The sequence below is a fragment of the Phalangium opilio genome, unplaced genomic scaffold (genome assembly GCF_054372755.1).
Source record: "Phalangium opilio isolate 3A_F unplaced genomic scaffold, DU_Popi_V2 ptg000663l_1, whole genome shotgun sequence".
Classification (NCBI taxonomy): domain Eukaryota; kingdom Metazoa; phylum Arthropoda; class Arachnida; order Opiliones; family Phalangiidae; genus Phalangium; species Phalangium opilio.
The window spans coordinates 152,550-213,497 of NW_028324247.1; the positions used below are offsets into that span (position 1 = coordinate 152,550).

The following is a 60,948-nucleotide window of genomic DNA, read 5'->3' on the forward strand; positions in this document are numbered from 1 at the left end:
TAAGTGTGTAAGAATAGGTACATAAATTTAGGTTGTTTACCTAACCTATTTTCAGTTACGAATTTAAGTGTGAAAGAATTGGTACATAAATTTAGGTTGTTCATTCTAAAATCACTTCAGATACTGGTAGTTCAAGCCATGTAATTAGCTTTACTTCGAAACTGTCTAATAGAAGTCTAAGTGACAAAACTATTGCTTATAGTTCATGCCATGAATTAGACTTTATTTCGCAACCAACTAATGGAAGTTTAAATGACAATAATATTACCTAGAATATTTTCACTTTCCTATTGAAGTGTGTAAGAATAGGTACATAAATTTAGGTTGTTTACCTAACCTATTTTCACTTACCAATTTAAGTGTGTAAGAATTGCTACATAAATTTAGGTTGTTTACCTAACCTATTTTCAGTTACGAATTTAAGTGTGAAAGAATTGGTACATAAATTTAGGTTGTTCATTCTAAAATCACTTCAGATACTGGTAGTTCAAGCCATGTAATTAGCTTTACTTCGAAACTGTCTAATAGAAGTCTAAGTGACAAAACTATTGCTTATAGTTCATGCCATGAATTAGACTTTATTTCGCAACCAACTAATGGAAGTTTAAATGACAATAATATTACCTAGAATATTTTCACTTTCCTATTGAAGTGTGTAAGAATAGGTACATAAATTTAGGTTGTTTACCTAACCTATTTTCAGTTACGAATTTAAGTGTGAAAGAATTGGTACATAAATTTAGGTTGTTCAACCTAAAATCACTTCAGATACTGGTAGTTCAAGCCATGTAATTAGCTTTACTTCGAAACTGTCTAATAGAAGTCTAAGTGACAAAACTATTGCTTATAGTTCATGCCATGAATTAGACTTTATTTCGCAACCAACTAATGGAAGTTTAAATGACAATAATATTACCTAGAATATTTTCACTTTCCTATTGAAGTGTGTAAGAATAGGTACATAAATTTAGGTTGTTTACCTAACCTATTTTCAGTTACGAATTTAAGTGTGAAAGAATTGGTACATAAATTTAGGTTGTTCAACCTAAAATCACTTCAGATACTGGTAGTTCAAGCCATGTAATTAGCTTTACTTCGAAACTGTCTAATAGAAGTCTAAGTGACAAAACTATTGCTTTTAGTTCAAGCCATGAATTAGACTTTATTTCGCAACCAACTAATGGAAGTTTAAATGACAATAATATTACCTAGAATATTTTCACTTTCCTATTGAAGTGTGTTAAGAATAGGTACATAAATTTAGGTTGTTTACCTAACCTATTTTCAGTTACGAATTTAAGTGTGAAAGAATTGGTACATAAATTTAGGTTGTTCAACCTAAAATCACTTCAGATACTGGTAGTTCAAGCCATGTAATTAGCTTTACTTCGAAACTGTCTAATAGAAGTCTAAGTGACAAAACTATTGCTTTTAGTTCAAGCCATGAATTAGACTTTATTTCGCAACCAACTAATGGAAGTTTAAATGACAATAATATTACCTAGAATATTTTCACTTTCCTATTGAAGTGTGTAAGAATAGGTACATAAATTTAGGTTGTTTACCTAACCTATTTTCACTTACCAATTTAAGTGTGTAAGAATTGCTACATAAATTTAGGTTGTTTACCTAACCTATTTTCAGTTACGAATTTAAGTGTGAAAGAATTGGTACATAAATTTAGGTTGTTCAACCTAAAATCACTTCAGATACTGGTAGTTCAAGCCATGTAATTAGCTTTACTTCGAAACTGTCTAATAGAAGTCTAAGTGACAAAACTATTGCTTTTAGTTCAAGCCATGAATTAGACTTTATTTCGCAACCAACTAATGGAAGTTTAAATGACAATAATATTACCTAGAATATTTTCACTTTCCTATTGAAGTGTGTAAGAATAGGTACATAAATTTAGGTTGTTTACCTAACCTATTTTCACTTACCAATCTAAGTGTGTAAGAATTGGTACATAAATTTAGGTTGTTTACCTAACCTATTTTCAGTTACGAATTTAAGTGTGAAAGAATTGGTTAATAAATTTGGGTTGTTCAACCTAAAATCACTTCAGATACTGGTAGTTCAAGCCATGTAATTAGCTTTACTTCGAAACTGTCTAATAGAAGTCTAAGTGACAAAACTATTGCTTTTAGTTCAAGCCATGAATTAGACTTTATTTCGCAACCAACTAATGGAAGTTTAAATGACAATAATATTACCTAGAATATTTTCACTTTCCTATTAAGTGTGTAAGAATAGGTACATAAATTTAGGTTGTTTACCTAACCTATTTTCACTTACCAATTTAAGTGTGTAAGAATTGGTACATAAATTTAGGTTGTTTACCTAACCTATTTTCAGTTACGAATTTAAGTGTGAAAGAACTGGTACATAAATTTAGGTTGTTCAACCTAAAATCACTTCAGATACTGGTAGTTCAAGCCATGTAATTAGCTTTACTTCGAAACTGTCTAATAGAAGTCTAAGTGACAAAACTATTGCTTTTAGTTCAAGCCATGAATTAGACTTTATTTCGCAACCAACTAATGGAAGTTTAAATGACAATAATATTACCTAGAATATTTTCACTTTCCTATTGAAGTGTGTAAGAATAGGTACATAAATTTAGGTTGTTTACCTAACCTATTTTCACTTACCAATTTAAGTGTGTAAGAATTGGTACATAAATTTAGGTTGTTTACCTAACCTATTTTCAGTTACGAATTTAAGTGTGAAAGAATTGGTACATAAATTTAGGTTGTTCAACCTAAAATCACTTCAGATACTGGTAGTTCAAGCCATGTAATTAGCTTTACTTCGAAACTGTCTAATAGAAGTCTAAGTGACAAAACTATTGCTTATAGTTCATGCCATGAATTAGACTTTATTTCGCAACCAACTAATGGAAGTTTAAATGACAATAATATTACCTAGAATATTTTCACTTTCCTATTGAAGTGTGTAAGAATAGGTACATAAATTTAGGTTGTTTACCTAACCCATTTTCACTTACCAATTTAAGTGTGTAAGAATTGGTACATAAATTTAGGTTGTTTACCTAACCGATTTTCAGTTACGAATTTAAGTGTGAAAGAATTGGTACATAAATTTAGGTTGTTCAACCTAAAATCACTTCAGATACTGGTAGTAATTAGCTTTACTTCGAAACTGTCTAATAGAAGTCTAAGTGACAAAACTATTGCTTTTAGTTCAAGCCATGAATTAGACTTTATTTCGCAACCAACTAATGGAAGTTTAAATGACAATAATATTACCTAGAATATTTTCACTTTCCTATTGAAGTGTGTAAGAATAGGTACATAAATTTAGGTTGTTTACCTAACCTATTTTCACTTACCAATTTAAGTGTGTAAGAATTGGCACATAAATTTAGGTTGTTTACCTAACCTATTTTCAGTTACGAATTTAAGTGTGAAAGAATTGGTACATAAATTTAGGTTGTTCAACCTAAAATCACTTCAGATACTGGTAGTTCAAGCCATGTAATTAGCTTTACTTCGAAACTGTCTAATAGAAGTCTAAGTGACAAAACTATTGCTTTTAGTTCAAGCCATGAATTAGACTTTATTTCGCAACCAACTAATGGAAGTTTAAATGACAATAATATTACCTAGAATATTTTCACTTTCCTATTGAAGTGTGTAAGAATAGGTACATAAATTTAGGTTGTTTACCTAACCTATTTTCAGTTACGAATTTAAGTCTGAAAGAATTGGTACATAAATTTAGGTTGTTCAACCTAAAATCACTTCAGATACTGGTAGTTCAAGCCATGTAATTAGCTTTACTTCGAAACTGTCTAATAGAAGTCTAATTGACAAAACTATTGCTTTTAGTTCAAGCCATGAATTAGACTTTATTTCGCAACCAACTAATGGAAGTTTAAATGACAATAATATTACCTAGAATATTTTCACTTTCCTATTGAAGTGTATATAAATTTAGGTTGTTTACCTAACCTATTTTCACTTACCAATTTAAGTGTGTCAGAATTGGTACATAAATTTAGGTTGTTTACTGACCTATTTTCAGTTACGAATTCAAATGTGAAAGAATTGGTACAAAAATTTGGGTTGTTCGACCTAAAATAACTTCATATCCTAGTAGTTCAAGCCATGTATTACGCTTGAGTTCGCCACTATCTCATAGAAGTCAAAGTGACAATACTACTGCTACAATCAAGTAGCAGTATAATTGCTTAGACCCACCGCCAAGAAACGCCACAAAATCATTTAGAACCGTCACTTAGAACGAGTGCCATTGCCACCATCCTATGAACTCTAGAAGGTTGCAACAATTTCATGTTTGGGGGAACTAAAGCTTTGTTTAGGATTTCATGAGTATATAATGAATGTCCGAGAACCGATATTATGTAACTCTTATGATATGTTACAATTCCATTGGAAATTGAAGAATCATAATGTTAAAATCCCATAGGAGACAACAGGTCACTACCTGATGAAACATTTTTTAGGTAAGGGCTTAACCCATAAAATTTAACATGGGTAAAAGGTTAACCTAATCCCATGATATTTTATAAGACCTAACCTAACCTAACCTAACCTAACCTAACCTAACCTAACCTAACCTAACCTAACCTAACCTAACCTAACCTAACCTAACCTAACCTAACCTAACCTAACCTAACCTAACCTAACCTAACCTAACCTAACCTAACCTAACCTAACCTAACCTAACCTAACCTAACCTAACCTAACCTAACCTAACCTAACCTAACCTAACCTAACCTAACCTAACCTAACCTAACCTAACCTAACCTAACCTAACCTAACCTAACCTAACCTAACCTAACCTAACCTAACCTAACCTAACCTAACCTTTACCATTCCGAGTGACGATGACGTCATGGAGAGGTATTACACTGGGCGTGTCTGTGTGTATATTTGTGTATGTATGTCGATTTCGAGAATGATGATTTCTTCGAATGACCGACCCTTCGTGCTATGCTCAATCCCTTGGGTTATAGTCAATTAACTAACACATTTTGTTAGGTCTCAATACTAGTTTTATTTTATCAGCGATCATCGATTTTCAGTATATTTAATTCTCCTTATACAGCCGAATACTCAAACCTAACTGTATATTTTTAATAGAAAGTAAAATGCATCCTATGAAAAACATTAACATGTACAAAAATGGGCCAAGCCTCGCCTCGTGCCCTTTCCGCTGTAAAACGTTCTGAGATCCCATGTAGAGCCAAGTCTGCCTTTTGATCTCATTCAATCGCCAATTGAACAATTATGTTATAAATAAAGTCCTTTTCCTAGTTAATAACCAATATTCTTTGACTCTATCATTATTATAAATCTATTTCAGCTCTAATATATATCAGTATCAATTAGTTTTTAATAAAATTTTCATTCGATAAACAATGTCAAATTTTATGTGGGGAAATATCCAGTTTGGTAAGGAAAATATTTTCACCATATATGTGTACGAGATGGCGCTTATATTACCGTTGTGACAGGGGTCTTCCTTAAATTATCGTTGATATTTTAGGGGCAGTCATAAAATTTTTATGATTGAGTAAAGTTTCATCCTAAAATTAACGTGAATTTTTTGGGGCTATTCACTTTTTATTGAATCTTTCGGTTAGATTGTATTGATGACAACAAAATATATTATTTCAATTAAAATAATTCAGTAAGAGTAATAAAAACGTATACTTACAATCCACGACCTTGGCCCAAATAATTAAGCAGTCGACAGGGTCACGGGGTTGAACTTTGTTTATTTTACGGTAATATAAGCGCCCTCAAGCGTAAAACCACGGCGAACTAAATTGGTTAAAAAAATATTCTCGCATCGCGACACGCATGGGCCTAGTTTATTTCGGAGGCTCCGATCCAATATATGTATGTACAGAGAATGTCGGCGGTTCTAATTTCGGCCTGGCCTGGTCTCTGTAACTTTGATTGCGGCGACTTTATGGGGGTTGGCTGTTTATTACGTCGTGTACTTCTGTTTCTTCCCCTCAACCCCCCCCCCAGCCGGGTCCTTGAAGCGCGAACCGACGTAGCTCTCCGTATACCGAACTAATCTATGCTAGGTGAAGGGGGGTGTGTATGAATTTATCGGATATCTATATTTCATCGTTAACCATATAACATACCAGTAGAATATCTTAGAAGTGCCCGGTCCGATACCAAAAGGGGAAGGATATTGGCCTAATTTCGTTTCCATTGGGTCTACCTTTGTGGAATCTTATTTATAATAAAGGCCTTTTCAGACGACACAACTTTGACTCAATGGGATGTCATAAACCTTAGGAACAGATATGGCACCCTAACATCGTGGTTGTTGTAACATTTATCCCAGGTATACCATTTCTTCTACCCCCTCCCTTCTTCTTCTTTTTCTTCTTCTCTCCCAGCGAATGATTAAATTCTCTTCAATAATGGGCAAATCGAGTAGAAACTTCCCGGCCGGGCTCCGCTCCCTGCAAACTTCCTTCTCCTTCCCATCTTCATCCAGCTCTTGGCTTCACTCCGTCCGTCCGTCTCTGACAGTTTAATTCTCGCGAACCCCCCAAGAACCCCCGGCCCCACTCTCTTTCCTGGCCCAGAAAAATTTCCTTATAAACAACTTCATTAGCAATTCCCCCTCGTTACTTCCTCCTTTACTTCCTCTCCCCCCTCGGGGTAAGGGAGCGACCCCTCTCACGTGTTTTTATACAAACCCATCTCCCTTCCTACCCCCGTTTCATCTTCCTTGAAGGAGAAAAACCCAAGACTAAGAGATGAGGAAGAGAAAGGATAATTGTGGAAGTAAAAAATAAAAGAACTGGAGCGGAAGTTGGTCCCAGTTCCGATCTGCAGTTCTTCAATGTGTTACGCCAGATAGACAGGGTGCGTTTCAACCCCTGACTATAGCCAACGTTGCAACTTAAGTTAACGAAATTTAGTAAAGCAAACGTTTGTGCCAGCGCCTGCTGCAAGGGGAACCCGGGTTCGATCCCGGACTGCAAGTTCCCTCCCTAATTGTTTAAGTGGTTATACTCCGCTGTCTTACCCTGTTTCTCTATTCTTTCAATACTTGCTGAGGTTAACGGTAATAGTTAGTGTAGGGCGCTGTCGGTTAGCTGTGGGGCAGACGGGGCTAGCCCCCTGCACCACTCTATGCATTGTAAAGAAATTCGCCCATCTTTTTAATTTTGGATTTGAGAGAACCTAAAATTTCTACAGTTTATTTGGCTATGTTTCGTAATTAGACCATTTTAAATGCGAAGGTGGTGATATTGTAAGTTCATGAGATATGTTGGCCATAAGTTTGTCACTGGTTACTTCAATTTGAAGTAGGTCATAGATTCGAGGGGGTAAAGCGAGGGAGGCCTGGTGAGTAATGCGGACTAAATAGGAAAACTCTCTTTGCGTGGGAAAACTCTCTTTGCCTGGGTAAACTCTCTTTGCCTGGGTAAACTCTCTTTGCGTGGGTAAACTCTCTTTGCGTGGGTAAACTCTCTTTGCCTGGATAAACTCTCTTTGCCTGGGTAAACTCTCTTTGCCTGGGTAAACTCTCTTTGCGTGGAAAAACTCTCTTTACGTGGAAAACGGTCTTTGCGTTGGGAAACTCTTTGCGACTGAGTTTAATGGTTAACCAGCGACCCCTGGTTTTACCTCCAGTAAACACGGCACAGAGTCAAATAGTCAATGTCCACGGAATGAACTTCCGGTTCTCGAATCATGTACGCTGTGAATTAAACCCCATAGGCACTAGGCAACGATTAAACCCGTTTTTAGGGCCTCCTCTTGCTCTGTCGCTTAAGTATAAAAAATTAACGGTAACCGAAAAGTAAACTCTTAATTTGATTAGTACAATCATAGTAAGTATAAAAGATGAAGTACGTTGAAAACGTTTTATTACAAGGTATAAATATATTCTAACGAACCTGTGAACGAATTTTACTTGATGTGTAGAAAACTTAAATATAAAATCATGGATTAATTAACTTATATTGTCGCCCTAAAATTCTGTCTGAACCGCGAAATTTAAAACTTTTTGAAGCTGTAAGGGTTGTTTCAGCGCTAGGCATGGGCCTAGCATGTCAATTGCATGGAACAAAAAAAATCCAAGATAAAACCTATGTTTAGTCAAGGTTTAGTTTAATTTGATTACTACAATCATTGCGAGTATAAAAGATGAATTACATTGAAGAATTTACTTTTTTATTACACTACGCATACGGAGTAAATATATATACGAATCAGTCGGCTCTAAAAGTTAGATTAACGCATGTAGATTTACATAGGGATATTGATATATCATAAGTTACGTTCCATATCAAGCATACACCCATGATATTTATTAAATTTTCTTACCTACCTTTTTCTCCATAGAGTTCCAGTCTCTAGATGGAATTATTCTATGAACTTTTAACGTGATTAATGAAGTAAAATATTTTAGAAATTATACTATTTAGAAGATGAAGTTTTTAAATTATTTCTAATCATATTTGGGAATAGGCTTGCCGGCAGGCCTGTGCGAGTACTCGATCAAAGGCGAGTACTTGATCGAGTCTCGAGTCGAGTACTCGACTCGAGACTTGAAAATCAAAATTTTAGGACTTGAGAATAATTTCGAGTCCTCAAAAAGCCTCACTACTGGACTCGAGGAGGACTCGAACTGAGGCTTAACACCATATCAAGTCCAGAAATATTTACTATGGATAAAAAATTTATTCTTTTTTCGTCTCTTGTCAGCACGCACAAATCTACATTACATAGAAGCCTAGCTTTCCCGTGCTGAGAACCGAAGCTGCAACAAAGTATATATCGAATAAGCTGCCTTCGGAGATAGGGAGTTGCCTATCCTCTAGCGTGAAAACAATTTTACTCACGCTCATCCTTTATCCATGTATTTCGCCTGAACTCGGTGACTCGGAATTTCAAGCATCGGAATTTCGGTATCTAGTGGGGTTTACCGTTTTACCGATTTAGATTTTAGAGAAGACAGATGATTGGACAAAAATTTGACGTCAGCTAGAACATGTTTATTGACGTTTGTATACTTTTTATATCCAAGCTGTGATATTTGAACAAATGAAGAGTAAAAAATAAAAGATATGAAAATATTAAGCCTTGATTTTGACATGAAATAATTTACTAGGACTCGACTGGGACTTGATATAATTTATCGGGACTCGATACTGGACTTGAGACGTAGTTTTGAAGCTGAATTTAGGACTCGAAGACTCGATACCAGTTAAAGGACTCGACTCGCGATTCTATAAGACCTTTTTTTAGGACTCGAGACTCGACTCGAAGCCCAAAAAACTGGACTCGCACAGGCCTACTTGCCGGTGTGGCTAAGGCTCGATACGGCAAATTTTGGGGATTCAAGTCTCGAGTAATAGCCATTAGTTTTAAGATAAAAGTGCATCTTAAGAACTAGGCCATACCTTCATTTATTATTTAGGAGAAAGGTGAATACCATAAGTGTATATCACCACATTATAACATACTTTCTTTACAACATCAAATCTAGGTTAGCATTTTCACCCATAGATGGTTGAAATGTTTCTAATAAATCTAAAGTTGAATTATTGAACTGTAACGAATTTTTTAATATGGGCAGATAACTATCACATGGGTGAATTGTATGTAATTTAGAAAACTTAGGTTTGACTCATTATAACCTTTTGCCTTCTTTGTAGCTTTTAGTTTGAGAGAAAATATACACAGGCTTTTATTTAACAATTCATAAACAATGAACCATCCATTGATTATATAGCGTCCAGTCATTGCATAAAATTTGAAACCTATCATATATTGAAGCCATGAAGGGCTCTACTGGCACTGTAGATTTGGTAGAGGTAAAAAGTGGTCTGCCATTTGCACGTGTAAGCATAGAGACTCCGGTAGAGACCTTAATTAACCATCTTGTACGGTCTCCTCAATCATGGAAGATCTTAATTTTTATCTCCACATGCACAGTATCTCTAGGATCTTAATTAGAAATTAAGGCCCGCCTTTATGAATCATTAATGGTCGAAACGTCCATAGGAGATTTTCAACCTATTCTAGGATGATTATTAGAAATTATACCTGACTTAAGGCCAAGGAGTAATCAACCATTTTATATGGTCTCAATGGCTGTTGAAGATTTGAATTTAACCTGAAAGTATGGACTTATCTCTAGGAAAGTAATTATGATTAATTAACCTAGCTTTGCAAGGTCCATTGAAGGTTTGAATTTAACCCGAAAGTATAGACTAACCCAAGTATAGCTAGTGTCATACTTATGGAACTTATCTTATAAACTTATGCAGCATACCATATAACAAGAGCGTATCCTGCGCAAAATAAAAAGGCAGCGTATTTTTAAAGCCCTGATGGTCAGAGAGGAGCCCTAGCTGCTTTTGATATTAATGTGCAGGGGCTATCTCTTGGTCAGTAATATTGAAGCAATAATACGAAAGCTACGCCAAATAAATACGCACTACCTGAGAAACGCCTTTGCAATTATACTTCCAATTCGGTAATCAAAAATACTTTGACATACTATTTCCGACAGGGACGCGCTTCTTCCGTTATTTAATGATGAAATGACACTGGAATCAAAGGCAGGGAATGTTATAATTCAAAGGGAGCTCAATTTTAATCCATAGTGAAATTTCACTAGAAGGAAGCCATGGTGAGTCAACATTAACTCGTAAGGGCGAATAGGTTTAGTTCTACTGTAGATTCATGTTGAAATGGATGTGGAATATATATGGAAGGGCGGGGGGTTGTTTAGAAATATAGGTATTACCTTATGGTTTAAGGCAGCAGTCTCTTCGGGGGCGTGGGTTGAAATCCCGCCTCTATCAGCCTATTTTGTTTTCTAGGATTAATAATATGAAGCTTTTGCTTAAAAGACTGAGTTTCCTTTCGCTTTCAGGTAGAGTGGCCGAGTGGTTTAAGGAGCTGGTTTATGGCAGCAGTCTCTTCGGGGGCGTGGTTTCGAATCCATCCTCTATCAGCCTATTTTGTTTTCTAGGATTAATAATATGAAGCTTTTGCTTAATAGACTGAGCTTCCTCTTGCTTCGTCGGTTCGCGCTTCAAGGACCCGGCTGGGGGGGGGGGGGTTGAGGGGAAGAAACAGAAGTACACGACGTAATTAACAGCCAACCCCCATAAAGTCGCCGCAATCAAAGTTACAGAGACCAGGCCAGGCCGAAATTAGAACCGCCGACATTCTCTGTACATACATATATTGGATCGGAGCCTCCGAAATAAACTAGGCCCATGCGTGTCGCGAAGCGAGAATATTTTTTTAACCAATTTAGTTCGCCGTGGTTTTACGCTTGGGGGCGCTTATATTACCGTAAAATAAACAAAGTTCAACCCCGTGACCCTGTCGACTGCTTAATTATTTGGGCCAAGGTCGCGGATTGTAAGTATACGTTTTTATTACTCTTACTGAATTATTTTAATTGAAATAATATATTTTGTTGTCATCAATACAATCTAACCGAAAGATTCAATAAAAAGTGAATAGCCCCAAAAAATTCACGTTAATTTTAGGATGAAACTTTACTCAATCATAAAAATTTTATGACTGCCCCTAAAATATCAACGATAATTTAAGGAAGACCCCTGTCACAACGGTAATATAAGCGCCATCTCGTACACATAGCCAAATAAACTGTAGAAATTTTAGGTTCTCTCAAATCCAAAATTAAAAAGATCGGCGAATTTCTTTACAATGCATAGAGTGGTGCAGGGGGCTAGCCCCGTCTGCCCCACAGCTAACCGACAGCGCCCTACACTAACTATTACCGTTAACCTCAGCAAGTATTGAAAGAATAGAGAAACAGGGTAAGACAGCGGAGTATAACCACTTAAACAATTAGGGAGGGAACTTGCAGTCCGGGATCGAACCCGGGTTCCTCTTGCAGCAGGCGCTGGCACAAACGTTTGCTTTACTAAATTTCGTTAACTTAAGTTGCAACGTTGGCTATAGTCAGGGGTTGAAACGCACCCTGTCTATCTGGCGTAACACATTGAAGAACTGCAGATCGGAACTGGGACCAACTTCCGCTCCAGTTCTTTTATTTTTTACTTCCACAATTATCCTTTCTCTTCCTCATCTCTTAGTCTTGGGTTTTTCTCCTTCAAGGAAGATGAAACGGGGGTAGGAAGGGAGAGGGGTTTGTATAAAAACACGTGAGAGGGGTCGCTCCCTTACCCCGAGGGGGGAGAGGAAGTAAAGGAGGAAGTAACGAGGGGGAATTGCTAATGAAGTTGTTTATAAGGAAATTTTTCTGGGCCAGGAAAGAGAGTGGGGCCGGGGGTTCTTGGGGGGTTCGCGAGAATTAAACTGTCAGAGACGGACGGACGGAGTGAAGCCAAGAGCTGGATGAAGATGGGAAGGAGAAGGAAGTTTGCAGGGAGCGGAGCCCGGCCGGGAAGTTTCTACTCGATTTGTCCATTATTGAAGAGAATTTAATCATTCGCTGGGAGAGAAGAAGAAAAAGAAGAAGAAGGGAGGGGGTAGAAGAAATGGTATACCTGGGATAAATGTTACAACAACCACGATGTTAGGGTGCCATATCTGTTCCTAAGGTTTATGACATCCCATTGAGTCAAAGTTGTATCGTCTGAAAAGGCCTTTATTATAAATAAGATTCCACAAAGGTAGACCCAATGGAAACGAAATTAGGCCAATATCCTTCCCCTTTTGGTATCGGGCCGGGCACTTCTAAGATATTCTACTGGTATGTTATATGGTTAACGATGAAATATAGATATCCGATAAATTCATACACACCCCCCTTCACCTAGCATAGATTAGTTCGGTATACGGAGAGCTACGTCGGTTCGCGCTTCAAGGACCCGGCTGGGGGGGGTTGAGGGGAAGAAACAGAAGTACACGACGTAATAAACAGCCAACCCCCATAAAGTCGCCGCAATCAAAGTTACAGAGACCAGGCCAGGCCGAAATTAGAACCGCCGACATTCTCTGTACATACATATATTGGATCGGAGCCTCCGAAATAAACTAGGCCCATGCGTGTCGCGATGCGAGAATATTTTTTTAACCAATTTAGTTCGCCGTGGTTTTACGCTTGAGGGCGCTTATATTACCGTAAAATAAACAAAGTTCAACCCCGTGACCCTGTCGACTGCTTAATTATTTGGGCCAAGGTCGCGGATTGTAAGTATACGTTTTTATTACTCTTACTGAATTATTTTAATTGAAATAATATATTTTGTTGTCATCAATACAATCTAACCGAAAGATTCAATAAAAAGTGAATAGCCCCAAAAAGTTCACGTTAATTTTAGGATGAAACTTTACTCAATCATAAAAATTTTATGACTGCCCCTAAAATATCAACGATAATTTAAGGAAGACCCCTGTCACAACGGTAATATAAGCGCCATCTCGTACACATATATGGTGAAAATATTTTCCTTACCAAACTGGATATTTCCCCACATAAAATTTGACATTGTTTATCGAATGAAAATTTTATTAAAAACTAATTGATACTGATATATATTAGAGCTGAAATAGATTTATAATAATGATAGAGTCAAAGAATATTGGTTATTAACTAGGAAAAGGACTTAATTTATAACATAATTGTTCAATTGGCGATTGAATGAGATCAAAAGGCAGACTTGGCTCTACATGGGATCTCAGAACGTTTTACAGCGGAAAGGGCACGAGGCAAGCCTTCCTACTGATCGCAAAGTAAACTTCAAACCTGTGCCGTCTTAAGGCATGGGCTATATGGGCTATAGCCCAGGGCCCCGCGTGAATTAAGGGCCCCAGATTTCTTGTTCAAGAGGTTGGCAATACGTAAATATGACCGTCACGCTTCGAGGGAATATTAAGTTGTGAACAATTTTTCTAACCAAAATCTCTGTGGACCCCCTTTTTAAAGAGGTTCATGGCCTACACTAGGTTCCATGGCTACAACCACCCTTCTCATTGAAAGAAAAAGTCACCTTTGAAAAATAAAAGAAATAAAATTGGACTCTTGAAAAAGGGAGATAGCCTAGCCTGATTCCTGATACGGTTCAAAGAGTGAAAACGTGGATGTTGCATTTACAGGGGATACACCTTAATTTAGTAGGGAGAGGTAAGGAATGGATCCTTAAAAATACCCTCAAAATGGCGGAGAATATTACACCACCGAGTGGCTATATGGGCCCGGGGAATTTAGAAAGCCCTTTTTACCAACAAATTCTATAAATTAGAACACGAAATCATACGGCATACCCTCAAAATGGCGGAATTTAAATTAAAACAGGAAATCATACAGCATACCCTCAAAATGGCGGAATTTAAATTAAAACAGGAAATCATACAGCATACCCTCAAAATGGCGGAATTTAAATTAAAACAGGAAATCATACAGCATACCCTCAAAATGGCGGAATTTAAATTAAAACAGGAAATCATACAGCATACCCTCAAAATGACGGAATTTAAAATAAAACAGGAATGCATACAGCATACCCTTAAAATGGCGGAATTTAAATTAAAACAGGAATGCATACAGCCATAAGTTCATAAGATATGTTCCATAAGTTTATCACTGGCTACAAACTGGAGCTTGTCATGAAGTGACAACGTAGGTCGTAGATTCTCGAAAAGCGACGGCTGATAGTGCTGTCAAAGGACTAAATCTTTGTTTTTTACCAACTGCAACTGGTATTATAATACTTTTCCCCAACCTTTTTCAGTTTCTTAATCATGATTTTTCTATGCTTAATTCTTTGTTTTAGTAAAATATGTGATACTTTTAATAAAAACAGTTTTGAACTAAAATAGTGTTTATATAAAAAATGCTTCTGGTAGAAACACAAGGGTTCTTCTGAACTTCCCCAAAATAGGTGTGTTCTAGGCTTTAGGGCCTATAATTTTGTTTAAATATAAGATTTTAGCGTAATGTATAAGCAATACGTTTAATCTTGGAAAGAGAGTGAAAGTACTAAAATTATTTTTTTGTAAAGCTAATTATGAAATTTTTTAACCATTATGTAATCGATTGTAACACCCCTCTAATTTAATTTTCACGACATTTGGGCCATTAAATCCAAAGATATTGTGCATTAACAAACCTTTGCAAATTAATTTTTATTAAAATAATTATCAACTCTAAAAGCTTCAATCCTTTTTAATATATATTATAATACATTGTAAAACACCTCTCATTAAAATTTCAGGGCATTTGGAGCTGTAGATCCGAAGATATATTCAGTCTTGGCACTGAACCCATCATTTTGATTTTGAAAATATTTTTTTAAAAACAACTATCCACTCTAGAAGCTTGAATCTTTTTTAGAATAATAAAACTCGTTAAACCACACGTCTCATAAAAATTTCAGGTCATTTCGATCAATAGAAGAGAGGATATGGCCAAAAAACTGACCTCCTCCCATAGAACTTAATGTTAATTTTTCGGCGAGTTCGAATTTCCCGCCAAGAATCTTGAAGTTGCACTTTTTGGCCTTTTGAACGGGCTTCTATAGCGCGAGCAGCTTGCGTCGCGACGCGCGTGATCGAGTGGGCTATGCCCTGACTGAATCCCTTGCTGAATCGGCAAAGGGCTTCAGCCCGTGACAAGAATAAGTGGGAAGTTTCGCTTGGGTAATTTAAAATTTTCTTGGCAAAGTACGTTTTTCTGATTATGAAAAATATAATTTAGTCGACAGGAATGTTTTGATTCGCCAAGGATTAAAAAAATTTAATGAAAACGTTTCCCACAAAAGGAGAATTTGTTTCGCGAAGCTAACGTCACCGTCGAGAGAGTGAGAGACAACAATAAAGTAGGTTAAGCCTTTGCACGCATTGTTTTGAAATCGAAATGTTATCGCTTATTTTGACATTTTCACGTGTTATGTTTAATAATAATTTAGTTCTTTTCTAAGTTATAAGTTAGCGATAGATTTTAGTTGTAGAATTGTTAAATTAACTTTTATTTTTGGTTGGAATGGTTTACATATGGATGGTTGGTTAATTAAGTAAGGTTAGCTTCTACAGTAGCCATGACTCCATGTAGGCCTATTACTTTGTACATGGTTAGGACCGTTTAACAGACTGTGGACTTGGTCACGTCATATCAGGTTTATATTTAGATGCTTAAATGTTACTATGATATTCACTAGTTGAAGGAATTGGGGCAAAATATGAAGAATACCACCTGCTCTTCCAAACTTAATAAATCATATACCAAATGAAAGGTCACGCCTTCCTCTATTCATTGCACACCATTATAGTGAGCGCAAACAATAATTAACATTAAAAAACTAATTATATATATAGCAGTGTCAAAGGCTTTGCCGGGACTCGCTGTGATGATACACGCACGTCCGTTACAAAAAAATTAATATAAATATAGCTTCAAACATTCGAAGTTTCAGTGATCAAAGAATCGCATTTTTAAAAATTCAAAACGCACCTAACCAAACCAAACCAAACCAAACCAAACCAAACCTAACCTAACCTAACCTAACCTAACCTAAAATTTATGATTTAAGGTAATGGAAAAGGTGGCAATAAAAAAGGTAATTAGCCATAATTTGGAAAGGTACCAATAATTAGGAGTAAAAACATATTCTATTTAGTAAAATTTTGGAAAAGGGAAAGCTCTAAAGGCTAGCGCACACCTAACGTCATCGGACGGACCGCACGGATCGCACGCATCGGATAATTTTCTTCAACTGCGCACACTGAATTCGGAGCATTCGGATTTCCGAAATTCCGAACGCGCGTATGAGCAATTGAGGATGCGCGACGGAATACTCGGGAAATTTCAAACTAGGCTTAACATAGTGGCTAGTTGTGCGTGTTTTTTTTTCTAGTAAAATCAGCATTTTTTCTGATTTTTCCCGTATTAAATTACTTACCGGAAACACCTTTCAACTTGGAATAATGTGGTAAACCTAGCAAATTTTCCTAATCTTAAAAGAGCGCCATTTTATGTTTCATCAACACATAATCTGAGCATTCGTTGAGCGATTTTTGTCTTAGCTCCGTACGGACCATACGGATTGTATGCCCCTATCGGGAATCCTCGTCGGCATTGCCGACCTCCGATACGTACGATGCGGACAGATGAGCGCGTTCTCATTTGAAACAATGGTAATAATAATAAAATCCGATGCGTGCGATACGTGCGGTCCGTCCGATGACGGTAGGTGTGCGCTTGCCTTAAGCTTCCGGTGTGCGTGCGCTTCTTTCTCTGCTCTCTTATAGTCTTATTGGTTTAAATACGGTGAACCGGATATTAGGAGAGAAATATAACAAATAAATAAAAAAGAAAAGCGAGAACATCCAAAATGCCTTGCCAAAGCCGCTAGCTTCAACTCCCCCTCTTTCTACCCTCTTTGCTGTTACTAAATAAAGTATTATTATTAGTTTGTACTTTGTTGTAGCCCAAAGACTTGAAAATGTCTTAACCCTTGTGTGTGATTGATAATTTTAAGGAGTTTATAGAAAAACCAGCTATTACAAATTTTGCTTGAAATCTAGATTGAGGGTAATGCATTTAAATTAAATTAGGTGCCTCTATCTCTAATATTTTTAACCCTGTACAATGGGCCCATCATTGCCAAAAGCCCTCCTTTTTCTGCATTTTACCTTTATTTGACTTAGGGGGCTGAAAGACTGAAATCTCGGTACGCCCTTTATGTGTGGCTATAAATTGGCAACATTTAAGGTTAATCTGTTTATAAAGAAGGCGAGTCATGTTCTGGTCTTACCCCAATAGGGGTAAGACCAGAAGACATCTTCCGAAGCTTTTAGTCTCCCTGCAATTCATTCAAAATCTAAATGTGTCCATTTATAATCTCTCTCTCTCTGAACAGTTTTGAAAGATTTAGGCATTTTTTAATATTTCAAATATGAATAGCTCTGCTATAAAACATTCCACTAGGTTATTTGCCTCGTGCCAAGAAGCACCACTAGAGGCAGTGAAAGCTGGCTAGCCTCCTTCCTGTAGTGAACTCTGACCTCGTTTAGAGTTGCCTGTTGGCGTGAGGGAAATAAACTAAGATGGTGTCCTCCCCTGTGTACTACTTTCTCTGGATGTAAATAATGGAATAGCCTATAGTTATAATGGTGGAAAATACTTCAAACTTGCAGTGTTGTCTTAGCTGACATTTTAAAACAGAGTTTAAGGCACGGAGTATTAAGACAATGATTTTGTTTGTATTGTATTTGCTTCATCTGTTTCCTGTCTTACAGTGACACTTTTTATGTTGTGTAAATTTAAAACTAATCCATAGGCTTAGAAATTTGTTTAAACATCTAATCAAATTATTATTTAAGTTCTAAAGTGAACTATTTGAAATGATACACTAGAGATACACATCCTTTTTTTGGGTGGGAGGAGAAATTTAAGCGCATCATGTTTCCGTTTATTGGCGATAGGTGGCGCTGTTTGAAACGCTTTATGGACGTAAAGCGTTGACTGATTTTGTTCATAGAACCAGTTTCAGAACTGAGTTGGAGATGCTAATATCGCCACCTATCGCCCATAAGCGGAAACATGATGCCGTCCACATTTACTTCCCCATATAATTAGACTCTGACGTCATTTGTAGCATATTAACGCTACTATGTCACTAGCGATCCTCTTTCCCTTTATATTTCAATCAATCGGTGGGGTGAATTTGAAATAAAAGTTTATTTTTCGGCCTCACTTATTAGTTAATTGTTTCAATGAATGGGGCATAGGCCTGGTATAATTTTTCGTTTTCAATTATGAACAGAATATAAAATAGTGAACGTTTCAAAGAAACCATAAATTAAGTCAACTTGTAGGAGCCTATGCTTTAGGCCACACGGTGGTACAGATGACGTTGGTTGTAAAACATTTTATTGGGTAATTAGTACCATCTGACGGATTTTTTTCGAGGGGTCTGACGTTTGTCAAAATCCCGTACAGTTCGTTTGAAATCTATTAAAATCTCCCTCGAAAATCTCGAAATCTTGAAATCTTACCCTTAAAATCTCAAAATCCCGAAATCTCACGTCAAAATCTAAAAATCCCAAAATCCCTACCTTAAAATCTGAAAATCCCAAAATCCCTACCTTAAAATCTGAAAATCCCAAAATCCCTACCTTAAAATCTGAAAATCCCTAAATCCCTACCTTAAAATCTGAAAATCCCTAAATCCCTACCTTAAAATCTGAAAATCCCTAAATCCCTACCTTAAAATCTGAAAATCCCTAAATCCCTACCTTAAAATCTGAAAATCCCTAAATCCCTACCTTAAAATCTGAAAATCCCTAAATCCCTACCTTAAAATCTGAAAATCCCGAAATCTCACTTTAAAATCTAGAAATTCCAAAATCTTAACGTAAAATCCCGAAATCTCACCCTAAAATATCAAAATCTAAAAATCCCCAAGCTTACAATACACGTTTTGGATCTATTTAAGAGGGGAAGACACGGGGGTAAAACTCTGCCTTCCATCTCGCTGTTTGGCGCCTGCGCTATATAAGAGTACTGTATTACAAATTAGACTATTTTTGTCGATTTTTCTCCGGTATTCATTACAGTAAATTAAAACAAATAGTCTATATTTCAAAATTTCGAAATATCCTTTGAACACCGGAAGTTAATAGTAAATCTTGATATCCCCTGCAAATACCCAAAATTTCATCAAAAATCCGAAAATCTCCTCGAAATCTGAAAATCGGTAACACAATCCCGAAATCTCCTTCGAAATCTGGAAATCGCTTTCAAAATCTGAAAATCTCATTGAAAATCCAGAAATCTTAAAATCTTGGATTAGATTTCAAGATTTTTAAAATCTCAGTCATTATCTCAAAATCTCAAAATCTTGGTCAAAATCTTGAAATCTCAAAATCCCGTACACTAAAATGCCGAACGTCCGACCCCTCGGAGTTTTTCCATATCATCCAAAGGTTTATTTTTTCACAACGTTATTTGCTTTATAGTGTGGCTTAACGCTTAGACGACATAAAGCCAGTCTCTGCTGTGGTTTAGTTTTTAAAAATGCCACTAGATGCTGATGCTCCCATAGTCGAGGGGTGGAGTTAACTGACAGCCCAGACTTACTATTAAATAAAAGAAAGTTGGAAATTTCTTTTAAAGCAAATGTCGGATCTTGTGGCGCCCCTAACATGCTGGCTAATCTTCTATACACAAATTTTACCTTGCCAAAGGCATGAGGGCGGAGTTAAAACTAGCCTGAGCTAAGCTTCGTGGGCTAGTCAACTCCACCCCTCGATTATGGGAGCATCTAGTGGTATTTGTTTAAACTAAACCACTGACAAGACTTGCTTTAAAGAAATTTAGCTTAAAATCCGCATCATCTAACAAAAATCTTGTATAAGCAACACCTAAAATAAAGTACAGAAGTCATTTGTAAATACTTCATTCGTTTTAAAACAGGGTGTGCGCCAGGTGTTGGATCGTACGACCCTAAACTAGATCCCAAAGTTCCAAGCGCTGTTTTTGAGAAAAGTGAACGGTTTAAAAGCGTACCAAATGGTAGTGAACTTAAATTATTTGCAATATGGAATTAAGCCTTTTTTTCAATGTAATGTAATATAATATTAATTTCTGAAGAACCTGCAGAATTTACAAGTACAACTCTTTCGCGATCTTCCCAACGAAGTCGCAGCTCAAATACGTCTTCCGTGTCCTCAATTTCCAAATCAGCCAGGAAAAAAATCAAGGTTTGTTGCGTCAGAGACAAATTTCTTTGATGATAATAAAGTTGCTGTAATTTGCTAGTGGTGATAGGTTAATTTTTGGCAGTGACTTCTAAAGGAGAGATATTTTATGTTGAACGCGTTCTAGCAAAATTTCCAAAAAAAGTTTTCAATTTGCCATTTACGATGACAGCTTATATCCCTAATATCTTGTTCTTTCGTACAAATAGGAACGATTGCCTTCGCACTATGAAAATGTACCCGTTTTTGATGAACCATCCAATGAATTGTTAGAGTAATTACATTTTTACTCGAAAGAATGTATTGTGTTGAACATTTCAGTTACTTACTCTAGCTTCAATGATAAATTTCATGTAATGATTGAATCATTTGGATTTTCCCAAATAGGAAACCTAAGAAGGAAAGTGCCGTTTGGCGTGAAAGAGTGAGAAATTTGCAGTCATCTTTATACGCAATGCAAAAGTAAGAAAATATGCAGGGTGGTTAAATATTCTGCATTTTAAAGTACGGTTTAGGGTAAAGGTTGTTATCATTTGAAGTGGAGGGTTTGAATTTTAAAGTTCCAATTGACTTTTTAACTTTCTTGGACCGAAACATTTTTATTCCATTGTAAAATGAGAAAGTTTTAGATATATGCGTGTCCTTTGTTAAAAGAAATAATTTATGGGCACAAACCTAAATGATATTGGTATCTGTGACTGATATACCACCTTAACAGCTATATTAGTTTGAGGTACATAATTTCGGTTCCAGTAAAACTTCAATATCGGCATTGGTATTGACATATCATTTAAGTAACGATATCGGCCATAACTAAGAAATATCTATTGTGGTTTAAATTATATCTGGCGACATCTTGAAGAGAAGCATATACTACAGTTAAAACCTCCATGATTTTTCTTTGGAAAAACTAGCGAAAAACTGTGATATTTTTTTTTAACATTACGGGGAGTTTGTGGGTTTTTATTTAGAGGGGGCCTAGCACCCTGTAACTGCTGTTTCAGTTGAGCAAACGCCTTTTGCGAGTCGCTGATACTTTCAAACAGAATTCAACCCCAGTAGACAATTTGCCTATTTTACTTTCATTTTGCAAGATATTTTCGATTTGAACTTATTAGGCTGAATTTTACCATATTTTGAAGTATTTAAAACTAATTTATTAGGCTTGTTTTATCATAATTTTTAAGTATTTCAAACGTTTCGAAATCTTATATTAGTCCGAACTAAACACTGCACTGTGTTGAATTTCCAAATGATTGCTAAGATTTTAAAATGATTCCTATGATTAGTAGTTTAATTGATTTTGCTATAACATTTTGTAAGCCATAGTTCGGGTCTTGCATACTGCTTAGTAAAACCCTAATTATATCTTCTTTACTGTGACCTTTGGGTCAAAATGTCATAGTACATTTTTGGTACCAAAATCTCCCATACAACTATTCCACCATTTTTGGAAATACACTGTATAATAATAAAGAGTAAAACCATTTTACATATTAGTTACTAACTCCCAATATAATTTTTTTGTAGGCGCCAGTCTTTTTCATCTTCCGCAAATTGTTGCTCATCAACCTTGCTCAGATTCTTTAGTCCATCTCCATCAAAGGTGAAGCGTATCAATAGTAGGTCAGGCACAGCCATTGCTGGTATTGCCAATAATGCTCAGTCCATAGCTATTCAACCAGCAGAAAAACATGTAAATATTTTAAAGGAAAAGTTATTAGTCTTATCAGTAGCTGTTGCATGGATTTCTAAGTACCGATTTATTTAAGGTGTCCATTACAATTGATAAAAGTCCCGTTACAAAAGATCAAGTGTGTTCGACAACGCAACAGTTAACTCCTGAAAATCGCGATCAAAAAGCCGATGACGAAATTTATAGGCTTATGGAACAACTTAAAAATTACGAAGAAAAATTCGTGGTTTACGAAAAAGAAATGTTTGAAAAGGAACAAAAAAACCAGGAGTTAAGAACTAAACTCCAGGAAAATCAGGCGTTTTTCAGTACGCTGAAAGAAAATTTCCAGGATCAAAAATATATCTCGGAGATTGAAGTTTCCAAGTTGGATACAATTGTTGCTGAGCTAAGTGAAGAAATATGTACTCTGAACAAAATAAATATCGTTAAAGATGAAAAGATTGAACAGTACAAAATGCAATTCGAACAGGAAGTTCAAGAAAAAACGTCTTGGTTCAATGCTTATCATTCGTTGAAAAAAACTTCAGATTGCCTTACTGAAAGCGTTCATAATGAAGAAGCCAAATTTAGGGACGAAATTCATTCTTTAAGACCAATTGTTGCCGAAAATGTTGAAAATATTTCGCAGTTAAAAGCGCAAGCCATCGAGACTGAGGTGCAGCTTCGAACAAAGCAGTCTTCGCTTCGTGACTTCGATCGGCAAACTACCTCGCTCAAGGAACAAATTGTCAAACTGTATGAAGAAAATCATTCATTAAAAGAGGAACTTGATCTCGATAATGAAAAAATTGAACAGTTGAAAACTAAGGTCGTCAAACATGAAATAGAACTTCGCGAAAAGCAGTCGTCATTCGACGCGTTGAAAGAATCCTCGGAATGCCAAATTTCTAAACTCCAGGAAGAAGTTTGCCAAATTATCGATGAAAGACATTTACTAAAACAATCCGTTGAGTTCAAGGACAAAGAAATTGAGCAATTGAAAAGTCGTGTCATCAATAATGAGATTGAACTTCGAGAAAAGCTGTCTTCCTTCGATACGTTGAAACAATCTTTGGAATGCCAAATTTTAACGCTCGAGAACGAAGGTTCCCAAATCAATGATGAAAGACATTTACTAGAACAAACCGTTGAGCTCAAGGACAAAGAAATTGAGCAATTGAAAACTCGTGTCATCAACACTGAAATTGAACTTCGAGAAAAGCAGTCGTCTTTCGATGTGTTGAAAGAATCGATTAAAGAACAAATCGTCAAACACAATGACACTGCATCTAGCCTGCATAACGAAATTCTTACTTTAAAGAGTAATCTGTCGCAAAAGAATGAAAGTGAAGAACAATTGATGATAATAACAATTTGGGTCAATAGCTGGTGATTATTTGTCACTTATGTCGGGTGGCTTTTGGGTCAATAGCTGGTGATTATTTGTCACTCATGTCGGGTGGCTTTTGGGTCCATAACGAATGATTATTTGTCACTCATGTCGGGTGTCTTTTGGGCCAATAGCGGGTGATTATTCGTCACTAATGTCGCGTGGCTTTTGGGTCGAAAACGGGTGATTATTTGTCATCTTGGGTGGCTTTTGGGTCGATAACAAGTGTTTCTTTGTCATCTCGGGTCAATAACGGATGATAATGTGTCACGTACGTCGGGTGTCTTTTGGGTCAATAGCGGGTGATTATTTGTCACTCATGTCGGCTGTCTCTCGGGTCAATAATGGGTGATAATGTATCACGTATGTCTAGTGAATAATGAGTGATCAGGTGTCACACAGGTTTATAACGAGTGATAATATGACTCTTATCACAAATGATAATCACGTAATTTTTACGTAAACGTTCAACGTGAATTATAAATAAAAAGCTGGTCTATATTGGACTAATTTTAGGCAATAATTGGAGGCCCATTTTTGGGTAAGGGCTCGATTAGTAAATCTAGTTCAATCAATTATAGTACTCGTATTGATACTCGATGATACCCATGGTATTAAAAAAAATAATTGTCTTAAGGTTTCAAATATCTGCCATTTGTTCTCATGCACCCTAATGCAACTAGATGGCTCTGATAGTCGAGGGGAGGAAATGACTGGCATGCCAAGCTTAGCAATGGCTAGTTTTAGCTCCGCCCTCGTTGACGAGTTCTGATTGCTCCCTGCCTTTCCCAAAATTGGTGCATGGAGCAGCATTACCCAGTATTTTAGAAGCGCCAGGCAAATAAACACATGTGGACTGGAATGGAGATATGGCGCGTGGTTCTTTAAGGTTAGAGTCTCCAGCGCCACCCCGCGACCAATGATGGCAACTTTTTCGACTCAACCATAGCCATAATATAAGGCTTATGAGTCGAATTAAGTTTCGGAACTCTCCCGCTAGGGGCGCTGCCGACAGGCGATGCCATTAGAAGAACGGGTTTTTAAGCTTATCATTTTTGCTGTCCAACTGTGTTTAATGGTCTTTGGTGGAGCAGAAATTTGCTCATACTGAACAGTGCTAGCCTTTCTTTCTATAATATAACCTGCAACAATGGGGGAAATGAAAAAGAAACCTTATTGAAAGCTGTGTACTAATGAACTCGATATGATATTGGGAGATATTAATTTTCGTAATACAAAAAGTAATAATTAGTAAAATTGCATTCTTTATTTTGCCACTTAAAGAATAGCGCGGGTCACGTGGTTCCCCTACAAGTTAAATTTCAGTACGAACTCAAGTTTTGCCTTGGCGAAGGCATTTGAGGGCGGGATTTATAAATTTACTTTTAAATCCCGCCCACTAGCCTTCACCAAGGCAAAAGTAGAGTTTGTAAGGAAATCTATCTATCGAAAATTACATGAAATTGTTAATAATTTGATAATATTCTGACAATAGGAACGCCGGATGTCAAAATTTGATCGAACTCGTACCGAAATTGTAAGGCTCGTTGAAGACTTGGAGCTTACTCCCGAAACTCGCTTTCATAAAGCCATCATCTCGCTCGATGACAATATACCGAATATATTGTCAGAAAAGTACATGACTGATGCAAAAAATTGGTTGCTTGAAGTAAGATATCCTATATTTTGAACCTGTCCTATATTATCCTATATTTTTGACTTCGTCGAAGTTTTCGTGTAGTTAAGCATCAATTTTTTTCTAAATTTTGCTTTTTCTATTGAGATCACTTTAGACTAGACACTGAGATTGTGAAGCTCAGGATTTTCATGTATTATATTTTAATTAAGTTCCTCTGAATTTAAGTAAAATGCAATTTGTTTTTTTTTAGATTTATCTACATAATTTAAACCAAATATTATAATACATGATTATTTTTCTTCCTATATTTTCATATAAAAACATTTTCTCCTATAAAATCCTATAATTACGGGAAAAAATTCCTTTGCAGTCCATATAGTTCCTATTTAGTCTCTACTTAGCCTTTGACAGCGCCTCACCAGGCGTCGCTTTACCTCGGATCTATGACCTACCTCACTCACTTCATGACAGGCTCCAGTTTGTAAACAGTGACAAACTTACGGAACCAATCTTATTCTTATAGACTTACAATATTATTTACTCTTAGTTGCTAACCCTTTGCTTAAAAATACTTCTTAATTTATTCATAACTTAAGTAACTTTGATTTCTGCAAATTTTAGCTTCAAAAACTTAAAAGCGCCAATGATGCCGTCTTAAAAGCCTTGCACAGACAACTGGGCCAGTTATGGGATGGCCTAGAAATCAGCGTGTTGGACCGGGAGGAGTTTTGGTCTACTTGTCTTCATCACGGCCAACCCACGATTGAAATGGTTCAACGAGAAATCGTTAAATACCAAGGAATTAGAAAACAAAATGTGGCGAAATTCATTGAACGTTTAAGAGTCGAACTCGTTGCATTATGGGATAAATGTTTTATCGGCACTGAAGAAAGGGAAAATTTTGTTTCCTTCAAAGATGGTAAAAACTGACAAATAATTTGCTTTTGACAAATACTAGGGCATAGAGGTGTGCGAATACCACTTTTTGGGTATCAGACCAGTTTCCAAATAGTGGCAAATACCAAAAAAATTTCCTTATCAAATACCCAATCGAATAGTTAGGCCTTGGAAAATTTTTACTAATCGGTGAATCGCGAATATTTAAGCCTAGTATTCGCGTATACTATTCTCGAATACCGAATTGAATACCAAAAATTTAACTTATCAAATACAGAATTTAATAGTTTTTTTCCAAATCGAATACCGAATAGTTAGGCCTTAGTAAGTTTTTACTACCCGATTAATTGCGTATAGTTAAGCCTATTCACGAATAGTTAATACTAGGTGACCAATTAGGAGTCATTTAAAATACGTCTCTTCATTGGTCGCCGAGTATTTCTTAAAATTTTCCTAGGCACTTGCTGGTAGTTTTTGATGGGAGATATATAAAATTGGGACGATATCTTTTGATATAAGGTGGGTCTATGTAGCGAGAGTTGCAGTGTCAGGGCGGCAAGGCTAAATATTTATCGTAGTCAAACTTTAATCGAAGTTAGTTCGATATTCGTATTAAACAGTGGAAACGAGCTTATCAAACACCAGATTGAATTTCTCTATTGAAACAGTTAACCGCACGCCTCTATTTTAAAGGGATTCTTCTTCAAATTTTAAGACCAATTTTTGTAATGAAAAATTAAGACAATATCTCTGAATGATTAAGAAATCTGTGCTTATTATGATTTTAATTTCATTTGGAGATATTCTCCTAAATTATGGAAATTGATCTTATAGTATAGTTTCAAACCTAAGACCATTAAACACAGATGGAATGGAGATAAGGGGGCGTTGTTCTTTTAGGGCTGCGGCTCTCTAGCGCCACACCGCGACCAATATTGAAACTTTTTCGACTCGAAGCATAGCAAAGGCTTATGAGTCGAATTAAGTTTCGGGCCTCTCCCGCTAGGGGTGCTGCCAACAGGCGATGCCATTAGGAGAACGGGGGTTTTAGCTTATAATTGTTCCAGTCCATCTATGTTTAATGGTCTTGGATCAAACTAAGTACGATGGAATATACTTAAAACAATTTCTTTTATTTTCAGAAACTTTTACCGAAGATCTGTTAGAGCTCCATGAACGCGAAGTTTCGAAATGGACTCAAATGTATGAAGATAATTAAGCAATTTATGAAAAGATTGTTGAAAGAAATTCAATGTGGGAGCAAAAGAAAACCTACGAGGTAATATCCATTTTATAATTTCACTTTTGTTGGCGGCTATTGCAATTTTAATTTCCATAACTATATCATTATAGATTAAGGGAACTGATCCAAGCCGTTTTCAAAACCGTGGCGGAAATCTATTGCAGGAAGAGAAAGCTCGAAAGCGTCTGGAGCATGAAATTCCAAAGGTTGATTTATACCTTATTAAGTGTCCTTTCAGTTTGTCTAACACTTTAAAGGAAAGCGCGGCTCCATGATCACCCCTAGCATTCTGGCTAATCTTCTGGACACGAATTTTACTTTGCCAAAGGCAGGAACCAATCAGACCTAATGCACTAGTTCCCATTGGTTCCTGCCTTTGACTTTACTAGCCTTTAGCAATCTTAGCCACTGCGTAGTAGAAAGACAATCTTTTAGGGGCACCAACAGAGCCGCGCTTTCCTTCAAAGGAAAATTTCAGGTAACGGTACATTATACTTTAAAAGAACGTCATTTAAAAAAAATGTTAAAAACAAAATAAGCCATCTCTTATTACAATATGATAACTAGCATTTAATTAGTCTTAAAAGTTATCAAGGTCTACTGCGCCATCCGCCATTGTTTTAGTAGCGTCTGGTAAATCGAACCACTCGCCCCTAGGGCATTGGTAGAATTCTCACAGGCTGAGAGAGATAAGGGGTAAAAGGTTCGATTTAGCAGACGCCACTAAACCAAAGGCAGATGGCGCAGTAGTCCTTGATTATTTTTAAGACTAATTTAATACAAATTACTTTGCAATAAGAGATCATTTATTCATTTTTTTAATATTTCATTCCTTTCATATTTATAAAAATGCCATTCTTTTAAGGTATAAAGTAACGTTACCTGAACTTTTCCTTTTAAGGCTTTATTTATTTCCACTCTACACTTAGCCCTAATTACTGTTAATTGTTCCAAAAATTCGTAACTATGTTAAATACTAGTCACTCGCAATCAATCTAATGTGAAATATGTTTCTAGTTGGATTTAGAAATCGAACGCATGATTGCCCAAAGGGAAAAAAATCAAGATGAGGAAACCCTCCTGATCAAGGGCAAAACATATCAAGATTACTTAGACGCTGAACGTCAAAATTTGCAAAACGAATTGGACCACATCAAAAGAATGCGGGTAAATAGAAGCCGTAATCCAACCGCTCAAAAAGAAATTAAAAAACCCCAAATATTACACTAAAAGCCTTAAATAAGTATTTTTTACTAAATAGTAAATAACTTTAATAATTAAAAATTACTTATTGGGGCTTTTAAGTGTAATTTAATTATATTTTTATTTATTTATTTATTCGTTTTATTTTTAAATTATTTTAATAGTTAATAAATAATTATTTAACAAGTGATATTTTTAGTTTAAAGATACTTTTATTTCTGGCAATGTTAGTAGTAGGGACTATACAGATATGCAGACATCCAAGATGGCCGCCACCCCAAGATGGCCGCCCTCTCCTCATCCACCAAACTCAAACCAAAACTTTTCAGACAAGTCTGGACTAGCCCGAGCTGTTAGTTTCAACCCCCATGACATCATCTTCTTAACTTAAACCAAAACTAAACCTATAGTCAACCTTGACGTCATTCCCTGGCTTGCTAACATTGGGTGTTGCCCTTTAACCACTCCAGCTTTCTGTAAGCCTAAAGTTAATAAAAACACAGATTTTAAGACATCAAATATTTACTTTTTATAAGATGTACAGATATGGGTGATAAATAAATACAGAATATATATTACAAAATAATCAACAACCAACAAGGATAAACAAACATGTTTTAAAGAGTTCATTTTTCACGTTGACCCTGTATCGTTATTTGACTCGGAAGTGCAATTGGCGGAGGGGCGTTTGGGTTTATTTTCTAATTGTTTTCTGCTTCGCCGTTCAATTTCGTAAAGAGTTAACAAAACGTTGACTATTAACCCGTAAACAAAAAAGAAAATGAGGCACAACATATTGCGAGGGCTATGATAACAAATGATATTTAAATTGCTAGTACATGCTATATGTAACATACTAGAGAGTTAAGCGGCAGTTTTAATTGGATCCTATTTGTCACATTAGGCGGAGCGTAAGTAAAGAGCTAATATCATTGGATAGGCTAATTAAGGTGGAGTTAGAAAATAAGCCTATAATTATAAGTCTGACAAGAATAACAAATATAGAAATAAAAATTTTTAATAACAAACAATATAATATATACAATAACAAATATTTATATGAAAAAAACCCACCACCATTTAAAAAGATTAAACACCGGTCGACCCAAACCCCCCACTGCCGCGTGCCGTCGGGGTCAAAGTCTAGAAACAACATAAAAACATGTTACAAGTTGAATTCTAAATTAAAAAACTTGAAAATATTTACCGCCGTTTCCACCGGTCTTAGCAATATAACCGGGGTCACTATCAATTGGGCGAAACGATCACCCCGCTTGACAACGTAGGGGGTTTCCCCGACATTTGCGACGACGACTTTTAGGGGTCCCCGATAGTCGGCGTCTATTATTGTTAAGAATTATTATACTTTTACACACTATAAAATAACTAATAAACATACCTATCGTCCCCTCGGCGACAAACAGCCCTTGGGCTGTTAAGCTGCTACGGCCAACAAGGCGGCCGTAGCTGTTCTCGGGCAGCATCACGCCTAACCCAGTCGACACGATTTTGATACCGTGAGGGTCGATTACGGTATCCACTGGACAATATAAGTCCAGCCCGGCCGACTGGGGGGTGGCACGACGGGGAGTAAGCGCTGCCGGATGGATTTTGATCACGGGCAGGCAGGGCAAACGAGGAGCGGTCGAAAAAGACATCTTAAAGTTTTTGGGATAGTGTTTCAGAAACAGAAGTTAAACAACTGATAACTTTCATTTTGAAACACGGGGCTTATATACAAAATTAGCGAGGTCAAATCTAATAGTGTCTAGCCAATACTTTCAAGATTTTTAAAATTCAATAAATAGCCAAAAAGTTAATTAGATATATAGGTATAAAATTACAAAATCTCTCCGAGGTCTAAGTTTTTTTTTCGTATGCAAAAAAGTTGTCTAGGTGTGTTTTAAATAATTCAAACGAGATCGTGTTATATAAAAAACCCTTTAGCGAAGGTTAAAAAGAAGTTACTTTGATAAATGCCTAAGGGGACAAATATTATTCGTATGCAAAAGCTTGTTTAGGCGTGTTTCGAATAATTTGAATAATTCTCACGAGATCGCTTTATATAAGAAAAACAATTTATTAGTGAAGGTTAAAACTAATTACTTTGGGAGGGACGGAAATTGTTTTTTTGACATGATTTAAATCTAAATAAATGTATATTAATATTAAACTATAGAGGTGTTTTTTATATAGATAGATATCCTAATGTCTTCTATAATCTTTAGTACCAACTCCACAATAAAAAATGTTTTTTAGGTCAAATTAAAAATAGCGTATCAGACATAATTATATTTTTTAAACTCTTAATAAAAAAACCATGTCTAAGCCTGTATTCTAAAAAAAAATGGCCCTGAGATTTTGGGTATAAAAGCTTGAGCATTGGTATTGGATTCTCACAGTCGATCCAGCCATGAACAAGTACCAAGAGTCTCAATCTATGTTTGAATCTCCACCGTCTTCTCCTAATAATCGACAAGGATCCAGCAACGGTCAACGAACGCTGAGTCAATTTGTAAAACCCGACCCCGTTGAGATCCTCCTCGATTCTGACGACGAGGAGTTTGTCCAGGACGTGTTGCAGAAACACGTTGTCGGCGTCAACGGGGTTGAGGGGTCCTATCGCTTGAGAAGCGACGGGCAATATTTTGAAACTAAAATCCCCCCGCGAAAGGGGGATTTCTACATAGACATCAGTATCTATAAATTTAAAGATATAAAAGACGCCCAGGCGGACAAACTGTGGGAGTGTAGACATAAGCGGCTAAAAAGAGTCGTTGACGCTAAAAACAAAGACGCCATCAAACTCCTTAACGCTTTCCATCGCTTGGTGGACGACGTGAAGAACGACGCAGAAGCCGCTCAGCAGCCGCCTAGCAAAGTACGTATCTATTTAACAATAAATTTACAAACCAAAATGTTTTCTATATTGTTTTTATTTGTGATAGAAATTCAAAAAATGAGCAGTGAGAGCAGCGGCCGCGGTAGCGACTCGGAGGGTAGTGGAGGAGAGGAACACGCACAGGTAAACCGGTACTACACAATTGAGCGGCAGATTGACAAAACGAGTCGCAAGTGGCATTGTAAACAAATCGATTTGCGTATAGCTTTCAAAAATCTGGAAGACATTCCAACGCGAGATTTTTTTCGAATTTTTCGAAAAATTCTCGACGAAGTTATACGTAAATTAGTAACCGAGAATCCCGGGTATAATCGGGTTCGATTTGTTTTAAGCTCCCCCGGATTGACGACCCCTGTTAATATTAAATTTATAAAAATTGACAAATTCACCAGTAAGCGAATTATGCGCACCATCTATAGAGTAACGCAATCTAGTCGGGACTTTGTCTTTAATGGGGAAGATTTTCAGTTTGACATTATTTTTCTAAACCTCGATGCTAATATAGGGACTTATTATAAATCCATAAAAAATAGAACTTTGGTTAATTTGGATTATTTCGTTAAGCAAAATAACCAATTTATTTTTATGGAGAATAATGATAATCTCTGTTTTGCTCGGAGTTTAGTTCTGGGTAAAGAGATGGCCGATCGCAATTTTTATCAACAAAATAAGCAAGGTCCGCCCTTTAACCAGGACAATTTTAACAAACTGAGACGCAATAGCACTCTTCAAGGTAATATTGCAAAAATCTTGCACAGGAAAGCCGGAGTCCCCGAAGGTTTTGTTACTCTAGAAGATATTCAAAAATTTCAAAATTATTTAGTTCCCCATTATCGAATCGTAATCGTTGATGCTGCGAATAATTTTACCATATTTTTCAAAGGCCCCCAAGCTCCTAAATTTATCTATCTATTAAAAATTGGCGACCATATCCACCCCGCAAAAACTTGGCACGGCATGATGGGCGGTTGTGTCTCTTGCGATTTATGCTTAAAATCCTTTTACAAATACGAATTGTTAAAAGAGCATAAATGCCCCGAGGATACAAAACCTTATATATGTTTTCGGTGTCAAGGAGAAGCTTTTCATTTAACTAACGAGGATGCTTTAAAACGTTGCGACGAATGCCACCGCTATTTTTTCCCGGGCCCCTGCTACGAAACTCATTTACTTAATGGCACCTGCGCGAGCCAAAAACGATGTTTAGAATGTGGGCGACTGATGGGTGACGACCACGACTGCAATCCCGAATGCTCTCAGTGTAAAATAGTCCATCCGCCAGGTGAACATTTTGTTATGCCTTTGGAAACCAAAATGAAAGCCTCGCGGTTTATTTATTACGACATTGAGACTATTCTTAGAAATAATATCCACGTCCCCATTTTACTAGTTTGCGACGTAGAGACTGAAGCTGGCTTTGAAACCAAAATTTTTTACGGCGCCAATTGCGTCGAGCAATTTTTAAATTATTTATTTAGCGTAGAGCAGGTAGTTTTGACTGGACAGAAACGTAAAACGTACCAACCGCGCTTTACTAACACTCAAGTCGTAGCTCATTACGCGAAAGCTTTTGATAACTTTCTAATTCTTAATGCTTTAGTCCATAGACACGTCACCCCTGCCGTTATTTTTGACGGTAGTAAAATTTTAATGATTCATCTTGAGGGACCGCAAATTAGATTCCTCGATAGCTTTAATTACATTAGTCAACCTCTGCGTAATTTCACCAGCATGTTTAGCCTCGGCGATGTGGCGAAAGGATTCTTTCCATTTGATTTTCATACCGAAGAAAATCTTAATTACATTGGCGTCATCCCTGAAGCTTCGTACTTTAACGTAGCTCAAATGAAAGCCAATGATTATCGAGATTTTCAAGCTTGGTACGCGTCAATGGAAGGATCTATTTATAACATCAAAGAGGAGCTTATTAAATATTGCATTCAAGACGTCAAAGTCCTAAGACAAGGCGTCGAAGCTTTTAGAAAAATTTACGTAGATCTAACAAAATTAGACCCTTTTTGCTTAAAAAATATTACTTTGGCGGGTGCTTTAACCACTATTTATCTTAACAATTACTATAAACCTTACAGCATGGGTATTGTTCCTTCTAACGGCTATAATGCAAAATTTAATCACAGTCAGATTAGCTTAAAATATCTCGCTTGGGTGGAGAAAACGGAAAATATAAAATTGCGAACGGCTTTAAGCTATGGGGGTGAATATCGGGTGGGGCGCTATTTAGTCGACGGCTATAGCGAAACTCCGCCCAAAATCTACGATTTCCACGGTTGCTACTTTCACGGTTGTCCATGCCAAAAACTTAATGCCTACAATACCCAACTCAAAGCCAGCAACAGATTTCTGTACGAACGGACTCTAGATAGAGAGTTGTTTATTAAAGAGAAGATGGTCGGGTATGAATATACCTCGATTTTTGAGTGTCAATTTGCTAAGCTTTTAAAAGAAAACGCCGAAGCAAAGGCTTTCTGTAAAAGTTTAACTTTTCGACCTCAAATATCAGCCCGTAGCGCTCTCTATGGGGGACGAACGGAAAATTTTGTTCTTAACTGCCACGTGCAAGGTGAGGAGAAAATTTTCTACAAGGATATTATTTCTTTGTACCCGAAAGTTTGTCGCGATTGTCCGTACCCTAGCGGCCACCCCATAATCTATAGCAGAGATTTTGACAAGTCGCCAGGGTGGTATTTTGGCGTTATGAATTGTCGTCTGTTGGCCCCTCAAGATCTCCACATCCCCTTAATTCCCTTTCGCAGCGGTGGTAAATTAGCCTACGCCCTCTGTCGCACGTGCCTAGAATTGCGAGCGGAAATCTGCGAACACACTGTCAATGAACGGGCTTTCGAATCAGTCTGGCCAACGGTCGAAGTCTATGCCGCTATGGAACATGGTTATAAACTCCTCGATATATTCGAGGTGTACCATTATCCAAAAACGGAATATTTTTTTGCCCAGTACATGACTGATTTTATCGCCTTGAAAGTGAAGAATTCCGGATTTCCCGCTCACGCGCAAACGCCTCTGCAAAAAGAGGCGTATATCGCTGATATAAACAAGAATGAAAAGCTTTCTCTGACCGTGGCGGATATTCAATCAAATCCTTCCCTGCGTAATATCGCTAAAATTAATTTAAATTCTCTTTGGGGTCGCATGGCTCTGAATACGGGAAAGATTCGCAGCATCTTTATCAACAATTATTACGAACTGATACGATACGCGAGCGATTACACTCTGGAATTAGTCGACTTACGGCCAGTTACGGAGTCGATCGCTCTCTTATCGTACAAAGCCAAAAGCGATTACGTTTCGGACTACAAACTGGGGTCGGCCATTGTGGGGAGCTTTGTTTCTTGCTACGGGCGACTCGAATTGAACAAGATGCTGCTTCAATTAGACCGCGCAGCTTTGTATTGTGACACCGACTCGATAATCTACCGCCATCTACCGGGAAAGTTTGACATTCCAACTGGCAATCATATTGGTTGCTGGGCGGACGAACTCGGCGGTGATTATATAACTTCCTTTTGTAGTACCGGTGCCAAAAGTTACTCGTTTCGCACTAGCAAAGGAAAAGAAGTCAAGAAAATTAAAGGGTTGACGTTAAATCGAGAAAATCTTGAAAAACTTGACTTTGAAACCTTTGAAAGTGTAGCGATGAATCCGGAAAAGGAAGTTACAGTCAATGTCCCTTTTAATTTTAAACGGGATAAATACAAGCTGCAGCTAGAGGCCGTTAAAATCACCAAAAGATTTCGCCAAACCTCGAATAAGAGATTGTTGAACGCCGATTTGACAACCAGTCGACCCTACGGTTTCAAAGAGGCAACACCCGCTTCAGCATCTCTTTCGCATGAATTACGAGGCTAGGCGAAGACATACTTTTGAGGGCTTGTGGGAATCTTGCGTTCCTATCGAAGCCCTGGCCAAAGACGGTTTCTATCTTGCAGATGTAGAAACACAGACGACGCGCTGCGCCTTTTGCGGCATCGCCTTGTACCAGTGGCGTTGCACGGACCATCCATCGAGGGAACATCGGAAACACAGCCCATCGTGTCCGATGGTTTCCAAAAAACCGTGCAACAATAAACCACTGCGTCAGGGGGTTCCGGACTTCCCGACCAGCGAGGGCGAGGATGTTTGCGAGCCTCTAATCCAAACATGCCCAGCCACCAACAACGAGCGGTCGGGAAACGAAAAAGTGCGCGTGCGCATAAATCCGTCGTGTTTTCTTCTGTAGTGCGTGTGTACCAACTACCCTCCGAGTCACGCGTCAACTTTAACCTCCTCAACGCCCAACGCTTCCGCCAGCGTTGTCTGGAATTAGAAGAGAAACTTTTTAAAAAAACAATTACTTCATAGGGGAATTTTTTGGGTAAAAGGGTTTCGTTTATATTGTTTAAATATTTTCTAATTTGTGTTTATTAAGGGTCTTTGGGTTTTGGGTTAATTGTATTTTTGATTATGTATATTATATATATAAACTGTTAATTAAAATAAAAATGTTTATTAATCAAGATGAATCCAACCGAGTCAGTCTCGCATTCTTTAAAGTTCCAAACACCCGCCCAGTTTCTAATCGTGGGGCCAACGCAAGCGGGAAAGAGTTTTCTTTTAAGTAACTTATTGCAAAATCATCAGCTTATGTTTGACCCACCGCATAAAAAGGTTATTTATTGCTACGCCGCCTGGCAGCCAAACTACGAAAAATTGAAACAATTGATTCCGGGAATTCAATTTATTCAAGGCTTGCCAACGGCGGATCCGGACTTTTGGGAAATGAATCGCGACTCCTACTTGATACTAGACGACTTAGCTAGCCAATTATTTAAACAAGCTCATATTGCCGATTTAGTGTGCGTGACATCGCATCATTTAGGGTATACGGTTATTATTATTACTCAACAACTGTTTCCCAAGGGTAGCCAATCGCGGATAATTTCTCAAAACTCTTCCTATTTTATAATAATGAAAAATCCTCGAGATGTCGCCTCTATTAGATATTTGGCGCAACAAATAAGTCCAGATAACCCGAAGCGTATTACGGAGGCGTACAGACTAGCCACTAAAGAACCCTATAGCTATTTGTTAATTGATTTAAAACAAGAAACTCCGGAAAATTTACGATTAAGGTCGCGAGTTCTACCTCACGAATCACCTATGTATGTCTATGTCGATTAAATTTAATTGTCATTTGAATAATGGCCCCACGCGTTAAACGTCGATCAGCAAAACGCTCCGGACTCGTCGTAGCGCGTCCCTCGACCAAGTTTGCCAAATTTGTCCCTTATTTACAGAGTTTGCGTCAAACTAGCTGTAAACAACGGCGAACCCTCTTAAACAATAGTAGCGCGCCTCAATTAAAGAGCATTCAGACAATTTGTAAGAATTTAAAGGGCGGAGGTATTTATTTGAGTAAAGACCGTAAGAAAAAGCTAGCAAAGTACAAGAAAATTATTAGACAACTCGGATCAAGTACCTTGTCGCAGAAAAGCAAAAAAAAGCTGTTGTTGCAGCAATCAGGTGGTTTTCTTACGACGTTGCTTGCCGCAATCTTGCCTTCAATTGTCCAAGCTATAGCTGCTAAACTATGAAACAAATGGTTCTTGTACCGCGTCTGCCGTAACTTCAACAGCTGCCCAAGAGCACTCTGCTTTGGACCGAGAGATTGAGGATATTTTAAAATCGCCATTGAATGCCTACGATAAATTATATAAATATTTAGACGCTTTTAAGAAATATTTAAGTATCGAGAAACAAATTCCCTTACCTAAATTTGAGGTCGTAACACAAGCAATGTCCAATGTCCCCACGCCGCCATTACCGGTCACCCCTAAAATGCCCCCGCGAAAAAAACAATTGTCATGGCCGAGCTATGCCACGTCATCACCGACAACAAGCGCTTCGGGCAGTTCTTTTACTACGCCTAAACGAACCGAGCCTCGGCAAAAGGTTTTAAAAAGCGAAACGGCTGCGGGGACACCAACACGAGAAGATTTTTACCAGCAATATGGGCCGACCTATGTTGGAGATATGGTGAAACGGCAAGCCGAAGTTCTGGCAAATCATTTGCAAAACACATTTTTCACGCCAAAAAGAGAGCTAGAAGAAGGAGCTGTCGGTTATGCAAATCGTGACGACGATTTACAAGAGGAAATTGTCGATGAACAAGAGAATTTAGCGGAGGAAAACGGGGACAATTTAACGGACTTGGAAAACCTGTTTGAGACGGCCTCCGCTAAACAGAAGAACAAGAAAAAAAAGAAAAAACCTCGGAAAAAGAAAGACGAACTTCAAAACTTAGGACCGCTGGTTCCATCTAACGAGAGGAGAAAGAGGCATAATAAATGGCGCGATATTGATTAATAAAAAAAATGTAATATTTAGACAAATAAAAAATTGTTTTATTGCGAACAATATCTGTGTACATGTTTTTTTAAATGTAAAGATAAATATAATAAGGCGACATAGTCGTTAAGTTTAAGATTCTGGTCATAGATGGCGTCTAATATCGTCTTTCTAGCCACGCCCTGACAGCGGAGTGCTAGGTACAGACAACAATGGATACCGCACAGTTGAAAAAATGGATGTTGAATTTGTTGTTTATTGTAAACAACTCGTTTCCCGTATCGTTTTAAATTAACTTTATAGTATCGCGGCGAATTTCCGTAAGTGCAAAACATTTCCACCGTGTCATTGTTAGAAAAGCACGCTATCCAATGTTCTCCAGCCTCTCCAGCTGCTTCATTATTAAATATAAAGCAAAATTTGGACCTTTTTGGCCGTTCTGGGAGTCTGTCTACTGGGAAGCACCCTAAATAATAGGGTCGCGTTCTTTTGTCGCAAGTTAAAAGAGCGTTTATTTGCGAAGTGTTCATAATTTAGTCTCAGGTAACGAGACTTTTTGTAATTCGGCGCCGTAGAAAACACCCAGAATTTGCTCCCCCTTTAAATCCGCTACGCGATAGACGGGTGGTGACCTGGGTATGACGTCAACAACGCGAAATATTTCGTCAGTAAACGTGCCTCCCGAGCTGGTTTTTCTAAATACCCGACTAGCTATAGAGAGACGCACGTAGTCGCCAACTTTAAGCCTCGGTGCGTATCGAGTAATGCCGTCTGATTTCCCGTACAGTTTATTCCAAATGATTGATTCGTTATCTATATTAACACGAACCGGTGCAATTCCAGTAGTTGAATGAACCCGTTCATTATAGGCTTGAGAAATTAAAGGTAAATATTTAACGTAATTTTTATTCCCCGTGGCCGTAATAACCCGGGCAATTTGTTCCTTAATTGTTGTAATAAAGCGTTCCGCGAGACTGGCTTTATGCTGACTCCGGGCAAAATGTATTTGCACATTGTGCCGTTTCAAGAAGGAATCAAAGTTGCGCGAACTAAATTCTCCACCGTAGTCCGTGTATATTTTTAAAGGGATCCTCTCTCGAAATATTTTTTTAAAAGCCTCGATAACCTCGCCAGATGTTTTGTTTCTAAGAGGTACTGTCCATCCGTAGCGGCTTAAGACGTCAATGACGCACAAAACATAGCGAACATTTTTATTAAAACGTTTTAATTTCGGTAGATCCAACAAATCAGCTTGAAAAACATCGTCCATGCTCGAAGCGTACACCTGGTTAGTTTTGAATCGGAAACGTCGAAATCGATGTTTCGTGTAGGCAGGTTGTTTCTCGAGAAAGGCGATTAATTTTGCTTTTGGCACGTCCGGTAAGGCCTTTTGTAATCTGGCTAGCGACCCATAAGCGGCCGGATTAGCCACGTCGTAATAAATTTTTCTAATTTTAGCGTCCATGTCTTAACAAGTATAAATAACGACTAAATAGTTTCCCAATAAACAACTTTATTTAATACACGCAAAGGTATTTTATAAAAACAATATCAGTTAAACAAATACGATATATCAGTACATTTATCTTAATAGCCATAAATCAAGGCATTCTTTAAATCGGCAAAACTGTTGACAAAATAAGCGTAAATATCCTCTTGATCCTCGATCCATCCGTGTTCGGTCTCAAATTGATGCAAAATTTTCTCACGATCCAGTTGAGGCAACGCTTCGTGCAAATTACGCTCGACTCGATCGCTGAAATTTGTGTCAAATTCCGACCAGCTTTGAGAGTGGCAAATTTGTTTTCGACACTCGACGTTGGAGCAAGTGGAAGTGACGTCAAACAAAGTGGTAGTGAGCTCGTTTAAAATTAATTCACGCATGCGACAGACAGCTATCCCTTTAGCCTTGAGATCCTCGTCAATCAACGGCTTTAAGTCGATCAATGTCTGCCATCCTGTTTTGTTCAGGCTGAATCCTTCGCTGGTGCTAAAGTTGAGGAAATAACGACTGCCGCTGCCTCGTTCATAGTATCGAAGATCGATTAGACGTTCATCTTTCGAGTTGACGAAGCATTCCAGCTTGATGCGCTCTTTGACGGGCAACCAAATATGATAGCGAGGTATTTTTCCGTCAAAAAAGGACGTGAGTTCATTTTGAAACCGAAACAAAGCGTACCAGGCGTTAGGTTTTAATATAGTTTTTGTACGCGTATCCGATCTTTGAATTAATATTTTAGGTTCAATTGATTCAATGACGCAAATGTCGAGCTTTGGCGTGACGGTGTGTACTTGGTGCATCTTGGCTCGCGACTGATATTGTATTTATAAAGTTTTAGTCTTTTATACGTTGGGGTGATTATAAATAATTTCTCTGTTTTTAGATATTATTAACTGATTGTTTGGAAATTCGGCCATGACAATACACGTGACGTTTTCGGTTAGCGGAGAACTAAATCTTAACGATAATCGCAAGTTACCAGTCTGGGGCATGGAATTTAAACCTAACGAAGCGAGATGTTCTCTACTCAAATCAAAAACAACGACAAAAAAGCCCTTCTTATATAAATCGTAAGAAATTATATTTCCTCGGTCAAGACCTAATATCTCGAGACCCTCGAATAAAGAATTGTAACATCTAACGTACTGGTCGTCGTCAAAATTAGGCGTAAACGGGATATCGGGATAATTTTGAGAATTTAAAGAGAATTGCATGAAATCGAGTTTGAAATGTTGGAGATCCAGGGGGTTAGAAGTTGCTTCCCCTACAAATTTTTTATTAGTAACGAAAGCCACGACAGTTCGCGAGGGTAATTGCCCCGTAAACAAGCTGTCCCTAATAAAATCTTGCGTTCCGGTGGTTATTAAGAAATTTTTCATAACAATAGAGTTTACTTCGTAGCGAGCGTTTATTCCCGAGTTTAACATCTGAGCGTGAGCTAGTTGCAGTTCGGGATTAACCTCAATTTCGCGCGTAAACAAAGTGCATTCCGTTAAATCAATCTTATACTTTTTGCCCGTTTCATTGTGAATAATAGCAAAATCCGTGGAGCTTCGATGAAGTCTAATTCGCACCTCGATATTATCTAGTAAGAATTTGGGCGTTTTGAACATATCCAAAAATAATTCGCCAATTACATCACACGTCTTTGATTGTGCCACGCGTTTAGCGCGACGACCAATACCATTATTTTCTTTGTTAATATTAGCATCTGCTAAAGCCGTCGCCGGATCGATAATGGTATCCAAATAATATAACATAGAAGTTAACCAGGAATTGGCCGCCGTTTGTCCATAATTTAAAAGTATTTTAAAATAGGCCATATATGGGTACATATTATTAGGTTGCTGGACAGCGACGCCATTGAGAAATAATTCTACTTGACAAAATAGCGAGGCAATTATTAAATTTGTTACCGAGACTTTCTTTTCAGCATCTGGAACGGCCGTGCCGTCCTCGTGTAATACGCGAAATTTTAATCTCAAAAGAGTTTTAGTCAAATCATGATAATTGTTAGAGGGAGGAATGATAAATTCTATATATTTAGCATTAGTTAGTGGGGCAATTGGATAATGAGCAGTCGTTTTAGTCCCAACAATATTATTATTCACCACTGGCTTTTCAAATACTTCAAAGTCGGAAAGAACACTTTCGTAGGTCGACATGTTTAGTCTAGAAAATCGCGTTTAGTGCGTCGCTTAACACGTTTGCTCCGGCTTGTTTTAGCAGTCCTCTTTCGTTTTCGGCCCGTCCCGCTTTGAGTGTTGACGAACCGGTCCACGCCTTTATGTAGTAGGGAATTTATAGATTGTTTGACATTTCGTTTAATCGATTCTCGAGGTGATATGGTGGGGTTTTGGGCATCGCTAATTACTCTACTCGTTAACCCCACAGCTTCGGACGCTAAAGTACTAATGGCCGGCCTAATAAAGGGTGTAATTTTGCGCAATAAAGAATTAAAGATGCCGCCCACACTGAAGCGACCCCCCGATTGGAAAACGTTTGCGTGTAAAGCCGGAAGGGACGATCCTCTTTGGAAATACAGAGTGTATCTATTAGGCACCATTGCTCCTGTTCTATTGACGTCGACGCCTAAAAAACAGTTTAATATATACTTTGCCCAAATTAAACGGGATATTTTCCCCGTAATCGGATTTCAATTCAATTTCAATTTCTTGTATATCGCTGGTTGAAATTGGATAAAAGTCGATATTATTAAATATTTCCTGGTTCTCCTCGTCTAGCAGCGAAAAAGCCGGCATTTTTATGAAACGTAGCAGAGGGGCTTGACCACCACCAACCACTTGTTGACGGATAATATTGGTATAAACAAACATGGCATCGACGCCTCTCATGATATCAGCGGGATACTCCGAAGTCTCGTTATTAAGATACCGATCTAATTGATTGGCACTAAAGCCTAACAGCCTCCCGAGGCCTCTTCCGGGTGTTGTTTTGGGAAACAAAATTGAGACCGTATCGTTCAGTTTTGAAACCGTCACGGTTCCGTCTACATTCTGCGTAAATTTTAGACTTTTCCTATGCGCCGGGGACATGGCTTCGCTCATAGCACTTAAAACATCGCTAATATGATAATAAACCCCGGGAGGAATCTCGCACGCGTAATTGTCAACTCGTTTGCCTTGAGATCCGGGTACATACGGTTGGTCAGCATAGTCGGGATCTTCTGGAAATCTATCCACATCGTATTCGCTAGTCCAAAAATTATTATTAGCTGTCAGGGTCATTGATCTTAATCGGGGATTTACCAAAGCTACTCCCGAGTGACTATGTTGAAAAAATTCTCCCTCTTCGGGAATGTTAAATAACTTGGCCATCGGACCAGCTACCGAGACGCGAACACCTGGCTCTATTTCGAGACGAACATAGTATCTATTTTCCGTTTCCGTTTTGAGAATGTACATTTTAAAATACTGGCGGGGCATATATTCTTGAACACCCAATAACTGATTTATAATTTTTAAATGTAAAGAGAAGGGAATTACGGCCCCGGTCGCCGTCAAATCGCAGGTATATTCGCCCGCGGGTATTTTGATTTTTGTGAAACTGGTCTTAGTAAATAGATACATTAGCGAGTCATGAACGCGATAATTGACAAATGTGTCATTAGTTGTTTTGAAATGCGTAAAATTACGCTCTAAAGGTTTAGTGGATAGAAACGTCCCCCCAACGTATTCAGCTTCTAAATTTAATATATCGCGCAATTCTTTCGGGAAGAGCATTTCAATTTTTGCCGGACAATGGACTCTAAAATAATGCTCCGCTCCTTGTTTAATAACGCTAAATTCGGCCTGTTGCAATCTTAGAGGGTCAAAATTGCGCGCAGTTATTTGTAGGTTTTCGGCAATATCTTCATAAATCTTGTAATCATCTGTCGATCTAAACTCGCCTGACATTTTAAAAAAGAAATAAAGCCACGGTTTTTCCCAAGGGGTATAGCGCTTTATGGTTCTATTGACTCGATATTCTAGATAGGCATTGTTTTCGTTTATGGTATATTCTTGTACCGTCATCCTCAAAGGACCAGATTGATTGCGTCCTGTGTAGTATTTATTGGGGTCAAGATCGAGCAATTTAGCTAGTTGGGGAGAAAATTTAATTTCCACCCATTCCGGTGTTTTAAAATTATACATGATAGCATCACCCCGATTATCTATAGTGTGATATGTTACTTCAATTTTTTTAAATACTAATTTTTCTAAAGTACGCGTTACGGCTCGATAAAGCCCTTCGGCGTTTTTCTCTGGCGTTTTACTGGCTCTAAAAGTTTGCGGTAAGAACAATATTTTATAGTTATCATAATCTTCGGGGATAATTTGCTTAGGCTTTTCAGAGATAATCGGCTCGGGTGTTTTCTTTGGCGGATCAACCGGCTGCGGAAACAAGGGTTTTTCATCAACCGCTGGTGGGGAGGGGGTCGGTAATACGGGTAGCTCAAAAGTAGAGGATGTTGTAGAGTCTGGAGATTTTGAGAGATCAGGCTTGGATAGGTCGGGTTTTGATAGGTCGGGGTTCGGTAAGTCGGGGTTCGGTAAGTCGGGTTTCGGTAAGTCGGGTTTCGGTAAGTCGGGTTTCGGTAAGTCGGGTTTCGGTGAGTCGGGTTTCGGTAAGTCGGGTTTCGGTGAGTCGGGTTTCGGTGAGTCGGGTTTCGGTAAGTCAGGTTTTGAGGGGTCTGGAAATATATATATTTCCTCAACCTCCGTTGGCGAGGGGGTCGGCGTCAGTGGTTCGAAGGTAGAGGGTTTCGGGGCCTCTTGTTTTGATAGATCAGGCTTATATGGGTCCGGAGCTGCAATTTTGGGGGAATCCGGAAGTTTCAGGGGATCTGGCTCCGGCTTTGGCTTCGGTAATTCAGCCTTTGGTTTTGGTAGTTCGGACTTCGTTGGCTCCGGCTTTGGCTTCGGTAATTCAGCCTTTGGGGGGTCTGTAGTCAGAATCTTTAAGGGATCTGAAGTAGACGGGGTTGGCCTAGTTGTTGTTGTTGTAGTAGATGTTGGTTTAGTTGTTGTGGTAGATGCTGAATTAATCGTTGTAGTAGCGGCTGAATTAGTTGAGCTCGGAGGTATTAGTTTATCCGAACTTGGAGGTATCGGTTTATTTGAACTTGGAGGTATCGGTTTAGTCGAATTTGGAGGTAACTGTTTACCTGAAGCTGGCGTTTTAGAGGGGTCAGGCCCTGAATATGTTGGATAATAAGGCTTTGGAGAGGTTTGTTTTGGAATAGTTATTTTGGGTGGTGGTGGGGGAGGGGTTATTTTGGATGGCTGTGGTTGTACAAATACTACGGGTTCAGTCGTAGCAATAGGTATCGGAAGAAAAGGCGTAGTTCGCGGTAAAATAGGTATAGATGGCGGTACAGGTTTATATTCCGGCTGGGGCTTTTTTCTTATTGGCGGAACCTCATGGCTTGTTTTACGTTTAATGGTGGCTTTAGGAATGTACTTGTAATCAAATTTTTTTTTAAAACTATCTCCAACATTATCAATTTCGATTTCCACGTAATTATTAGTGTAATTTAAACTTATATTTTTAGCATGCTTTGATACAGGATATTTGGATATATATGGAACATCTTCGTAATTATTCTCTTTAAATTCAAATAGCGTGGTCAAGGGGGAATCAGCTGGTATTTTGAACCGTATGTTTTCCTCTCCTAAAACTTGCAGGTAAACGGGAAAGTTTGTATCTAACTGTTTTCCCAGGGCCCCGTCTTTATACTTATTCACTAATTTAAAAGATAATTTGCCTTTTAAATACGGATGACTGTCTACATCATCATTTAACAGCTCGACAAAATTTTGGGGCAGTTCGTATTCTTTGGTCTTAACATAACGATTGACGGGTATCTCTATTTTTTGATATTCAACAGGCTCTCGAACAGCTGCATAGTTGTCACGGTTCGGGTCACTTACAACCTGAATTTCAAACTTGTTAAACTCTTCGCTTATATTCACCCAATGATTTGGAAATATGATTTCTGCCAGCCCAACTTCATAATCGCTAGTCAAGTTAAGAGGTTGATGCAAATAATTTTTAAAACTTGATTGGGTATTGTTTGGGTATATATCTAGACACGTATTAGACGCTAAAGTTAAAAAAAGTCGTCATTCATGACTAACGTCTGTTTATCAACTAACCCCAACTTCTTAAACAAACCTTATTTTATACATAAAAAGATCGTCCATAGCTCGGTAGACTGGCCAGGATTTGAACTCGCCACCTTTTTGGGTATTACATTAGTAGACCCTGCCTTTAACCACTGAGCTATGGACGATCTTAAAATACACGCCGTTTATCTTCATCAAAAAAACTTTAAAAATTCTTAAACTTTTATAGTCGTTACCCTTGAAAAATTTACGTAGCTAGGTAATTGACCTTACCCGATTCCAATAAAAAAAGACAACGCCCTGACTAGTTTGAGCCGGTTTCAACCTGTTTTCAAGCGGTTATTATATAAGACACGCGGCTTTAATAATACGTTTCAGGGTGTGAACAATAGGGTGTGGTCGGTAAAAAATAAATTTTTTTATCTAGAGAACTTGTTTAATATTAAATCTGCTCTCGGTCATTTAGTATATAAGCTCCGTGTTTCATGAAGAAAGTTATCAGTTGCTCAGCTATGCTCTTAAAAGTCCAACTAAAGATGTCTTTCTTTAACTCGTGCCGCTTTTGTTGGGTGAGAAAAGACCAAACTCAATTTTCCAACGGAAAAGGGACCAATTTCGATTTTTCTAGCTGTCTCTTCTCGGGCATCGCCTGAAAAGAGACCAATTTCGATTCATGAGCTAGATTTATGTAACTTTTGTATAAATCCTTCAAAGTTACATATAGTCTAGCCAACGTAAAAAGTTGCCTCAGCCATCAGAATGCATGAGCAAAGCCTGTTGGTTGTGGTTCATGAATCGCCCTTCATTGCAATGTCATATGCATACATACAACTGACTATTGCAATGAAGGGGAAGTCCTGGCGCAAGCAACAGTTTGCGCCAGGACTTAATTTGACGCTTTTTCCATCCCGGTTATAGATCGGGATGGGAAAGAAATTTCTATTATGGTCTCTTTAAAGTTGTGTAAAATTTGTGTGAAGTCGCTTCAAGCCCCGCAGTGGCTCGGATGTAACTTCCTTCGGGAGGTAAAGGGTCAACGAAGAATTTTATAGGACATGGCCCGTACAACCCGACAAGCCCTGCCACCGCATAAGGTTCTGCGTACCCTGCACCAACTGGAGCACGTTCTCTTCAGTGAGGCCTTGACTTCGATGTCCTTCTCAAACTTAACAGCTGTTCGCTCGATCAACGTGGATAGGATTCGGAGCCGAAAATGCCCAAGATCTTCTTGAGTCAATGGAGGCATGTACCACCAGAGTGCCTGAAAAAAGCTGGCAACCGACGCCCCGCTAGAGTGAATGCCGCGTTGATGTCGTGAAATTGTTAATAAAACGTGGCGCTAATTACGATTTAAAGACCGGCTTTCAGTTAAGATTTCGACTAAAATATCAAGTTTTGAAAATCAAAATGTCACTTTGAGCAAGATGCTTTTTACGCCAGAGATAAAAACAATTACCTTCAAAATTTCGATTTAAAGACTGGTTTTTATTAGTGGTAAAAGTAGCGGTAAATATTTCTGGTTTTAATTTAATTTTTGTTTATATTCTTGTTATTCTCTATTTATATTCTTGTTATTCTCTATTTATATTCTTGTTATTCTCTATTTTATTGTATATATTATTTGGTATTTGTTATTAAAAAATCTTTATTTATTTATTTGTCTTTGTTTCTCAGACATGGGTTTATGGCGGGAAATTCAAACAAGAATCTTACAAAATAACTAGACTGGTTTATTAAAAGAACTACAGCCTCCGAGGGTTAAGCCGAGCTTGTTTTGGGGAAAAAATGGGTAAAACCCCTCTAAAGAGTCATAGCATGCTGGAAGGTAGGGTTGATCAGGTAGGAGTTTAGCTTAATCTTTGGGTGGAAGTTTGGTTTGAGTTTGGTGGATGAGGAGAGGGCGGCCATCTTGGGGTGGCGGCCATCTTGGATGTCTGCATATCTGTATAGTCCCTACTACTAATGTTTACTTTATTATAAAACTAGCTGTTACCCGCGGCGTCGCTCGCGTGTAATAAGAACTTCCACCAAAATGATCTAAAGAATGGGTAGATTTTACTGACGACTAATGTTTTTGTAGCACCCTGGGAGTGATGGCACTCGGCGTTGCCCGTCAGCCCGTCGGGACATTTTTTATTACTTTTCACGCGGAAAATATTCCATAAAGAAGGGCTGTTAAATTTCTGGCCGCCATTTAAAAAGATAGCAACAAATCGAACTCAAAAGACCATTGAGCCCGTCTATAGGTTAAAGGAATCCAGTGTGCTAAATATTTGCGAAATCGGTTGAAACGCGCGGACTTTGTTGAGAAGATTTTTTACATTTTTGGGTGCCATTTATTAAGATGGCGGCGTATTGGAAAAATCTTTCTTAGTACGCGCCTACTACTTATGAGTAACGTTCCTGCCAATTTTCAGCCTTCTATGGCAAGCGGTTTGGGCTGGGCGTTGATTATCAGTCAGTCTGTCAGTCAGTCAGTCAATCAGTCAGTCAGGACTTTGATTTATATAGATATAGAGATAAAATTCGTAACATAAGTTTATAAGATATTTTCCATAAGTATGACACTACCAATACTTTGTAATGCTACTGAAAGAGACTTACAGCTCGAGCTAGTTAATGAACGACAAGCGAGAATTGATTAACTCGGTTAAATTTGCAGACTCCCATCTTATTATTATTTAGTCTGCGTTACTAAGCCTTTGATAGCAGCGTCTTACCAGGCGTCGCTTTATCCTTAATCTATGACCTACCTCAATCACTTCATGACAAGCTCCAGTTCCTAAGTCATCAGACTTTACAAACTTATGGAACATATCTTATGAATTAACTTAGGGTGATACTAACTCTCTAAGATTAATTCTTTGCTAGGCGCAACAGAAAACCGAAGATGGAGGGAAAAAACTGGTAACCCCAATGAAACGCAAAGCACCACCGACTTCTAATAAAACTACACCAGCCAGTGCTGTCAAAACACCCCGTTTACAACCAAAAGGTGTTATACCATACTAAGCTCAGAAGCGAAAGAGCAGGAGGTGAGTATAAATCTATATATGTCTGTAAGCATTATGGGGAAGTTAAAACCAAGAGTAAAGGCTTAAGGCCAAATCAGCAACACAATGCACGAAACTGCTTATTTAGATTTAAAGTTGCACGTAGGAGGTCTTCTTATCACATTAGTTCTGCAAATCTTGTTCACAAAGACCCTGTAAATCCTTCAATATTTGATAAATATCCACAGAATAGAAAATTAGGTGAAATTGGGGAAAATGATGCTAAATTGTTGTGTGGTTTGCACGTACCAACCTTAAAAATTAAAGAATATGTTTCTGATAAGTATGGTAAGGTGGTCACTTCAAAAGATATTCAGAATTTAAGAGCGAAAGTCAAGATAAGTAATGAGAGAGGCAGAATACAGGGACAGATTTTAATTGACCAGTTGAAAACACTCTTGCCTAAAGATTCTGTAATTGATGTTTGTACTGACGAAAACGATGAGTTGGAATATGTGTACTTTCAAACGCCTACCATGCGAACACCATGTGAAAAGTTTCACGATGTTCTGTTTATGGATGGAACGTATAAGCTAAACATAGAAGGGTTCCCTCTCTGTGTAATTCTAACTATGCGAGGATGCAAACCTCGAATCAGTGTAGCTCGGAGAATTAATTTCAATGCAGTAAGAATGTTTTATATTTAATTCTATGCGACTAATGTTTTTCAGAACTATATGTTTCAACCTTTCATAGTTTAATTTAAGCAAGACAAACGTAAGTATTTTGAACAACAATTTTTTTTTCATGATAATCGACAAAGGCTTAGGGTTGTTTTCCGTACTGTTTCGCATTATTAAACACATATTTTGCCTTTTTAATTAAGGGGAATCATTCTTAAATGCATGGTATACGGACTAAATACCCCCAAGACAAAAGACCCCCGGTCATAATCCCCCATTTTTAAAAACGTACAAAATCCCCCCTATCTCAAGACAAAATCCCCCGGTCTTTTTCCCCCATCCTAGTTAAGAGTACAAAATCCCCCACTCTCAAGACAAAATCCCCCCACGCTGTAGACAAAATCCCCCCAACCTCTAGACAAAATTCTCCGGTCATAATCCCCCGACAATTAAAAATACAATGTCAATATTATCTAAAACACTGGAAGCCTCAGCGATCTAGTGGCGTAGTGGATAAGGCGTTGAACAGCGGAGAGAAGAATGGTGGGTTCGATTCCCCGAAGGTACGTGAGTATTATCAAAATATAATTTGAATTATTTCTAATTATTTCGTTCAGTTTCGTTCATTTCTAGGGTAGAAATAGGTTTACGTATTAATAATTAGTTATTAGCGTTAATAATGGTGAAAAATTGGAAATACGAGACAATTTTTGCTTTCGAATTGTTAATTGGTTGTGTCACTGACATTCAATATTGACATTCAGTTTGACAATTTTTTGATTTTATTCGGGTTCAGTTGGGTTTGGTTGGGTTAGAATAGGTTAGGTTAGGTTGGGTTGGGTTAGGTTAGGTTAGGTTTGGTTGGGTTAGGTTAGGTTTGGTTGGGTTAGGTTTGGTTAGGTTAGGTTAGGTTTGGTTTGGTTAGGTTAGGTTAGGTTTGGTTGGGTTATGTTTGGGTGGTATGTTATCGATTAGGCGTGTTATCAAAACAGCATTGTCCAAAACGGCTTTTTCATAAACGCGTTTGCCATTATAGCCATTTATCGTTTTAGCGCATTTTGATTACAGCGTTTAAATCTTGAGCGTACGAAAGTACGCCTTTTCCAAAATATTGTTGTTTATCTTCATTAACTTCCCAAAATAATATTCCTTTTCCAAAAAATTATATTTTATATTTACTTCCGATATAACACTACTCCTTTTTGCATAATATTGTTCTTTGTCCTATATACTTAATATAATAGAGATTTCCCTCCCTATCAATCACAGTTTGGGCGGAAACAGCAACCGCTGTTTTGGGAAATAGCGCTGTATTGAGAAACGCTGAAACAGCAACCGCGGTTTTGCTTGTACGCGGTTTTGCAAAGCGCTGTTTTGGGAACCGCTTTATTCCAAAACGCTCTTTTGAAAACCGCTCAACTACCCGTGAACCAGGTTGGGTTAGGTTAGGTTTGGTTGGGTTAGGTTATTTTAGGTTAGGTTAGGTTAGGTTAGGTTGGGTTGGGTTGGGTTCGGTTTGTAATATTTTGGAAATATTGTAACAATGGTACGCCTTTTCCAAAATATTTTTTTTTACATTTATTTTCTTCTGAAGTAACATTACTTTTTAAAATATTGAGTAGCACTTGCTCATTAAACCATGGACATTATAGCGACCAACACAGGTACACCTTTTTCAAAAAATATAATTTTTTACATTAATTGGGGGGAATTGTCCTAGGGCTTGGGGTATTTTGTCTTCGGCATCCACTCGGGGGAAATTGTCCGGGGGATTTTGTCTCCTACCTGAGGGGATTATGTCCTTTTCTTCTCTAATGGGGGTATTATGTCCGGGGGATTATGTCCAGGGGGGATTATGTCCTACATTCTAAATGCATAGTTCCATTAATTCAATTAAAATTTGAAAAAAACTACATAATTTCAGATCTTTCTTAACTATATAAAAGGGAAAATTTTAATTTTTTATTGTACAAAGTTTTATGCATATTGATGTTAGTCACTTTAGTATTAACTTTTCTAGCTATAGATTTATTATATTTTTATTTTTCTTTTGAAGCTTCTTTAGTCCCTCTTTTGTTACTAATCGTAGGGTATGGTTTTCAGCCAGAAAAATTAAAGGCGGGGGTTTGTATATTATTTTATACTATATTTGGTTCCTTACCCCTGTTGTTAGGATTATTATGGGTAGGTAAGGATTTAGGTACTATAAATTTTTGGATCATTCCTATTTTAGAGGCCGGCTTCGATAGTGGGAAATTTTTTTAGTAGGATAGTAGTAAAAATAGTAGTATTTTTCCTAGAACCGAAAAGCTAAACCGATGAAGGAGAAAATACTATGGATAACTAAAATCTGACTAAAACGCTTTCATATGGTTTTACTGTATATTTAATTTATGATTAGTATTAGTGATTAATGCTATATTTATAGCAAGGTTCCGCCTTGAGGGAACGAAATCCCCTGTCGCTAGGACAATTCTTACATGCAGAACTATACCCGTTTAATTGAGGGTAGTTCTGGCATACAGTATAAAACTGCATACAAAGTAGGCCATTTGATCGACTTAAACGCAGTATGAAACTGCATTTAAAAGTCAGTCGTATGACCAATTAAAAACTTCTGGAAAAGGCAGAAAGTTTTCAATTTGTATAAATGTATGGGGTATTAAATCGGTTTTGGAGGCCATAATATTCAAGCAGTAGATACAGACGTTTTTGTGAAATATAATGATCGCTTTTCACTAAGAGGTTTTCGAGCACCAGAACCGCGTTTAATATAATCTTCTCTACAATATTTCCAAAAAATAAAATCCATTTGGACTCTAAATGCGATCAAAATAGATATAAATTATGTCACAGAAGCAACTTCCCGATACCTTGGCCTCTCATACAGGTGGGTATAGTCTCTCTACTGGCCTCTCAAGTAGGCCACTACTGACGCCTAGTTGAGCGGCCAGTGTAATAGTCCATGGTTCCATTTTCTTTGTTTATTCTCTACTGGCCTCTCAAGTAGGCCACTACTGACGCCTAATTGAGAGGCCAGTGTAATAGTCCATGGTTCCATTTTGCTTGTTTATTCTCTACTGGCCTCTCAAGTAGGCCACTACTGACGCCTAGTTGAGCGGCCAGTGTAATTGTACCCATGGTTCCATTTTGCTTGTTTATTCTCTACTGGCCTCTCAAGTAGGCCACTACTGACGCCTAGTTGAGCGGCCAGTGTAATAGTCCATGGTTCCATTTTCTTTGTTTATTCTCTACTGGCCTCTCAAGTAGGCCACTACTGACGCCTAATTGAGAGGCCAGTGTAATAGTCCATGGTTCCATTTTGCTTGTTTATTCTCTACTGGCCTCTCAAGTAGGCCACTACTGACGCCTAGTTGAGCGGCCAGTGTAATTGTACCCATGGTTCCATTTTGCTTGTTTATTCTCTACTGGCCTCTCAAGTAGGCCACTACTGACGCCTAGTTGAGCGGCCAGTGTAATAGTCCATGGTTCCATTTTCTTTGTTTATTATCTACTGGCCTCTCAAATAGGCCACTACTGACGCCTAATTGAGAGACCAGTGTAATAGTCCATGGTTCAATTTTGCTTGTTTATTCTCTACTGGCCTCTCAAGTAGGCCACTACTGACGCCTAGTTGAGCGGCCAGTATAATTGTACCCGTGGTTCCATTTTCTTTGTTTATTCTCTACTGGCCTCTCAAGTAGGCCACTACTGACGCCTAATTGAGAGGCCAGTGTAATAGTCCATGGTTCCATTTTGCTTGTTTATTCTCTACTGGCCTCTCAAGTAGGCCACTACTGACGCCTAGTTGAGCGGCCAGTGTAATTGTACCCGTGGTTCCATTTTCTTTGTTTATTCTCTACTGGCCTCTCAAGTAGGCCACTACTGACGCCTAATTGAGAGGCCAGTGTAATAGTCCATGGTTCCATTTTGCTTGTTTATTCTCTACTGGCCTCTCAAGTAGGCCACTACTGACGCCTAGTTGAGCGGCCAGTGTAATTGTACCCATGGTTCCATTTTGCTTGTTTATTCTCTACTGGCCTCTCAAGTAGGCCACTACTGACGCCTAGTTGAGCGGCCCGTGTAATAGTCCAGCCTCTCAAGTAGGCCACTACTGACGCCTAGTTGAGCGGCCCGTGTAATAGTCCAGCCTCTCAAGTAGGCCACTACTGACGCGAAGATGAGCGGGCCGACACCTAACCTAACCCAAGTTACCCAACCTAACCTCAACCCAACCCAACCCAACCTAACCTAACCTCAACCCAACCCAACCTAACCTGAACCCAACCCAACCTAACCTGAACCCAACCCAACCTAACCTCAACCTAACCTAAACCTAACCTAACCTAACCTAACCTAACCTAACCTAACCTATACTTATCTAGTTTGAACGTTAGGACATATCTGTACTGGCCTCGCAATTAGGCCACTTAGGACACCTAGTTTAAAGGCCAATGTGATACTTCCATTTCGTTTTTAATATTTATTCACGAACGGCAAAGTAGCCGACGATAAAAACATAGATAAGAGACCCATGTATTGTCCCTAGTTTAATTTTGCGTGTTTATTCTCTACTGGCCTCTCAAGTAGGCAACTACAAACGCTTAGTTCAGAGGCCCGTGTAATTGTCCACGGTTCCGTTTTGCATGTTTATTTTCTAATGGCCTCTCAAGTAGGCCACTACCAACGCCTACTTGAGAGGCCCGACATGAAATTTCACCCGCCTCGCCTAAACCAAACCTTACCTAACCTGGTCTAATCTCGTTTGAACGTAAGGGCATATCTGTACTGGCCTCGCAATTAGGTCTCTTAGGACCCCTAGTTAAAAGGCCAATGTATTATTCCAACATTTCGTTTTGCATGTTCATTCTGTACTGGCCTCGCAATTAGAACACTTAAAACGCCTTGTTAATAGGCCAGTGCATTACCCCATTTCATTTTTCCTGTTTATTCACGAAAGGCTAAGTATGCGCCTCTTTACACGGAAAAAGACAGTAATATAGCAATATTTTGGAAAAGGCGGCAATTTATGGTTATTCAGAAATAATTTGGAAAAGGCGGCAATTTATGGTTAGTCAGCAATATTTTGGAAAAGGCGGCAATTTATGGTTAGTCGGCACAATGTAGCAATTCATACTATTTTCTGCATCATAGGTTTCGCTTTTCCATGTAGGGGGAATACTACTATTTTTACTACCATCCTACTAAAAAATTTACCACTATGGAAAACGGCCTCTAAAATAGGAATGACCCAAATTTTTTCTATTACAACCTAAATAACCTAGGAAGTTCTTCTTATTTATTTTTTTTATTTATTTTGCCTTTTTAATTAAATTACCAGGATATATAGTGCATTTATGGTTACCTATAAGGCTCATGTAGAAGCGCCTGTTTTTGGTTCAATGATTTTAGCGGGGGTGATATTGAAAATAGGGGGGTATGGTATGCTACGGTTAATTCCTTTATTCTTATGTCTTTAAGTTGAGTATGGGGATATAATTTTATCTTTTTTTTTTAGGGGGAGGGGTGATTATAAGTTTTGTCTGCTTATCCCAAAGAGATATAAAGGGTTTGGTTGCTTATTCTTCTGTAGGTCACATAAGAATATTTCTTGGAGGGGCTCTAAGACTATCTGTTTTTGGATATTTGGGTTCAGTTATTATGATACTTTCTCATGGGTTTACTTCCTCTGGGTTGTTTGTTATTGTAAATATGATTTATGAGCGTTTGCATACTCGAAGATTTCTTCTTCTTCGTGGGCTAATTCTAGTTTTACCTAGTTTTTCTTTTTTGTGGTTTATTTTAAGTGTAAGAAATATAGCCGCTCCCCCCTTTTTAAATTTAGTGGGGGAATTATTTCTTTCATTTGGGATAGTCCAAATCAGATGTTGATTAATGTTTCCTTTGGGTTGTATATTTTTTTTGGCTGGGTGTTATTCTTTATATTTATTTTCTGTCAGCCAACATGGTCGATTTTGAACTTTTAGAAGATTTTAACCCTAGAAGTTTAAGGGAGAATTTAGTTTTATGGGGCCATATTTATCCATTGTTATTATTAGTTTTAAATTTGGGTCTTATTATTTACTTAAGTAGTTTGATAAAAAATTTTAATTTGTGGAATTAAAGATAGGTTTTCTCTTAAGTAAATGTCAAACTTTTTTATTTGAGCTGGTTTTTTACTATTAATTTTTTTTTTATGGCTCTGTATTTATTAATAACGGGTGAAGTATTTTTGTATGAATATGAGTTATTTAGAATACCTGGAAGTGGGGGTTTTATTTTATTGTTTGATTGATTAGGGGTTGTATTTTTATCTGTTGTTCTTTTAATTTCTTTTTTTGTGTTTGTCTATAGTCATTCTTATATAGCAGGTGATAAGAGGGAGGTTCGTTTTTTTTTACTTAGTTTTATTATTTATTCTCTCAATAGCTTTGTTAGTCTTAAGCCCTAATTTAATAAGTTTATTGTTAGGTTGAGATGGCCTAGGTTTAATTTCTTATGCTTTAGTAATTTATTATCAAAATATTCGTTCTTTTAATGCAGGTATATTAACGGTCTTGAGAAATCGAGTAGGGGATGTAGGTATTCTTTTGGGTATTGTGGCAATAGTAAATTTAGGTGACTGAGATTTTATTTTTTTTTAATAGTTTAAAGTTGGATTTTTTATCAATCTGATTATTTAGTTGCATTTTTTAGCAGCTATAACTAAAAGAGCACAAATTCCTTTATCTTCTTGGCTCCCAGCGGCTATAGCTGCTCCCACCCCTGTTTCTTCTTTAGTTCATTCTTCTACTTTAGTAACAGCAGGAGTATTTTTATTGATTCGTTTTCATGACCTCTTTTTATTTAGAGTTTATGGGGAGATTATAATATATATTTCATTATTAACTTTATTAATGTCAGGGGTGGGGGCATGTATAGAAATAGATTTTAAGAGGGTTATTGCTTTATCAACTTTAAGCCAGTTAGCCCTAATAATATTTAGTTTATCTTTAGGGTTATGAGAATGAGCTTATTTTCACATATTGACTCATGCAATTTTTAAGGCTTTATTATTTTTATGTGCTGGTTCTATGATTCATGGGGGTAATGGTTTACAAGATATTCGGATATTGGGGGGTTTGTTAAATTTTTCTCCTATGTTGGGTTATGGTATATTTTTAAGTTTTCTAAGATTAGGAGGTATTCCTTTTAGTTGTGGTTTTTATTCAAAGGATTTAATTATTGAATTATTTTTAATGGAAGGGTGTGGGTTAATATATATTTTTATTTTCTTTTTAGGGGTTTTTTCTACAATTATTTATAGTTCCCGTTTGATTTATAATTTGTTGTTAAATGGTTATATAGGGGTAAATTTTTTTAATTATTCTGAGAGAAAAGAAATAAATTTTTCTGTGTATTTTCTTTCAGGGGTAGGGGTAATTTTTGGAGGTATAATGAGTTGACTGTTATTTGATTATAGAGCATTAGTTGTTTTATCCTATGGGGAGAAAATATTTACTTTATTAGGTGTTTTTTGAATTTTTTGGTTTTGAGTACCTATTATAGAAATTTTTATAAATTTTTATAGGGGTGTTATTTTTTATTATTTTATTTCTATATGATTTTTATCAAGCCTGGTTTCATTTTTTATAACTAATTTCTTTAAGGTTAATAGAATTTTTTTGTAAAAGGAGATTACGTTGGGGTGAGATTTTTGGAGGATTAGGCGTTGAGAAATTTTTACGTTGAGGAGGGGGCAGTTTTCAACACATATATTATAATACTCTATTTGTTCAGATTCTTTTACTTTTATTAGGTTTAATTTTTTTATTAAGTTTTTATTTAAGTAGTAGACTGATTTTGAAGCAGTCAAGATAGCAGGGATTCTCTTAAATAAATTAAATTTTTTGTATTTCTAACTATATAGTATTTTGATTATGAAAAAATCAGGTGTTTTAATTACACTATAGAAAATTCAGAAGTTATGTTTTTTATAAACAGAGTTAAAGTTAGCGGCTTTAAAAATTTTAACTTCTTTAGAAGGACTTTTAGTCTATATTCTTATTAACATTAAGATACCTCAATATTGGTTTCTTCTAAAATAAGAATTGTTAGTTCAAATTTTCAGGTCGAAACTGAATGTGATATAGTTTCACTTTTATTAAAGGCCAGGTGTATAACACAATTTCTAAGTGCAAATTAGATTTTATAAATTTTAAATACTAACCTAGGCTCAATTTAATCTTCCTTCTTTTCATTCATGAAGTAGTCCTAAGGTAATAATAATAATAATTAATATAAATACTGAGATTCTTATTATATAAGATTTGAATAAGAATAAGGGCGAGGGTATAATGATGATAATTTCTACATCAAAAATAATAAAGATTAACGCAATTAGGAAAAATTGTAGAGAGAAGGGCACTCGGGTTTTATAAGTAGGATTAAATCCGCATTCGAATGGAGAGTTTTTTTCTATTGAAAAGTTTTGTATTTTGGCTAAATTTGAGGATAGTAGTATCACCCCTATTCTTAAAATAAAAGCTATTGTAATTACTAATATAAATATTATTTATTTTTAAAGAAAACTTTTTAGTTGGAAGCTAAATGTACTTTTTATACTAAATAAATACCCCCCCTCATCAATAGATTAGAGAGTATAACAATAGTCATACTACATCAACAAAATGTCAGTATCAAGCTGCTGCTTCAAATCCAAAATGACGAGTTTTAGATAAGTGAAGGTTTACTAACCGAATTATTGTGATTATTAGAAAGGTGGTGCCAATTAGTACATGCAGTCCATGAAAGCCTGTAGCTACAAAAAATGTAGTGCCATAAATTGAGTCTGCAATAGTAAAAGGGGCTTCGATATATTCTCAGGCTTGTAGTATTGTAAAGTAACCTCCTAGTAAAATAGTTACTAAAAGCATGCTAAAAGTGATTTTTTAGCCTGGTTTAGGTTATTATTTAAAATACTATGATGTGTTCATGTAATTGAAATTCCGGAGGATAATAGAATAGTAGTGTTTAAAAGTGGGATTTGTAAAGGATTAAAAGGTTCAATTCCTTTTGGGGGTCATATTATACCAATTTCTACATTTGGGGATAGGCTTCTATGTAAAAATGCCCAAAAAAATGAAACAAAAAAAATACTTCAGAGATAATAAATAGAATTATCCCCCACTGTAATCCAATAATAACTTTAGATGTGTGGTTTCCCTGAAGAGTAGCTTCTCGGTGGATGTCTCGCAATCATTGGAATCTTGTGATAACAATTAAAAGTAGGCCTAGAGATATTAGTATAGGGGGTTTAATATGAATTCAACTAATAGTTCCTGATGTCATAAATAGTGCCCCTAGGGCTGCGGTAAGGGGTCAGGGGCTTTGATCAACAATATGAAATGGGTGAAAGTTTTTCATTGGTAGTTAATGTACTTCTGTTGTGTATAATGAGATAAGAATAATAAATACATAACCTTGAATAATAGCTACTGCTAGTTCTAAAGTTAATAATACTAATTGAGTATTAATAATTAAAAAGTTATTTTTTATATTTATAATTGTACCTTGGTTACCCAATAAAGTTAGTAAAAGGTGCCCTGCAATTATATTAGCTGATAGCCGAATTGAAAGGGTAATAGGTCGGATGATATTTCTTACGGTCTCAATTAAAATTATAAATATTATTAAAGCGGGTGGGGTCCCATTAGGTAATAAATGGGCAAATATTTTTTTGTGTTATTAATTCATCCAAATAGTATCAAAGTTAACCATAAGGGTAAGGCCAAAGTTAATGAAATTACCATATGACTGGTGGCTGTAAAAATGTAAGGTATCAGACCTATTAAATTATTAATTGCTATTAGCCAAATTAATCTTAAAATAAGACTTGTGATTCCATTAGTAAATGTTCAATTTAAAAGGTTTTTGAATTCTAGATGTAAAGTTTGGAAAAAATTTTGTGTGATAATTGAGTAGCGATTATTTTTAGTTCAAAAAATGTGAGGTAGTATCAGAGATGGAATAAATAAGGATAATCAGTTTAGTGATAAATTTGATGAAGTTGAGGGGTCAAATGTAGAAAAAAGATTTGTTATCATTTCCAGTTTAATGTTTTGTTAATATTTTTTCTCCATATAGGTTTTTCTGATTTTAAAGGGTATGAGAAGCTTCGTTTGAAAAAACCCTGATTTATATAGCAAAAGATAGAATTAATTACTGTGAATTCAAAAATATCAAGCTTTTAATTCTCCGATTTCTAGTTATTTGGCAATATGCATTTGAAAATGCTTCATATGAAATTATTTAAAATCCACTTTTAAAAGTTTTTAAGAAAGGCTACAACGTTTTCTTGTTTTTGACGTCACACACGCGAGATGGTGCCACTCTCTCCGCTATCAAAGCATGGACAGAGCTCGAGGCGCCTATAGCTCGCGCTCGCGCTCGCTCATATAGGTTTCCCCGTGTGATGTCATAACCCAACCGAAATAGCTGGGCAAGACAAAATGATTTATATATCGTCACTGAGTTTTCGTGATTTTCCAATGGATTTTAAAAATAGAAACTTTGGTTCAATTATATTAAAAACTTTATATTTTGAAAGTAGAGACTTGAAAGTGTAATATAATACCACTTTCGTGGTAAAATATGATATGAAATTGTAAATTCCCATACCCTTTAAGGGTTTATTAAAATTCATATTAATTAGATTTAATATAGTTAGAGTAATAGGCACAAGTGATAGTAATCATCAGTTTATAGGGAATATTTGGGGTATTAAGAAAAACTTTAAGTAATTATATCTTGACAAGATATTGTTATAAAACTTTAACTATTTTCTTTTCATTAAGGGGAAAATTCCCATAGTATGGTTTAAGAGACCATTGCTTAAAAGATTTCAGCCACTTAATGAGTCAGTATTGTTAATTCAGTTGATAAAATGATTAACAGGGATTCTTTCAATAATAATAGGTATGAAACTGTGGTTAGCTCCGCAAATTTCTGAACATTGTCCAAAAAATAATCCTGAGCGATTAGAGCTAGATTATGGGGACTTGATTAATTCGTCCTGGTATAGCATCTGCTTTGATTCCTAAAGAGGGTATTGCTCATGAGTGAATTACGTCAGCTGCCGTGATAAGTATACGAATATTGATATTTGTGGGGATAATTGTTCGGTTATCTACATCTAATAATCGAAATGTTGATATTGATGTTTCTTCATCTAGAGGGGTTATGTATGAATCAAATGAAATTTGTTTGAAATCTGAATATTCATATGATCAATATCATTGATGCCCAATTGTTTTAATTGTTAAATTAGGTCTTCTAGTTTCGTCTATTAAATATAAAATTTGTAAGGATGGAAAAGCAATAAAAATTAATATGAAAGCTGGGACGATTGTTCAGAAGGTTTCAATTTCTTGTCCTTCTAAAAGATGTCGATTAAAAGATTTATTAAATAAGGTATTTGTTAGTATATAGGCGACTAGGATAGTGATTAATGTTAAGATAACTATTGTGTGATCATGAAAAAACATTATTTGTTCTATAATAGGGGAAGCAGCGTCAGGGAATAAAATTTTGTTTCAAGTTGCCATTTATTTTAAGTAGTAGTAATTGTTAATTGTATATATGTGTGGTCTTCTGGGGGGAGGGG

At 37.1% G+C, this 60,948-nt stretch overlaps 3 protein-coding genes across 11 annotated transcripts; all 3 read left to right on the forward strand.

The window, feature by feature from the left end:
- Window positions 1-15,681: 15,681 nt before the first annotated feature.
- Window positions 15,682-59,768, forward strand: LOC149588130 (protein regulator of cytokinesis 1-like). Of its 9 annotated transcripts, none has more exons than XR_016380067.1 (7): window positions 26,170-26,310; window positions 27,431-27,567; window positions 27,642-27,737; window positions 28,549-28,698; window positions 48,500-48,663; window positions 49,090-49,307; window positions 59,430-59,768. XR_016380067.1 is itself a non-coding variant. In XM_089863169.1 (6 exons), exons 2-5 carry the CDS (start codon window positions 27,541-27,543, stop codon window positions 48,638-48,640), a joined length of 414 nt encoding a protein of 137 aa, XP_089719295.1. In that variant the 5' UTR covers window positions 26,170-26,310; window positions 27,431-27,540; the 3' UTR covers window positions 48,641-48,663; window positions 59,430-59,768. The 9 variants fall into 9 exon arrangements, 3 of the variants coding, with proteins under 3 accessions (XP_089719295.1, XP_089719293.1, XP_089719294.1); XR_016380065.1 differs by lacking the exon at window positions 59,430-59,768 and adding an exon at window positions 50,230-57,127 and having other exon boundaries at window positions 49,090-50,169; XR_016380066.1 differs by lacking the exon at window positions 59,430-59,768 and adding an exon at window positions 49,378-57,127.
- Window positions 15,800-24,275, forward strand: LOC149588131 (uncharacterized). The gene is made up of 7 exons (XM_089863161.1): window positions 15,800-16,540; window positions 20,401-20,499; window positions 20,578-20,687; window positions 20,894-20,984; window positions 21,072-21,146; window positions 22,215-22,380; window positions 22,457-24,275. Coding segments are annotated over exons 4-7 (1,542 nt in total). The 5' UTR covers window positions 15,800-16,540; window positions 20,401-20,499; window positions 20,578-20,687; window positions 20,894-20,982; the 3' UTR covers window positions 23,756-24,275.
- On the forward strand, window positions 31,019-31,714 carry LOC149588132 (uncharacterized). Its single transcript, XM_089863170.1, has 2 exons — window positions 31,019-31,615; window positions 31,683-31,714. The coding sequence occupies exons 1-2, from the start codon at window positions 31,148-31,150 to the stop codon at window positions 31,695-31,697; spliced, it is 483 nt and encodes a 160-aa protein (XP_089719296.1). The 5' UTR covers window positions 31,019-31,147; the 3' UTR covers window positions 31,698-31,714.
- Window positions 59,769-60,948: the final 1,180 nt, after the last annotated feature.

Bases quoted from the DNA above. Each gene is read 5' to 3' on its own strand.
- LOC149588132 (XM_089863170.1), top strand. From the start codon at position 31,148: ATGAACAAGTACCAAGAGTCTCAATCTATGTTTGAATCTCCACCGTCT.
- LOC149588131 (XM_089863161.1), top strand. The intron at 21,147-22,214 runs GTAAGAAAATAT...ATTTTTTTGTAG, and splicing joins TCTTTATACGCAATGCAAAA to GCGCCAGTCTTTTTCATCTT. The intron at 22,381-22,456 runs GTAAATATTTTA...GATTTATTTAAG, and splicing joins TTCAACCAGCAGAAAAACAT to GTGTCCATTACAATTGATAA.
- LOC149588130 (XM_089863169.1), top strand. From the start codon at position 27,541: ATGTGGGAGCAAAAGAAAACCTACGAG. The intron at 27,738-28,548 runs GTTGATTTATAC...ATATGTTTCTAG, and splicing joins TGGAGCATGAAATTCCAAAG to TTGGATTTAGAAATCGAACG. The intron at 28,699-48,499 runs GTAAATAGAAGC...ATTCTTTGCTAG, and splicing joins ACCACATCAAAAGAATGCGG to GCGCAACAGAAAACCGAAGA.